The 72,089-nt window shown below is 36.0% G+C and overlaps 3 protein-coding genes and 1 non-coding gene across 4 annotated transcripts; 3 read left to right on the top strand and 1 right to left on the bottom strand.

Annotated features, from left to right (window-relative positions):
* Positions 1-16,069: 16,069 nt before the first annotated feature.
* Positions 16,070-16,176, bottom strand: LOC140016345 (small nucleolar RNA R71). Its single transcript, XR_011822739.1, has one exon. It is a non-coding gene; the product is annotated as a small nucleolar RNA R71 (small nucleolar RNA).
* Positions 16,177-17,271: 1,095 nt separating this feature from the next.
* LOC140015809 (uncharacterized) lies at positions 17,272-19,560 on the top strand. Its single transcript, XM_072068630.1, has 6 exons — positions 17,272-17,342; positions 18,200-18,462; positions 18,562-18,637; positions 18,746-18,820; positions 18,927-18,993; positions 19,177-19,560. The coding sequence occupies exons 1-6, from the start codon at positions 17,272-17,274 to the stop codon at positions 19,558-19,560; spliced, it is 936 nt and encodes a 311-aa protein (XP_071924731.1).
* A 942-nt stretch (positions 19,561-20,502) lies between these two features.
* LOC140015810 (uncharacterized) lies at positions 20,503-21,072 on the top strand. Its single transcript, XM_072068631.1, has one exon. It carries the CDS (start codon positions 20,503-20,505, stop codon positions 21,070-21,072), a length of 570 nt encoding a protein of 189 aa, XP_071924732.1.
* An 11,421-nt stretch (positions 21,073-32,493) lies between these two features.
* LOC113714404 (wall-associated receptor kinase 3-like) lies at positions 32,494-36,594 on the top strand. The gene is made up of 3 exons (XM_027238221.2): positions 32,494-33,513; positions 33,850-34,029; positions 35,233-36,594. The coding sequence occupies exons 1-3, from the start codon at positions 32,622-32,624 to the stop codon at positions 36,438-36,440; spliced, it is 2,280 nt and encodes a 759-aa protein (XP_027094022.1). The 5' UTR covers positions 32,494-32,621; the 3' UTR covers positions 36,441-36,594.
* Positions 36,595-72,089: the final 35,495 nt, after the last annotated feature.

The following is a 72,089-nucleotide window of genomic DNA, read 5'->3' on the forward strand; positions in this document are numbered from 1 at the left end:
TTAAAACTTGTGGCCCAAAATTGCTCAAGGTTGTCCACTAAAATAATGCACGTGCGCGCGCGTTTCGTGCTCGATTACTCTCAAGTTTATTTCACTAGTGCACTAAAGCTCTAATGCACTTTCATTCATATTATTATTACTCACTCTTAATAGTCCAAAATAAAGGTTTTAAGCCCTTCAATTAATCACGCGCGCAAAAACGCGTACTTCCGATTTGTGCGCAATAAAACGAAATTTTCAAGAAATTCTTATAACGATAGCATCACTAACTAATACTTGAGTACTTAAACATAAAAATACCCATTTCAAGACTAATGTACAAGTCTCCAATTTTTCAAGCTTATTGTGTCCTCGATTCGATTATTGTCTCCAAACGCATATTCGCTATTCTCACTTAATGAGTTTCTAAAAATTAAATTTTGAAACGAGTCACTTTAAAAATACATGTGAGCTATTATTCTATGTAATTGAGTAATAAAAGATCAAAATAAAATATTCTGAGTAAATGACCAAATAAATAATTAAATAAGTTAGAAATAGAAATTTTAAATAAGTAAATTTTTGCGAGTCCTCACAGAAACAACTACGTAGTCAAATCCAACTGCCAAGCAATTAATGGCTCATGCCTAAATTCTTCAGATTCACACGCTAAAATAAAATGGGATCAAGTGCTTGTTCTCAAGTGTGCCTAGTTCGTAACTAGCTATGATGTTTGACCACCTAGATCTAGTAGGTACAAAATTTTCCTGCTTTTTTTAGGTAATATTGAGGTCCTACAGCACAATATTCTAAAAAATTAAACAAATGAGGTTGGAATTCATTTTTCTACAAGTTTTTATTTACTCTCCATGTATGTATCATTCTCTTTGGACATAATCCTCTTTGGACATGTAATTTTCTTCAATACAATTATTTATATCATAGAATTATATATTTTTTGAAATAGAATTTTATTTATTCTTGTAACTGTCTATTGTAGATAAATGGCACGTCTTCCTATTACAAATAGAAGATGAAAGCGAATGCGCAATTATTGAATTATGTCTGCAATGCTTATGACTTTCATTGTGGTTTTCATGATGTGGTACCATGAGACTTTGGTATATTTGTACAATGTGAGAGGTTCAATAAAATCTAAAGAAGAAAAAAAAATGAGAGAATGCAATGGTTATTTAGAATCACTAGAGAAAGTGATATTCATTGTATAAGTATACTTCGCATGGATAGACGCACATTCTGCATATTATGTGACATGGTTAGAGATTTTGGGGGTTTGAGACCCACAAGAAACATGAGTTCAGAAGAAATTGTTGCCATGTTTGTCTACACTTTGGCTCACCATGAAAAAATAGAACGATTGGCCTTACATTTTTGCGAAGTGGAGAAACAGTGAGTCGCTAATTTAATCTGTCTTCTAGCAGTATTAAAATTACATGAGTTGCTACTCGAGAATCTTGAGCCTATTACTGATGAGTGCACAGACGACAGATGGAAATATTTTAAGGTACTGTATATTGTAAATTGACATAAATATTTTGAATTTTAATGAAAATTTTCTTTGATTTACGACATATTTTGTTACTAATTTGATATGTTTGGTTCTATAATAGAACTGTCCTGGTACTTTAGATGGGACTTTAATTAAAGTGACACCACCTAGTGATCAGAAGCCAAGATATCGAACAAGAAAAGCAAGTATTACAACAAATGTATTAAGAGTTTGTTCCCCAAACATGAGATTTATATATGTTTTGCCTGGTTGGGAAGGTTCTACACATGATGGTTGTGTGCTTCGAAATGCTATCTCTAGACCTAATTGTCTTAGAGTACCACAAGGTAAATGTATCATTGGAATATCCAGTATCCTGATATGATTATCTTCAAGAAAAATTTTATTAATTTCTATACGATTTAATCTTGAAGGTTGTTATTACTTGGTGGATGCTGGATATTGCAATGCAAAGGGATTTCTTGCCCCATTTCGAGGGCAAAGATATCACCATAATGAATTTCATGGTCGTCGACCAGAGACACTGGAAGAATTTTATAATATGAAGCATTCCAAAGCAAGAAATGTGATAGAGAGATGTTTTGGACTACTAAAAGGAAGATGGAAAATTCTAGCATCACCTTCATTTTTTACAATTCGAACACAAGTACGAATTATAATGGCATGTTGTTTATTGCATAACTTGATTTGAAAGTTCATGTCCTATGATCCATAAGAACAAATGCCATGTGAAGTGTCAGACAGTGAAGAGGATGAAAGTGATGTCAACGATGGAGAAATGGAGTATATAACAACTATTACACCAAGTGATGACTGGATCAATTTTAGAAACAATTTAGCTGAAGAAATGTTCACCACCTGGCGAGCTACATTTGATGGTATTATTTGGCCAATTATGCAATCTTTGGTGTATTATTTGGTACAATTTCAAATTTTTTATTTACTTGTACTTTGAATGAACTTTGCTTCATAATTTGACAATTTCTTTCTTGAAAGTTTGTTGTAATAAATATGTAAATTTGTGAATTGATATTTACTTTTAAACTAAAGTTCATTTGTTGACATTATTGTTTATTCTTATAATTATTTAGAATGATATTTTATGATAGGATGGAGAAAGATGAAAGCATTCGGGGACGAGGAAGAAACAAGTGCTTCTGGAATGATAATGAAGTAAAGGTATTGATTGAAGCACTACAAGAGTTAGCTTGTGATCCCTTATGGAAGACGGATGGTGGATTCAGAAACAACTACATGAATGAGTTACACAAGATAATGCTACGCAAGCTTCCTACTTTTGAAAAACAAGTTTTTCCACACTTGGAGTCAAAGGTAAAATGGTTGAAATCTAGATATCATGCAATCACTGACATGTGTAAAGAAAGTGGCTGTCAATGGAATGATGTTGAAAAAAAGATTCAATGTGAAAGGCAATGGTATGAAGATTGGTGTAAGGTAAAAAAACTTCTAACTATAAATTTTTAGTATTAGTAATTATTTATATTTTCAATGGTATGAAGATTTAAATTTCTGCTTATTTATTTGATTACTACTTTTTAGATGCACAGAGAAGCAAAAGGCCTTTGGGATGTTAAGTTTTTATATTTGGATGATCTTGACATAGTATATGGGCGAGATAGAGCTACTGGAGTTGTTGCTGAAGGTTTTGCAGATGCTGTCCAAAATATGGAAAAAAAAGTGGAAGAGGTTGCTGCTCAAGTAGACTTAACGAATGATGATAACGGTGATGATGATGATGAAGCAAATTCAGTAACACAAACAGCTTCAACGAGTTCAAGAAACTCATCAAAGAAGCAAAAGAAAGCATCACTTACAATAGGAAATCCATCAAAAAAGATGAAATCAACTACAACACAGCCAACCATTGATGTTCAATTTCAACAACTAACGGGACAGTTTGGATCCTTCATGGAGGGTATTGCCGCTAACTTCACCACTATGGTAGCTGTCATGGCAAATGAAGATAAACGTGAACAGTTGGCTGTAAATAGAAGCAATAATTTGCCTACTAAGTTGGTCAATCTTGGATTACCAAGTGGAGATGTTTATAAAGCAGGCAACATTATAGGAGCAGATGCAGCAAAGCTAAATATGTTCTTTAATCTTCTTGCTGACATGAGAAGGCAATATGTCATTAATCTCCTCTATCTTTCATCTAATTTCTGAAGTATGGCTCCTTATTATGAATGTTTGGAAAAGTATGGCTAGTGAACATGGTGATAAACTCGATGGGAACTTTTTGTCTATCTTGGAAGTGACTCTGTTCACGATCTTTTGGGTTATGCCATAAACATGTTGATTTTTTGTTTGGATTCTATGTAATATCTTCTACTTTTGATAAAATGAAATGACAAAATATTATTTATGTCATATGATTATTTCTAAGTAATTATTGATATGTTACATTATTATGCTCATGATAACTTATAATTATATGACAAGATTATTAACAAGGTTTATGTATTTTTTCTTTTGAAACCTTAAGACAAAGTCTATTTTCAATTTTACAAGCAGGGTTAAAATTGGAAATTTATTATATTCCATTCCGAAAGAACCAACGAACCAAACATCAAGTGTAGTAATGATATCCATTCCAGATACTTGAACCAAACAGATGTATTGGAATGAATGGTCTCATTCCAAACCCAGGATATCCGATTCCAAATCCGAATCCGATTCCAAGTTGCGAACCAAACGCCTACTCAATTATCTTTGTCGGTTCACTACGGCTCCTAGGAAACGAGTTAGGAGGCATATTTTATATCGACGGAAAGCTCTCGGAGTCTATTTTCGGATGCCACAAATAGCACTTGATTTCAACTCCCAAATAGAAAGTTATGATCTAAAACGTGAACATTGGTTGGGTCTCCTAATCAGAAAATTTTTCAGAATTCATCCTCACTTTCATCCCACTTTAACTCAACTAATACAAAAGTTTTTTGGGAGATATTTACTACACATAATCACCAACATGTATCAAGCATTATTGCACCAAAATAACATCAAAATTCGAAATTAACATGAGGGTTTCAGCAGGCTAAAATTCGGACAGCATGTAACTTTCATCTTCTAACTTTCTTTTCCAACTTTCCAACTAAAACTAAACCATATCTTCTCAAAATAAGCATCAAACAAGCAATTAAACATACAAAATCCTCAAAGCCACTGCTTACAAAGCCACCTCAAGTCCACTACCTAATGTCAAAGTTCTTGTGAACTCATCAACAGTCCAACAACTAAACTAACTAACTACTAAGATTTGAGAGGAAAAGTTGAAATTTCTTTGGATGATTACCTTGCTGCCAAGATGAAGACTAAACACTAGGGTTTGAGCTCTTAAATTACCAAAGTTTCTTCCTTGTTCAAGTCACCATCCAAGCTTGTGTGAAGAACCAAGATAAGAAGCAAATTTGGAGTGTCTCTGTGGAGCAAGAATGGAAGACAATGAGCTGAAATTTTCTTGTTGGAAATGAGGGAGGGGAGTCGGCCAAGGGAGAGGTAAAGAAGAAAGGTTTTGGATGGTAATTGTGAGACCCCGGAAATTTACTTGTCTTTATAATTCTTATGTGAAATCACTTACCTTTGTTTCTTGGTTGCTTTAATAGTTGAATTTGAGCCAAGAGAGTGAATTTTGTTAAGAAAAGTTTCATATTCTCAAGTTGTTAGAAAATCTAAAAAAATTTTCACAGGAGGCTCTGCGCAGCTTTGGGAAATTGGCTATAACTTCGTATAGGAAGGTCGGAATTGAGTTCTGTTTCTTGCATTTGAAACTAGACTCATAGGGCTTCCTACGGTATAAAATTTAGAGTTTTATTCAATCTCTATAAATTCTAAAAAATTGGCAAATTTGACTAAAAATTTTACCCTGCACAAGTAAACATAGGAAAGTTGTGATAGCTTATGGCTCAATTTGGACCAACTTATGAGTTGAATCTCTTTGAGGTGTCTTCTAAAGATAATTAGTATTTGAAGTATAGGTTTTAACAGGCTAAGTTGTATGAATTTTTGATATTTATAACTCAAGTTATGATTTTTCTAAATGAAGGGTAGTAGTTAGGATTTTTGTGCATATTAGGGTTTTTGGTATGTCTTTGGTGCATTTTGGTAGTGTAATTACTTGGTGAGATGTGTGTACTAAATTTGTTGAGTAAGAGTGAGTTTTAGATAAGAAATATGTGTGATTAGAAGTAATAATAATAAGTTAGGGAATTATAAGTTAAAACCCTTGTACGTGCGAAACAAGGAAAATCGGGTTGAACCGATGTGTACTGTTCGTTACCGATTGAGTGCACCACTTGAACACCACTTTATTAACTTAATCTCCTTGTTATTAATTGAGAAAAATCAGCCCTAAAATATCTCCTAAAGCAACCGAAATTTTGGACTAAAGAAAAAAAATAAGTAGCCATCTTGAGTTGACACTTGTTGGCAATCCATGGAACTTTGATCAAATGAGTTTCCTTCCTTCTTATCTTTCTTCTTCGCTCCATTCTCTTCAACTCCAACCTTGATTCTTCCTTGTTGAACTGAAATCAACCGAACCAAACTGATTAAATTTACCTTTTGGTGTTTGGAAGGCTTGTGTGCTGAAATTTTGGGAAGATAGTGGTGTGTTTCTCACTTTTAAGGGACTTTTGGAAGGTATCATGGTTGCCTTTCCTTTTCCTCCTCTTAATCTTGTTAAAGTTTAGATAGAATCTCTTAATCTTGCCATATGACGGTTAATCGGTTAGTTTTGATTGATTTGTTGGAATATGAAGCTAGGGTTTACATTGTCTGCTTTGATTATAGTGATTTACCTATTAATTGATGCTATTGAGCTAGTAATTGGTGGTTTTGATGATAGAGTACTTGTTAGATATGAATTGCTAGAGTAAAGGTGCAAATTCTAGAATTTGGAAACCAATTTGTTTTGTTTTGACCAACTTCATACGTCCATGTTAGAGGCCGAATTAGACTTAAATCAAAACATGAAAGTTGTAGGAAATGATGATATATAGTTGTCTGTAAAATTTCATCTCAATCAGAGCACTGTAGCATATGAAATGATTAAAATACCCTTGACTGCCAAATGTACAGTGTTGCGGATAGTTTTTGTTTTCCTCTGAGATGTCACATTTTGACCTTGAAAATGGACAAATTGGCTATTGATGTCTTCATATGATTTGTAGTTCTCTATCTTAGCTTCGAAACAATATAAAATTTACACCAATCCGAGAAACATAGCTTTAGTTGTGACCGAAACACCAAAAGACGTCAAATCTACCATTTAGCTATTTGCCTTTAAACTTGATTTCCGGATGCCTTGTTAAGACTTGTGTTGTAATTAGATTATTTTGAGACTAGTTGAAGGGCTATTGTGGTACCATTGCCTATGTGTGATCTTGGGACTGATTTGAGGAAAATAATGAAGCCATAAATGGCTGAAAAATAGGTAAACACAAGGGGCATGCCGCCCAAATTTTCACTAGAGGTATAAACTAGCATTTGGAGTTCTAGTTCTATAATCTGCAAATTCGACCTAGATCCACTAAAAACTGGGTTTAGTTGTCTTCATGAAAATTGTAACCCTTTGTCTTAACTTCGAAACGCTGCCTAGTACACCTTGATCGGATAACCAGATCTCTGGTTACAGTCAAAACCGTGTAACCCATTTTTATACCGTTTTCATTTTCGCGCACGCGCACATGCATTTCTTTGCCGTTTTTGCCGTCTTGGCCATTTTAGTCCTTACTTCCATTTTTGATGGTCAGTTGACTAATAGTTGAGTATAATCTTCTATCACAGGTAGTGACGAATCGGATGGAGTCAGTGGACCCGTATAAAGTACCTTGATTTGTGCGCTAACTATTTTGAGTGAGTAATTGGATTGATTTATATGATAAATTGTCGAAATATCTTGTATATGTTAAATGGGTACTTAGGCGAGGGTGTTATCTCACTCGATCTAAACCCATTCTTTGTTCTTGATTTAATATATGAGAATACATGCCTTGTGTTGAGTATCACTCTTTTGCTATGTGCTGTTGGGGTGATTACATGACTTGAGTTGAACTCCTTGTGTTGTGTGCTGTTAGGGTGAATACTTTGTTGAGAGATATCATCTATTGAGAGATTGGATATCTCAGGGTTTGGTTCCAACCCGGTTCCAAAGATAGACGAACTATTCGAGCCGGCCGCGGCTTGGTCAAAGTTAGTTCCATGCTAATCTTGGGATTTAGTTCTTTGTTAAAGCTTTGATTAAAGCTAAGTTATTTTGTTTCGCTCGAGCTGCTATGTACTATTGACTGGCCAGCGGATGTTGATAAGGTAAATGGGGAAAGTTAAGTGGAGTCTACGGTCTATGAGTATTTTGGTTAATGGAGTGTCAACAGGTGGTTAAGCTCGGAGAATTGAACTGGTTTTGAAGCCACTCGTATCCTGCCATTGTGATGTTACATTTCTATCTATTGATGTGAAATATCTTGGTTACATGTTTATTTGGATGTGATTTTATGATTTTACCCTCGATTATTCACTAAGCATATAACTTACCCCATTCCATTTGTTTTCCTTAGCAGGGGCCGACGCGGGGAAAGTTCGGGAAGGTGTATAGACTTTTAGTTTATAGAATAAGTGATTTTGCCCTAGTACTTGTTATAAGTTGACTAGTAAGATATATATATTTGTTGTGATGGTTATAGTTAGTAGCTTCTCTAGGATTTACTTTCTGGTACTAGTGGTATGTGTGCCTTGATATAATAGTTTATATAACTTTTGAAGATGTAATAGTGTATATAGAACTTTCTTTTAGCGTGAAATTTATTTTATCGTTTTTGGAATCGAGTCCTGGCGCGAGCTAGGCAGGCGATCTGCTAAGCCCTTTGGTACACCTCTGGGTACGGTGGGGTTGTCACAGGTGGTATCAAAGTTATTTCGCGTGGTCTCTGCGCGAGGTGAGCTTAACCCAAGTGGTGATCTGATCCCAATTATATGAATAAGTATAAAGGATTTAGTGCTTTTCATGAGCGTAAGTTGTGAATCATGAAGGTTATAGGAGTAAAATCTTTATCATGATACTTGAGAAAGCTAGATATATATGTCAGGTAGGAATCTTAAACTTGGATGCTTTTCACTTGAGAGCGTATGGCCTGAGATGTGAATTTTCCTAGTTTCAAATTCTTGTACCCGAGTACCAATAGTGGAGAGCACTAGAATAAGGTATATATATCGATTGAATTTAAAATATATTTGGATGATAAACGTCAAGGCATGAAAGATTCTAATATTGGACTTGAGATTGAATTGATCAAGGAGAATGGATCAATGAGTTTTGTCATGGACTGATTTCATGCATGTCTGGATAGGGTTTCTATGGATGATGGCTAGTTGTGGACGTCGTGAACGTTACGACACTAGTATTGTAGCTTGTTTCGTTTCTCTCATACCTGTGTTGATTATGGTTACACATGTATTTCTTTTGAATTCATTTTAACTCTTGTTTGACTATTTATTTTCTATTTTCTACCCTTCTACGATACCGTATAGGAACTTGATTTTGATTATTATTGTGCCGAGATTGAGAGTTTTGGAATTAGGTATGGAGATTTTGAGAAAAAGGATTTGAACAAGAATTCTCGCTCTATTTGTGGTTAATAATGAAGAAAGGTAGTTCGATTATTAGCATATTAGCATAGCCTTTACGTGGTAAGATTTTCTCTCCAGTTAAGCTTGTGATAGTACTATGAGTAAGAGAAAATCACTTGAGAGTTGGATGAAAATTCTATAGCATCAAGTTTTGTGCGAGCAAATGTTAGAATTTCGAGGACGAAATTCTTTTAAGGGGGAGAGAGTGAGACCCCAAAAATTTACTTGTCTTTATAATCCTTATGTAAACTCACTTACCTGCAATTCTTGGTTGCTTTAATGGTTGAATTTGAGCCAAGAGAGTGAATTTTGTTAAGAAAAGTTTCATATTCTCAAGTTGTTAGAAAATATAAAAAAATTTTCGCTAGAGGCTCTACGTAGCTTTGGGAAATTGGCTATAACTTCGTATAAGAAAGGCGGAATTGAGTTCCATTTGTTGCATTTGAAACTAAATTCATAGAGCTTCCTACGGTGTAAAATTTAGAGTTTGATTCAATCTCTATAAATTCTAGAAAATTGGCAAATTTGACTGAAAATTCTGCCTTGCACAAGTAAACATAGGAAAGTTTTAATAGCTTATGGCTCAATTTGGACTAATTTATGAGTTGAATCTCTTTGAGGTGTCTTCTAAAGATAATTAGTATTTGAAGTATAGATTTTAACAGGCTAAGTTTTATGAATTTTTTATATTTATAACTCAAGTTATGATTTTTCTAAATGAAGGGTAGTAGTTAGGGTTTTTGTGCATATTAGGGCTTTTGGTGTGTCTTTGGTGCATTTTTGTGGTGTGATCACTTGGTAAGGTATGTGTACTTAATTTGTTGAGTAAGAGTGAGTTTTAGATAAGAAATATGTGTGATTAGAAGTAATAATAATAAGTTAGGGAATTATAAGTTAAAACCCTTGTACGTGCGAAACAAGGAAAATCGGGTTGAACCGATGTGTACTGTTCGTTACCGATTGAGTGCACCACTTGAACACTACTTTATTAACTTAATCTCCTTGTTATTAATTGAGCAAAATCAGCCCTAAAATATCTTCTAAAGCAGCCGAAATTTTGGACTAAAGAAAAAAATAAGTAGCCATGTTGAGTTGACACTTGTTGGCAATCCATGGAACTTTGATCAAATGAGTTTCCTTCCTTCTTATCTTTCTTCTTCGCTCCATTCTCTTCCATTTTTCTTCCATTTTGGCCGAAAATAAGAGTGGGAAAAGAGAGTAAAACAACTTCAACTCCAACCTTATTTCTTCCTTGTTGAACTGAAATCAACCGAACCAAACCGATTAAATTTACCTTTTGGTGCTTGGAAGGCTTGTGTGCTGAAATTTTGGGAAGATGTACAGTGTTGCGGACAGTTTTTGTTTTCCTCTGAGATGTCACATTTTGACCTTGAAAATGGACAAATTGGCTGTTGATGTTTTCATATGATTTGTAGTTCTCTGTCTTAGATTCGAAACAATATAAATTTTACACCAATCCAAGAAACGTAGCTTCAGTTGTAACCGAAACACCAAAAGACGTCAAATCTGTCATTTAGCTATTTGCCTTTAAACTTGATTTTCGAATGCCTTGTTAAGATTTGTGTTATAATTGGATTATTTTAAGCCTAGTTGAAGGGTTATTGTGGTAACATTGCCTATATGTGACCTTGGGACTGATTTGAGGAAAATAATGAAGCCATAAATGGTTGAAAAATAGGTAAACACAAGGGACATGCCGCCCAAATTTTCACTAGAGATATAAACTAGCATTTGGAGTTCGAGTTCTGTAATCTGTAAATTTGACCTAGATCCACTAAAAATTGGGTTGAATTGTATTCATGAAAGTTGTAACTTTTTGTCTTAGTTTCGAGACGCTACCTAGTACACCTTGATCGGATAACCAGATCTCTGGTTATGGTCAAAACCGTGTAACTCATTTTTATACCGTTTTCATTTCCGCGCACGCGCGCATACATTTCTTTGCCGTTTTTGCCGTCTTGGCCATTTTAGTCCTTACTTCGATTTGTGATAGTCGGTTGACTAATAGTTGAGTATAATCTTCTATCACATGTAGTGACGAACCGGACGGAGTCGGTGGACCCGTATAAAGTACCTTAATTTGCGCGCTAACTATTTTGAGTGAGTAATTGGATTGGTTTATATGATAAATTGTCGATAGGACTATCAATGGGGCTGGGCCAGCCCGAGCTCGGCTCGATCGGCCCGACAGAAAACCCGATGAGCCCGATCATTTAGTGAGCCGGTCTGAGTTTGAGCCTAAAAATTAGGCCCGAATTAAATGTGAGCCGAGCTTGGGTTTTATTAGACTCAAACCCGATATAGGTCCGGCCCTTTAATTACCTATATATATAATATTTATATTTTGATATTATGTATAATTATATATCCAAATATATTTTTACTAAATACTAAATATATATATAAATTACAAAACACAAAAATACATCTAAAGACTCTTTCATGAGCTTTCTTGAGAGCCAATATTAGTAATGCATAACTAAATCTCTAATTTTTCTTATTAGTTGAGTAAATTTTTGTATTAGCATATTATTGGTTGATTTTTTTTTGGTCTACAAACACAAAAATCATCAAGCATATTTGGATTTAAATCACAAGATTATAAAAAAAAGTTTCAACTTTTAAAGATGTATTGGCTTATGATCGCATGTTTTATTACTATTTTTCATGCATTTTAAATGGATTAAATATAAATATTGTTGAAAAAATTTTTGGTTTATATACTTTTTAAGAACTATTATTTGTTCATGTTTAGTTTTAATATTATAGTCTTGTAAATGTTAAATTAGTTTTACAACTTAATAGTTATAGTAATTATATTAAGAAAATTAAGGAGTAATAAGTGAGATTGAGCTAAATCCGATTAAGACTCACAACCCGAATATTATGTGAGATGAGTATGAATTTCACATTTACGAACCCGAAACCCGAAAATGTTTCAAATTAAATGAGCTGAACTTGAACTCATCAAAGCCCGACTCATTAGCCCCGATTGACAGGCCTAATTGTCGAAGTGCCTTGTATATGTTAAATGGGTACTTAGGCGGGGGTGTACTTTATCTCACTGATCTAAACCCATCCTTTGTTCTTGATTTAATATGTGGGAATACATGCCTTGTGTTGAGTGTCACCCTTTTGCTGTGTGCTGTTGGGGTGATTACATGAGTTGAGTTGAACCCCTTGTGCTGTGTACTGTTGGGGTGAGTACTTTGTTGAGGGATATCATCTATTGAGAGATTGGATATCTCAGGACTTGGTTCCAACCCGGTTCCAAGGATAGACGAACTATTCGAGTCAGTTGGGGTTTGGTCGAAATTAGTTCCACGCTAATTTTGGGATTTCGTTCTTTGTTAAAATTTTGATTAAAGCTAAGTTATTTTGTTTCGCTCGAGCTGCTATGCGCTGTTGACTGGCCAGCGGGGGGTGAATAAGGTGAATGAGAAAATTTAAGTGGAGTCTACGGTCTATGGGTATTTTGGTTGACGGAGTGTCAACAGATGATCAAGTTCGGGGAATTGAACTGGTTTTGAAACCACCCGTATCCTACCATTGTGATATTACATTTCTATCTATTGATGTGAAATATCTTGGTTACATGTTTATTTGGATGTGATTTTACGGTTTTATCCCCGATTATTCACTAAGCATATAACTTACTCCATTCCATTTGTTTTCCTTAGTAGGGGCCAACGCGGGGAAAGCTCGAAAAGGTGTATAGACTTTTGGTTTATAGAATAAGTGATTTTGCCCTAGTACTTGTTATAAGTTAACTAATAAGATATATATATTTGTTGTGATGGTTATAGTTAGTAACTTCTTTAGGGTTTACTTTTTGGTACTAGCAGTATGTGTATCTTGATGTTATAGTTTACTTAACTTTTGAAGATGTAATAGTGTATATAGAACTTTCTTTTAGCGTGAAATTTATTTTATCTATTTTGGAATCAAGTCCTGACGTGAGCTAGGCAGGCGATCCGCTAAACCCTTTGGTATGCCTCTGAGTACGGTGGGGTCGTCACAGTAATTGGGTGATTTGATGGGTGTAAGACGGATTGACATAAAGGTGTTCTTAGTGCCCAAAAGTCAACAACCGATTAGTGAGCAATTAGTGCTCCTAATTGAGCTTAACTCACTCACATCCAATTCCTTAATTAACTTTTTTTAGTCTACCATTAATTATTCTTAGTTCTCCAAGATTAATGTGCTCTCGGATCGAATTTGCCTCGAAAAAAGTGCATTCACTATTTCTCGCTAAACGAGCTGCAAAAAAATTAAATTCGCTAACGAAACGTTTTAAAAATATAAATGAGACATTGTTCCATGTAAATGGATTTAAAATGGATGAAATAAATTATTCAGAGTAAACGGGTGAATAAATAATTAAATAAGCCAATAAAATGAAATAAAAGTAAGTAAAATTAAAATTCGGGTCCTTACATTACCTCGCCCAAGGGGAGATCGATCAAGATAACCTGGCTACACCGAGCAAGGAGGGGCCAGTCCTTCTACTTCTGCAGGTCCCTTTACTTCTGCCGGGCCATCTACTTCTACCCCACCGCTGCCGCCACCTCTTCTACCTCCACAGCTCTCCAACTGGCAGTGCCTCTTCAATATTCTAGACTGCCATCAGACTCAAGTCATTGATCGACATGATCGCATCGATGCTCGCCTAGATTCTTAAAATGTTAGGATGCGACGAATAGAGCATCATTTAAGCATCGTTCCTCCGCCCCGTCCTCCTCCTGGAGACAATGGTGATGGTCACAGCTTCGCTAGTGAGGGAAGCGTTGGGCCAACACCTTGAGTTGCTGATGGGGTGCGTTTTAGTGGGTTATTTCACTAATATTCCATAGTTGTTTGGACTAAATATTGCACTATTTGGTAGATTCTACTTAGATTTTGTGCTTGGTGTTAATTGCAGAAATTGGTGAAGAAAAGGTGATGAAAATCAATTCCACAAAACTTTCTGATAGTTAGGCGCTGGCACACCTAATTCCAGCTTTCAAGTCTGGATTCTTGGGATTTATTGCACGTGCGAGGCTTCCAAAAATATATCAAGTAGTTGGCTACAAATTAGGAAGCTAGTGGTCCACTCCCAAGAAAAAGGAAAGTTGAGAAAGTTGACTTGTAATAGGGTTTTATTCTAAGAAGTTGATTGATATTAGAATACCAATCAATTAGGAGTCAAAGTAGGAAAGAAATCGTCAGACAATCTGCTTCCATTTTTTGGGTGGCTAGAAATGTGAGGGATGGTACTTGGTCTTTATTTTTTCTCTCCTTTGGCCGACTTTTGGGGAGGACACGAGAGGACAATTGCTTTAGTCTTTATTTTCGTCTTTTACTTTTCTTTCTTGGACCGAATTTGTAAGACAACAATTGTAAGCTTCTGAAGACACTTCTTCGCATGGCCAGTTCTCCAATTATGGAGAATTAATTCATAATTCTAGTCAATGGAAAATTATTTTAATTGTTTCCTTTATTTATTGGTATTTGTATGTTTTTTGTTTTTAATGGTTGTGGCTATTGTGTATGATTGAATAGATGTGCAATATTTAATTATTCACATAGTCTATTTGATAATGGGGGGTAGTTGAATCCGGAATTGTTCGATTACCTTTGTCCCAATAGCAACTGACATAATTGGATTTATGTCAGGGAAACATACAATCTAGTTTAAATAAACTCTCGTAGCGTGTTTATTGATTAGAATAGAGTTTCTCTAGTTTCTAATGCAATTGAGGAATTATATCCTATGGTCGTACTTAGGGTTATTCCTAAATTAAGAAAATAGTCAATTGTCGTTCCTTGACTATCGAAACAGTAAGGAGAGACTGACTGTCAGATCGTATCGGCAGTTAAAAATCTACTTTAATGAATGTTAGGATTATATTTGAATCAATGATCAGTTGCAAGAACCATTTCTAAAGTGTACCCTTGGCTAGAGTTTTTCCAATTATTTCTCTCAATTAATTATTTTTCACAGTTAATTTATTTAGTTAGCAATTCGTTAGCATTTAACCCTTAAACCCCCCTGTTGGTCTTGACTTAAAAAGAGATGAACTTTTTTCCAGTCCTTGAGGAGACGATCCTACTTGCCACTGTCTACTAGTTAGTAATTTGTCAGTTCATCAATTCTGGTATATCGGATTAAGCAAATACTTCAGAGTCAGGATAAATCAAGTAACCCATTGCATATCCAGAATCCCCGCTCCAGTACCTGGAATTGATTATTGACTGCTTTTGGTGGTAGTTAGGTTTTTTTTATTATTGTTGTACAGACTCGACACTTGTCAATCTTTGGCACCGTTGCCGGGGACTGGTGCTTGAATTATTTGTCTCTTTTTGATTTCATTTTATTTATGATATTTTTGCTAGTTTATGTCTCGTTCTTCTCGTATAGGTGAATTGATATATGACCTTGAGGTTGAGAAGACAGCGTGTGGGCGAAAACAAGAGACCAAGAGACGCAAATAGGGACAGTCATTTACTGTATACGATTCTGAAGAAGACGAAATTAGCATGGCCAACAACCAAACACTAAGGGAGCTGGTTGCCTCGGAGTTGACCCACCAGCCTTTGTGCATTACATTCCCAACTCTGGCTGAGAATACTTCCTTTGAGTTAAAATCAGGATTAATTCACCTCTTACCCTCGTTCCATGGTCTCTCTAGTGACGAACTCCATAAACACATCCAAGAATTAGAAATGGTATATTCTAGCATGAACTCTCTTGGGGTTATTGAAGAGCAAATTAAACTTAAAGCATTCCCTTTCTCTTTCAAAGATGCAGCGAAAGATTGGCTATATTACCTACCCGCAGGTAGTATCACAACATGGGCACAGTTGAAAGAAAAATTTTCAGAAAAATTCTTCCCTGTATCTCGGGCAGCAAGTCTAAGGAAAGAGATATGCAGCATCAAACAGTACCCCGGGGAGTCTTTCTATGACTATTGGGAAAGATTCAATAAGTTGTGCACTAGATGTCCTCAACATTAAATTAGTGAATAACTATTGATCCTGTACTTCTATGAGGGGATGCAATCATCTGACAGAAGTATTATTAACGCTTCGAGTGGAGAAGCACTGGTGAATAAAACACCAAGAGAAGCATGGGAACTTATTGAAGTAATGACAGAGAATTCTTAGCAATTTGCCTTCTGTGAAAGTAACCCTACCCGCAGGGTCAACAAGGTAGAGACATCATCTATTCAACAGCAACTGTCGGAGTTGACGTCTTTTGTCAGGCAACTAGCTGTGGGGAATGCGCAGCGAGCGAAAGCCTGTGGAATTTGTACAAACGTGGGCCACTCCACAGATATATGTCCCATTTTGCAAGAAGATGGAGCTGAATAAGTAAATATGGCTAGAGGCGTGCCCGCGCCTCGTAGGCAATATGACCTGTATTCAAACATGTACAATCTTGATTGAAGAGCCCATCCCAACTTCAGTTACGGGAACAAGCCGCAGAACTCATTTGTGAATCATCCTCCAGGATTTCAGCAACCATGGCAAGCAAAGTCTCAACTTTCGTTTGCAGATTCAGGAGACTCTTTGGAAGACATTGTCAAGAATCTGGCCACAAGTACTGCTCAATTTCAAATGAAAACTAAAGCGGGCATGTTGAAAACTAGATCGGGCATGAAAAATTTGGAGATTCAAATAAGTCACATGGCAACTGCAATTAATCGCCTGGAATCTCACATTTTTTAAAAATTGCCATCGCAACCCGAGGCAAATCCCAAGAATATAAGTGCCATGACATTGAGAAATGGCAAGGAAGTGGAGAGGCTTAAGTTAACGAATCCAAAAAGCAAAAACGAGGAGGAGATAGAAAAGGAGATTAAAGAAGAAGGGCGCATTCGCAAAGGCCCTAAGTTAACATTTACTCCTCTAATTCCTATTAAACCTAATCTAGCTCATTTTCCTTGCAAGTTGGAAAAAACAAAGTAGGCAGAGAAGGAAAAAGAAATCCTGGACGTGTTCCGTAAAGTGCAAGTAAACATCCCTCTATTGGACGCGATCAAACAGGTGTTCAAGTATGCAAAGTTCTTGAAGGACTTGTGTGTTAACAAAAGGAAGCTGAGGGCAGATAAATGAGTTGTGGTAGGGGAGAACATGTCGGCCGTACTGCAAAGGAAGCTACTGCCAAAATGTGGGGATCTAGGTATGTTTACTATTCCCTATAAGATTGGATATTCTAAGATTAAAAATGCCATGCTAGATTTAGGGGTTTCTATTAATGTGATGCCTAAATCAATTTATGATTTTATAAATTTAGGACATTTGAAAGAAACAGGGATAATGAAACTGGAAATTGGTGGGCATCTTTATTTATGCTAGTACTAGCGATAAAATCAGGAAAAATTAGTGGGATATTTTATGTAGTAGGAACAAAATCTGGGGTAATAATAAAGTTGTAATTGGGAACTTTAATGACATTTCTTCTAACGAAGAGAAATGGGGACGTAGAACTCCGCCCAACTGGACTTTCACTGATTTCAAAAATTTCATCAACAAAAATAAGCTGCTGGATATTGGTTTTGAAGGCCTCCCGTGGATTTGGAGTAACCTATGTGAAGAGGAGGGCGAGATAAAACAGAGATTGGACAGAGTTTCTGCAAGTGTAGAATGGTGTGAAAAGTTCAAAGACGCTAGGGTGATACATATTGAGAATGAAGCGTCCGATCACAATGTCATCCCAAAGGCATGGGGTAAATATCAAGTGGGGTCTAAAGGCTTTAGAATCAGTAGGAAGATTAAGCAATGTAGAATGGCCCTTTCGGCTTGGGGTAAAACGATGAATCTGAACAGCTGGAAGGAAATTAAAAGGATCAAAGAGGAGATGCAAGCAGCAAGGGCCAGGGATGGGACTAATAGGAAAGAATCCCTCAATTAACTCAGGAAGCAACTGTTTGATGCCTATAAGCAAGAGGAACTTTTTTAGAGCCAAAGAGCAAGAACCAAATGGCTTCAAAGTGGTGGCAAGAATAGGGCATATTTCCATGCTTGTGTGGGTAACAGAAGGAAAAGGAACAGAATATCCAGACTTGAGAAGGATCAGGGAGGGTGGTGTACAACCGATGATGAAATAGGGGTGAAAATTACTCAATTCTACGACCAACTCTTCACATTTTCACAGCGTTCAGATTTTGAGGAGATTCTAAATGGTATTCCTAGGACTATCACCGAGCAGATGAATTTGCAGCTTACCAGACCTGTAACCGAGAAGGAAGTCAAAATTGTAGTTTTCTCCATGCATCCAAACAAATCTCCCAGCCTAGACGGTATGTCCCCTATTTTCTTCCAAAGGTTCTAGAATATCATTAAAATAGATGTAATGGACACTATTCAAAGCTTCTTGTATACTGGATTTCTTTCAAAAGCTATTAATGAGACCCTGGTTACCCTCATTCCTAAAATAGACAACCCCCTGAACCTTGCTCATTTTAGGCCCATCAGGTTATGTAATATTTTATACAAAATCATTTCCAAGATTCTTGTGAATAGGCTCAAACCCCTCCTTAGCTCCTGCATTAGTTATTCCCAAACAGCTTTTGTTCATAATAGGCAAATTCTAGACAATGTCATGGTTGCTCATGAGTACATGCATTGGCTGAAATCAAAAAGAGAGGGGAGGGATAGGTACATGGCTATAAAACTTGATTTGTCTAAAGTCTATGATAGAGTCGAATGGAAATTTCTTTATGCTATCCTCTGTAAAATGGGATTTGCCCCCTCTATGGATTAGATGGATTCATGGCTATCTTTCCTCTGTGTCTTATTCCTTCAATGTTAATGGTGTTAAACGTGGATATGTAAGACCATCTAGAAGGATTAGACAAGGGGATCCCCTTACCTTCTGTTCTGTGCTGAAGGCCTTTCTAACCTCCTAAATAATGCTATCAGAAACAATCAAATTACAGGAGTTAAAATTTCATGGCAGGGCCCCTATGTTTCTCATTTATTCTTTGCTGATGGTTCTCTAATCTTCTGTAAAGCTAATAGTAATGAAGCAGGACACAAAGAAAACAAGTTATGGAAAAGCTTCTGGACAACAAGTTAACATCAACAAATCAGCTGTCTTCTTCAGCAAAAATTCAAGTGAGAGAGAAAAGACTGAGGTGCTGCAGAAACTAGGAGAAATCCAACAGGTTTCGCAAGGGAAATACTTGGGCATACCATTAGTTGTTGGAAGGTCCAAAAATAGTGTGTTTAGGTTCATTAAAGAAAATATGATGTCAAGGATTCAGAACTGGAAAGGTAAACTACTGAGTAATACAAGGAAAGATGTGCTACTCAAATCGGTTGCTCTTGCACTCCCCTCTTATGCTATGTCAATATTTAGACTATCAAAGAGCCTCTGCAAAGAGTTAAGGGGATGATGGCTAGATTCTGGTAGGGAAATGACCAGGGGGAAAAAAGAATGCACTGGAAGAAATGGACTGATATAGCGGAAAGGAAAAAGAATGGGGGACTTGGGTTTAGGGATTTACTCTGCTTTAATGAAGCATTGTTAGCCAAACAAGCATGGAGGCTTCTCATTTGTCCCAACTTGTTGGTGAGCAAAGTAATGAAAAGAAAATATTTTCCTAAATCTAACATTTTTTAGTCCAAAGTAAAGGCGGGAGCTTCTTGGATATGGCAAAGCTTGCATAGCTCATTAGAGTTGCTAGAAAGTGGGGTTTGGAAGCAAGTGGGGGATGGTGCAACAGTGGATATCTAGGACAATAGATGGGTAGAATGCTTAAAGATTGGAAAAGTCACTTTTCCAAAACCAGTTGGAGGTCATATGACCAAGGTCTGCAATTTGATCAAGAGGAATCAATGGAACAAGGACCTCATCACAGCTTTGTTCTCAAAGGAGGAAGCAGAGGCAATTATGTTAATCCCTCAAAACTTATTTAAAAAAAAAAGACAGATACAAATGGAGATAAACTGCAAATGGGTTCTACTCCACTAAATCTGGGTATGCGAGGGCTAAAGACAAAATCAAGGAGTTGACAGAGATGAATAGACCACAAGTAAACTCCAGCACAAACAAAAAAAGGTCTAAGGTATGGAATCAATTGTGGGGACTGAACATCAAACATAAAATCAAACACTTCTTGTGGAAATGTCTCCATTGCATCCTCCCAACTAACGAGGAAATTTTTAGAAGGACTGGCAAGGGGGATCTACTATGCAAGTGCTGTGGGGAAGAACAAGAAACAATTAAACATGCCTTGCTTAAGTGCAAGGCTAGAGAGCGGGCATGGACAGCTTTTCCTATTTCATGGGACGACATCAGAGATCATAATTGGAACTTTTGGAAATGGCGGGAACAGATGCAGGAAGCTAGATCAAGGAATGATGGGATTAAACACATTGAAATCACAACTAACTTCCTCTGGCAAATCTGGAAGGCAAGGAATGAGTGGTGTTTTAACCAGGAATTGAAGGAGGGGCACCAAGTATCCAAAAAAGCTGTGGAGGAATGGATGGAATATGATGAGGCTAGAAGAGATGTTAAGATGGCCAATGAAGAGAGTTCTCAGCCAGAAAACAAACATCGAATGCTAGTTGGACTGATGGAACAGCATAGCAATGTAATGTACACGGATGCTGGAATGAACCAAGGCAAAGCTAAAGCAGGAGTTGGGATTATTACTAAAGCTAACAATGGCAGGATTCTTGTAACATTGTCCATCCCACATCCTGGAGCTAAAGATACTGCAGAAATGGAGGCTATAGCCATTCGAACAGCCTTGGGCAAGGCTATAGAGGAAAACATGGCATCCTTATTGATTCTTTCTGACTGCAAAGCTGTTGTGAATAGAATCAATACAGGATGTCAAGGCCTAACCTCAATGGACATGCTAATTAAAGACATCAGACAGCTAAGTCAGTCCTATTAGAAATGCACTTTCTTTCACATTAGGAAAGAAATGAACATGTGTAGCCATGGTTTAGCTAAGTTAGCTATTAACTTGATTCAAGAAACTAGGTGGAAGCAATCCTTCCTTGTGTGGCTTAATAGAGAGGCCCACAATGACTTCCTGGCAGTTGTTAGTCTTTTGTAAATCTGTTGTGCAGATATAACCGTAACTTATTACATATATATACAAGTTGACATTTGACAAAAAAAGAAAGAAACGGGGATAATAATTCAATTGGCTGATCGTACATTTGGTTATCCAAATGGAGTAGTTGAGGATGTTTAGTGTAAGTAAATAGATTAATTTTTCCTGTTGATTTTTATGTGCTTTGCATGGATGATAGAAGTGCTCCAAATCCATCACCCATTATATTAGGAAGGCCATTCTTGAGTACTGCCCAAACTAAGATTGATGTTAGTAAGGGTGCTCTCACAATGGAATTGACGGAGAAATAGTCCATTTTAATATTTTTGATACAATGAAACATCCTGTTAACTCTCATTCTGTGTTTGCTATTCATGCTACTAATTTCTCTGTGCAAGAATTTTCTGAATTTGATTGTAGGAGAAAATTCAAATTTGTTGCGAACAAGTATCATGGAATGAAAACAACTTATGAGATGAAAATGAGTAGAAAATTAAGAAAGATGGTTGCACTCAATGGCTATCTAGACCCCGGAGGAATACCACCAATTGCAAGAAAATTTGAATTATATCCAGATTAAGGAGTGGTATTTAACGTCTAGCCAAAGACATTAAAGAAAGGCACTGTTTGGAAGGCAATCCAAGACTCTTTGTTTTAGTTTTCTTATATTTCTGGAGTTTTTGTTAAGTGTTAGTTGCATTTAGTGGTTTGTTATTGTTGTGGTAGGGAGCTGACAGTTAGACGTGCCCACACCAAGTGGTTACGCCTAAGAAAGAAAGTTTTAATTTGACGGACAGAAGACTACCCAGTAGTTAGGCGTGCCCACACTAAGTGGTCACATTTAAGGAAGGGCAATTCACGTCTGCGGGCAAAAACTCTACATTAGTTAGGCGTACTCACGCCGGGTGGTTACGCTTAAGGAACTCAATTTTTAAATATTGGTCAGAAGACTCTCTAGTAGTTAGGTGTGCCCACGCCAGGTGGTCGCGCTTAAGGATCTTAATTTCGAACGGTTGATCAGAAAATTCGAAAGCAGTTAGGCGTGCTCACGCCTAATACGGGGGGTCAAAAAAAAAAAAGAAAAAGGGTGAAAGGACGAAATTGCCCTCTCTTATTTTAAAAAAAAAGTTGCCATACTTTTTCTTCTTCCTTCTATTTTCTTTCTTCTTCTTTCTTTTCTCCCTTTTCCCCGCTGCTGCCTTCACCTGCGTCGTACGCCGTCAGCCTTCACACGCATGCCGATCGAGCCCCTCATCGCAATCCCGAGTGCGCCGTTGTCGCACGTCGACCACCGCTCACGTCCATCCTGCTACACCGCCCACATTGCCACACAACCACACGCCGACGCCACCCTTGCCGCTGCCGCTGCTATTTCTTCGCCACTCTTTCCTCCCGAGCTTTAGTCCATTTCTACCTTCTTCCGTGTTCAGGGAAGTGTCGTTGCCCCATTACTTCTATTATTATTCTTTATTGCTTACATTGGAGACAATGTAAGGTTTCGGTGTAGGGAAGGGTTAGCTATGTTTTTAGTTGTTCGTTTTACATTTTCTTTTCTTTAGTAGTTCTTTGTTTTAAATAATGATGAATGCAATTGAGATACGAGTATGATTAGTAAGTTCATGCCATGGGGTTTTCTACTTTTCTCGATGATGAATTAATTGATGAATATGCTGAACTTGACATAATTTTGACCACTTGTGAGATTTGAGGGCTTATTTTTTTCGTTTGTTTAGTAGTTATTGCACATGGTTTGTCATTCTAGAACTTGTTTGGTTATGCATGTCAAGACCACATTTTAATGAATTTGATGCATTAAAATGATGAGGACACCTAGGATTGAAGCATTTTTTGACTTGCTTAAAAACCTACCTTTATTTTATCTACCTTTAGTGAGTCAAGGTGAGCCTTTAACCCTCTTTCTTCGTTTGATACCCTAATTGTTAGCCGAAAAACCTTCTTTTTAGACTTTCTCTTTGTACCTTGAGTTAAAAAAATGTTTCAATTTGATTGCATGGGAGTTTGGGATATTATTTGACAGTGTTGAAGATATGTAATTATAGAAAGATTTGATATTGTAAATATTAGGAAAGATTAGATTAGATTTGTTTTATTATAGTATCAAATATTAATTAGATAATAGATTGATTTAGACTAGCATGATTTTAGGATCTAAATTAAGTTACACTTGTGTATATATATATTTGTACATTGTGTAGTCCAAAAATATGAATAAGAGTATTTTCTCTCCCTTTTTTTAGTTTTCATGGTATCAGAGCTTTAGACTATGTTAATCAGTTTGTCTTTTGACGTGACCCTATTAAGTCACTTTTAGTTCTTTCTTGTGTAAATTATAATGGCAGATATGAAAGGTAGTAGTAAAGAGATGAAAACAGTAATTTTTTATGTTATTCCTACAACATCAAAAATTACTGAACATAAACTGAGTGGAAAATATTTTTTGTTAAAATGAAATAAATTGTTTCTAATCATTGTAACATTACCTAAACAAGTTGTAACTCCTTATTAATTACTTGTCCAAATTCACAATATAAGTGTGATAAATTTAGTAGCTGTATCTATTATGTACTGATACAAATAGTTGACATTATCTTACAATTAGTTCAGACAATGTTACATTCATTCCTTGTCCACTTTCTACAATTTGCAAATTCAATCAATATGAATATGAATAATATTTAATAATTTGTAACAATTTTATAATTCTCTCTAAATTCTATACAGTTGATTTACCGATGCCTCAAACAACAACTTTGGCCAACATGTACATAGTGGCCGAACTCCATTCTCATCATATTGTTATTGATGAGTCGATTTCTAGTTCATCATGCTGACTCATGGTTGTATATTATGCATATTTTCTACTACTGTAAATATGGTTAGACTCAGCATTTCTTAAATTTTGTTGGAAGATGAGGACTGGTAGCCATCTTTGATGGGGATCTTGGATACCAACAGTTGTCAGTAATAACCATTCTAAACGATATAATATTTTTTGAACAAGGTATAACTTAATGTAAACTACTTGTAAAACTTAACAACAGAGACACAATTATTACATATGAGACTCATATGAATAGTAACAAAATATCACATCTCTGTTATAAAGATGTACAAGTAGTTAAGGAGGAGTTACAATTTGTGCAGAGAGAGTTATGCCGTTCAAGGACGGTTGATTTGACAACTATCCCTAACCCAAATCTCTTTAGAGGGTGTTCTAGTTTTGTAATAGGTAGTAACTCAATTTCAACTGCTTGTATGTTTAAGTGACATAGATGTTATACACAATTATTACTTGTACATCTCAATTATTATTGACTCATAGTCTCATGGCACTTTCTTATCCTTACATATCTTATGAAAATCATTACTGGCAAAGGTTGTATGCCATTGAGTACAATCATTCCTCAAAGGTGTAATGGCTTACCAAGAAGTTATAAGACATAGGTAACTATTTGTAATTCTCATAATAGTGATGCAATTACTATGTTTGTGACCCATATCAACACTGGATAGAACATCACATAGTTATTGTTTAGCTGTACATGTCATGCATTGTGTCTAACAACTTATTGAAATAGCATTATACTATCCATGACACGATTCGCTAATTTAATCAAAATTCGAAAAGTAAACAGTGGGCAGGAAAGTGAATAATAGCAATATTGCCCAACATTCACATAGTTTACTCTGTAATTTGTATGGTTACAGCAAACATGCTGAATAATAATTGACCTCTGCCAATTGGGAATTGTCCAATTTTTTTTATATATTATAATAATTTGTGAAATTTTTGAATACAGATATAAAAGTGCTAAAATCAACTAAATTCTAAGAATGCAGGAAATGGTCTCAATTTTGGAATCAAATAGTACATTTGTCCGAAGAATTACAAATGCCTAGAGCATTGCCTTTAAAATTTTGAACTTAACGCCCGAACTCCATACAACTTGTTTTGTTCTCTTTCTCCCAAGATGGTACCGGCAATTGAGAGTCATCTTAGCAAAACATAGTTACGCTCCAACTTTAGCTCCAATATGTGGTAACTACATCCTTGTCTTTGTTTAAGTAGCCCTATGGAACACTAAATTTCGTGGTAAATCCATATTTATTGTAGAAATTATACGCTTTGTCTTCTATATGAAACTCCATTCCAATTTGCCAAGGCTCGTCTTCTGTCCATTTCAAGCATTCCACTACATGAATTTCATTTGTTTAGAGTGTATAAATTCATCAACATTATGTAAACATTCCATAACAGAGTGTATAATTGCATGCATATCTTGTACATGCTATCTTAGACCATGTAGAATCAAAACTCTAAAATAAGTTATAGTACATTGCAGTTAAGGACTCATGACAACTGAATCAAAACTATCAATTAAGAAATTGGACATCCTAAGAATCTAAATCCGACCAGAATCAAAAGAGATAAGCCCAAATAAACCAAAATAGGATGCAGAAGAAATGAGGACTATAATTCATTCCTCAAAAATTGCTTTACTCTAGAGCTACTAGTGTATGCTACCTCTTTCAGCCATCAAGAAGAATAAGCGAAAAAATACTATTGTTCTCTGATCAGATCTACTCTTCTCATGCCTAATTAATATGCCAAATCATGCAGGGGAAAATTCTAACAATTAGAGTTTAATTTTGTACCCACAATATTAAATATATATAATTGGAAGAATCTTACCAAAGGACAAGCAAACTTGCATAGAGGCAACTAAAAATGATTGTTATGCATTACAAAAGAAACTAGCTGGCAAAGAATATCCAAACATGTGGCATATATAGGAACAACGAGATAATAAAATCACAAAAGAACTGTTATATAATAAAATAAAAATTTTTCATAGAAAACACAAGTAAGAGAAGAGACAACTATAATGTACAAATTATGGTATCTCTCAATCCGATTATACAATAGAATACCCTAGTATGTACAACATAACCATTATTATAATAATTCTAACCATGTGTGTTACTCTTAAAATTATCATATAGCAACATGATGACTAAATAGTGCTCTAACAAGACATACTTGTACATATACCAAAACTCAATGTAATACTCATGAAACACATTGTGAATATTTTCTAACGTTGCGTATAGACACCACATGTATATATTTGCTATTTGTTATCTTACATCTACATATCCAGGATTTAATCCCATTAACAACACTTATATATTAACTATTATGATAGCAATGATTTTTTCACTTGTACATACAAATGAGCGCACTGTTCTTCCTGGGTAACAATGTGTACAATCAGACAGACACGCTGAAAAAACAGAGCATAACTTCTTTTTCATTTAAATATTAGTTTCTGCTAACATTGCTACCACTACAATTTCTATCCAATTCATATGATAATCAGCATCATTACCTTCATCAATCTCCGCTGCATTGTTGTAACTATTTGCTCACCCTGTTATAATGTCTATTGTCTTGGCCATTATTGTATGCTACAACTGTAATACCCTTTTCTAGTTTAAATCACTTCTTGGAAGCGATGTCAATGCAAATACTATGATTGCTTCGGTGTTTATATTTGCTTGTACCCTTGCCGTCCCAGATATGGGTGGAGGTCCAAATTATCAACATTTAAAACCCACCACAGCAAGACTTTCTAACCCTAATTTGGTACACAAATCTGCATTTGCTATTTTTGCCCTCTCTTCTCTGGAGATAGATTGTTATTTCTCACCATTCTTCTCTTTCCACTATACCTTCGAAGAACTAAAATGAAAGCCTTCTTTTTTGTCAAGGTTTTTGCGGGTTTGTTTTCAAAATTAGTTTTGAATTCAAATTTTTAATTCAAATTTCATATTTTAACAATCCTGTTCCAATATAACGCCGTTTATATTGGTGTTTTTGAAATTAATATTTTTTTTGAAACTTCCTAATTAGATGGTGTCGTTTTGATGCCTTCTTTCTACCTGTCGACGTGGATGCATAATAACCACTTCTTAAGTTTTGTGAGGGGACCGTTCAGGGACGGTCTTTCCGATGACTTTCCTTGCCCCAAATCCCAACGAACCACTCGAAGACGTCCGAGGCTACTGTGACAACTTCTACAGTAAACACCATAAGCAAATCAAACTCGAAATCATAGACCAACAAACAGTTTTTCATTTGTTGTGTTAGCAAAAAGAATCAAGCTTCATCAGAGGATACAGTAGAATCAAGCTTTATCATGAACTTTTAGATTTTCTTCTAATCATGTTGTCCTATTTTTTTATTTTTAATTCACAGTCTAGTTGTGTTTGAATTTACAGTTACAATTTTTTGCAGGCCCTAATAATGTTTTCGAGATAAAGTCTTATTCTCTTGTGCATTGAGAAATGGCCTTATATGATTTTTTCCTTTTTTGCTTAACTTGTTCAAGTAGAGCTTTTCTAAAGGGTGCTCAATTGACACTCATCAACATGCTTACATTTCACCTAATTTACCATGTATAGACACGCTCTAACAATTACCACCTTTTCTTGCATATATACACTGTCTCTAATTAATCTTAATTTTTTGAAAATCTAACACATGAAATATATTTTAATGAATGCCCATTGAGCACTCGTTAAATAGAACCTTTCAAGTAAGAGGCTACTCTATATTTGTGGAAGTTAATCATCCATTGAAGGGAAGATATTTGATAAGATATACAGTAAAATGTATATAGACTTTTGAAAGTGTTCCATGGGCTAAAATCTCTAATGTATTCTATTTTCTCATTTGTGCTGGCTCTTTTTATAGGTTCAATGGTTTAAGTTTTTGGTGACTCTATGTTTTTGTCGGTGAAGTGCTCATAGAAGATGTAGACAAGTATTCTTCACCCTCTTTGCTTGCTATTGGCCAGAGTCACACACAAAAACTCTCCAGCAGCTGTGGTTGACAGGCACATACAATTCTATGTTGTATCTTCACTATAATTGTTCCAGAAAATTATCATGTACATAGCATGTAACAGTTCTTAATGGAGTTAACAGCTGTAGATGGAATTTTGTGCTGACATTTTCAATTATTGCATGAAAAATTCATATTTTTTGACTTTTATCACTACTAATAAAAGTTAATTTTCCTGATATAAATCCTATTGATTTATTGAACAAACAATAAAATCATATCATAATATTTATGTACTAGAAGAGAATTAAGAAGCTATCATCTCAAAGCCTTTGGCTGATTTCCATTATTGCTAATCCCACTCTTTTACTATCGATACTAGATGCAACAAAATGATGAAGTTGTCGTTCAAAAAAATTAAACTACTATTGGGAAATTTGCTGCTTGAAATTCTAAATAGAATAATGAACGTAGAGACAATGTCATAAGCGTTTTGTTTTGGTGAATATTTTGAACACTTCTGATCTTTAGTCAACCTATCAAATTGTGCACTTGTCTTCCTTCATTTTTTCTTTGCCATAGAAGTGCTCAGGATCTAGGGTTTGGTTATGACTGAAAAGATGAATACTGTGGAATCGAAAAAAAGTGGTGATTAGGATTTCATGAAATGATTGAGTTTCAATGAAGTATATCATTAATTTTGTATTTTTTTTTCTTTCTAAAGATAGTTTGGTAATTCAAGAAGGTTTTTGTCATATACCTAAAAAGCTTGGTAACAGAATGGCAAATGCCATTAGTCCTTAGCATCCTTTTTAAAGTAGAAGCTCCAAAACATCCTCCATCTGGATAAATCATTGCAGTCCAATAGATTTGTGCATATTTTCTAACAATCATCTGATAAAAGTGCTTAAAACTCAAAGAGAAATTTAGCTTTCATAGGAGATGGGAGAAATTCCAAAACTAGTAAATAATATGAAATCTCAATCTATCTATTGAGCAAATAGATATTAATGAATATGAAAAACATTAAATCTCCAAAACATCTTCCCTGCATCCAGGTGAATCACTATAACTCAAAAGATTTGTGCATGTTTTTAAAAATAACATTTGTTAAAAAATGATTGAAGCCCAAGGAGAAATTCAGCTAACATAGTAGATGTTAAAATTTTCAAATCTAGCAAACCATATGAAATCTCAAATCTCATAGAAAAAAGAGAAAAAAAGGAAAAAATTTCTTACAAGGGAAATCCTAGGATAGAATAAAATTTTCACTAGAAAAAACTAGGAGAGAAGAAATACTTACCAAGAAATGCTAGCAAAGAAAATTCCTCGCTAGAGGGAATTTATTTTAAAAAAGCAAATAAAAGGTATAAAAAACGGTTCCCTCCTATGGAGAAAGATTAGATCTGAAGGCCATTTTGGTTAGAGGAGCCTTAAAGAGAAGAAAGAGAGAATGAATTTTAGAGAGAAATACACTAACACACAATTACTAAAATATTGGATTCCACAGATTAAATATTCGAAGATGTGCATTACAAACATATATCTTAATGACTTTCAAGACATACGTTGTATCCAAAAACACATTTGTGAATTTTTACACATATCAAGTGAAAATTATGTATGAAGTATGATTAATCATTTTTTTTAAAAAAAATGAATAAATGGGAAGACTAGGGCGGACTTGGAAGTCTTTCCCTGACAGCTTCATTATGTCATAGACTCGTAGCGTGAGCAACCCCTTGAAGACGTCCGAGGCTACTGTGACAACTTCTACAGTAAACACCATACGCAAATCATGCTCGAAATCATAGACCAACAAACAGTTCTTCATTTCTTGTGTTAGCAAAAAGAATCAATTTTCATCAAAGGATACAGTAGCAATCATGTATTAGCCAATAGTTCAATTTCAGTTGTATCAATTGGTTAGGTTTCTTGTTATAGCAGTTAGTTAGATCCTACTAATGGAAGAGAGTATACTAGCCTATAAATAGCCATTGCATGAGGAAGTTGTAATCAGCAACGGAGTGAATGAAAGCCCCAATCCTTTTGCATTGAATATTCTTCCATCTCTGTTTCTTTCTTTCATCTTCTTCTTCCTTTCTTCATTCCCTATTATTCTTGCTTCTTGCTTCTTGCTTCTATCTCTTCCTTTCATTCTTTCTACAGTCTATCTAATTATTCTCAATAATGCCCATAGAGATAACTAAAATCCAATTGAAATCTTGACAACTGTGTTCAATTGCATGTCAACCATCCTAAGTATTTAGAGTGCTTCACATGCCCTCAGCTAATGCATGTGCAGGCAACATTTATGCACAAGGTTAGCAGTCTTTATGAGACTAGAATGTCCAAGAACACTAGTTTATTCACGATTGCATCAACTAATTAAGATGTGGTGAACCAACTTAGGGTTATTTCATACTGATAGGAAAAGGAAAAAAATAAAGTTTTAGTCCCTAGTGTTTCGCACTTGTGTGAATTTAGTCCTCTCCAATGTTTGGCACCAGTGTAATTTTGGTTCCTAACTTTCAGCAAAAATAAATATGGTTCCCAATATTTCCAATTGAAGCAAATTTAGTGTAATTGACGGATTTTCCCTAATTACTAACGAAATCATGTTATTTGCAGTCACATGTTCACTAGACTGAATTAAAAAAAGAGAATAAAAAAGCACCTGACTTTAGACAATAAGAATATTAACTTATGTGATGACACATGACTAATTAATTAACCACAAAAATAGAAATAAAATAAAGAAACTTGTGAAATTATATACAAAAACCTGTGGGGATTTTTTTGCTTAAGGGGGAGTGGAGTTGGAATAGAGAGTGAAAATGAGTTCTGGATATATGAGTTACGTTCTTTCATTGGTTTCAACTGTGTAGTTTAACTAATTTCTCTGGGGATTTATTCATCTTCAAAACAGAAAAGTTGGTAGAAGTCCCTGAAAGAGACTGACTAGACTTATGGTAATACTTGGGATCGACAGAACAAGTCATCCTATGTTCCTAGACCCGATCAGCCAATGCACGAGCAGCCAAGGAACATAAGTTCATTCACGATTGCAACAGCCAAGACGTGGTAAATCTTAAGGTTATTTTGTTCATCTACTATAATTGCAATTCTTCGTTCATTTGTTTGATAGTGGTGGTAGTAGGGTACATGCTGGGAAACTAATGGGACAAAAAAACCAAGTTTTCTACTGGCGATTTTTCTATTATCTAGAGAGGTGATAGAGGGAAAAGTCAATCATCTGATCTCTTCTTGATTCCACAATTAAATAGCCATCACAGTCCAAAGTTTCCCGAGTGATGAAGCTTGTTCAAATGATACTTTTCGTGTTGACGGTGTCCTTAAAGCCAGCTATCACACCAGCAGCAACATACCCTCCTATAGCCAAGGATGGCTGCATTGATACCTCTGGAAAAGTAAAGATCCCATGCCCATTTGGCATGACAGAAGATTGTTATCTTGAGTCGACATTTTCAGTCAATTGTAAATACTCTTTAATCCTCCCATTCTAAGCATATATTTTTTTATTTTTTAAAACTTTTTTCTAGTAAAAAAGAATGAAATTTAAGAAGCGGGTGTAGGGAGGAGATATTTGAACCCAAGCCCTCTAAATCTTGGAATCTCAATCCTAGGCCTCCGTTTGATAACTAGATTCAACATTTAAATTAAATAAGTTCAGATTTTAACATATTCAAATGCATTTGATAACAAAAATTAAAACTTTTGAATTAATTGAGTGGCACCGAATATTCTAGACAAAATTTACTCTAAAAAATAATTAATAAACTAACCACATATCAGTTAATATGATATACACTCAAATGCATTAAATATGGTATTTAACAATTTAATAATTTAATGAATTTCGCCTTCAGATTTCAAATTTTATATTTCAGTTTTCAAATTTCAATTTTATCAAATACACTCTAAGCAGACTAAAACCTCATCGGCCGAAGCATATATCGTAATTACTTTCATGACATACATTAAATCCAAAAACACATTTATGATTTTTTTTCTCATATCAAGTGGAAAAAATTTATCGGTTCCCTTATTGTTTTTCACGTAAATAAATGGAAACAGTAGGGTGGACTTGAAAGTCTTCCCTTACAGAGTCTTTATGTCGTTAGCATAAGCAACCCCGTAAAGACGTGGATCCCATGGTCGTCAGAGACTAGTGTGAACAAATGCTCCTTTATATCTTGACTGCATTCATTTGAAGTTAACCGTCCTATTTGGGGTCTACAGAAGAAGTTTCAATGGTAAAATGCGTAGGCCTTTTGTGCGTTTACTGGCTAAGTCTTCCCTTTACTTGGAATGCCTATAAAACGTCCCTATTTGGGGTCTACAGAAGAAGCTTCAATCGTAAAATGCGTAGGCCTTCCGTGGGTTTACTAACTAAGTCTTCCCTATCGTAAGTTTAAAGTCCTTAGAAGTGCACAATTAACAATTGCAACTCTCTTCCGTATAAGGAAACTTGCTTCTTTGAAAAACAATTCCAATGGGCTTCAATCGTTTGATTTTACCGATGCTCATGCATTTGGTAATTGCCTTGATGCTCTCTTCCGCTTCAACTTTGACATCCCCAACATTTTCTATAGCAAGGCCTGGCTGCCAAGATCATTGTGGAAATGTAAGCATTCCATTTCCATTCGGTATTACAGAAGGTTGTTACCTTAACAAAAAATTCTTTATCAACTGCATCAACTCTTCAACCTCTGTCCCTCAACCAGTTCTGCGCAACAGTACAATCAATGTCACAGATATATCTCTGGAAGGTCAGGTGTACCTTATGCAGTATATAGCATCTGATTGCTATAATGAAAACGGAAATTTATCGTACAAATTTTTACCATGGATGAGATTATCTAAACGCTTTACCTTCAACAGTACAGCTAATAAATTCATTGTCGTTGGCTGTGATGCCTACGGTATAGTTTATGGTTTTGGTCAACACCGGAGCTACGCAACTGGATGTGTCCCTTCCTGTTATTATAAGGAAGATGTAATTGATGGCTCTTGTTCTGGCATCGGTTGCTGCCGGACAGATATCCCACCAGGGGCATGGAATATTACTGTGAACTTGACCAGTCTTAATAACCACACCAAGGTGTGGGATTTCAATCCTTGCAGCTACGCTTTTGTGGTCGAAGAGAAGGCTTTCAATTTTTCTGCAGATAACCTCACCAACTTGAGCGTTGATTTAAGTCTTCCCGTCGTGGCCGATTGGACCATTGAGGACGGGTCATGTGAAGTTGCCCAAAGAAACACGACCTCTTATGCATGCTCTGGTAAAAACAGTCACTGTTACGAACCTTTTAAGGGGTTGGGGTACCGTTGTTCTTGCGATCAAGGATACGAAGGCAACCCATATCTCCCTGATGGTTGCCAAGGTATGTGTGGAAAAAATTGTTTCATTTATCTAATTAATCCATATATGTATGTGTGTTTCAATTCACATTTGAAATTATGCTTCTGCTTTCTATTTTTTTATTGAATTCTATAGCTATTAATGAATGCCAAGATCCAGGTCTTTACAATTGTGCGAAGAATAATGTTTATTACAACACAGTGGACAACTACACATGTCCTTGTCTCAAATAAATTTTTTCCCAAAGAACTTTCAATCCAAACAAACACGGTCTGGTGTACTTTTGAAAAATGATTTTTACTTGAACAAATCCTTGATAGATCCAACATGATTTTTTTTTTGGGGTAACATTATGCAGATATTGATGAATGTCAAAAAGAAGAGACCAATAATTGCAAATTCGGAGAACTTTGCATAAACGTCGAAGGAGGCTACAATTGCTCTTGCACGAAGGGGTACCTTAAGAAAGATGATGGAAAAGGGGGTGAAGGTTGCACTAAGAAAAGCCATCAAGCACTTGTGGCTGGTATTCTTGCAGGTAATAGTTTGTCTTTTGTGTTACCGAAGTGTTCCCAAGTATTATACAGATAGGCACAAAGACCAAGCTTGGTCAAAAAGCAAATTACTGTTCTCAGATCAGCTTAATTTGCATTTTGTTTAGGATAAATTTCACTTTGCCCCCCTGTGATTTAGTATTTTTTACATAACTCCCTATAGTTTCAAAAACTATATATAATCCCCTTATGATTTGGATTAAAGTGTCAAAGTGACGGGAATGATAATTTGTAATGGAATCACCTAAAATGTCAAAAATAACCTTATATAAAGTTGAAAATTATTAATTAACCAAGGGAGGTTATGTGTATATTTTGAAACCATAAGGGGGTTATATGGTAAAGTATTAAACCATAAGGGAGTTAGTGTGTCATGTATTTATAAGGGTAATTTCGACATTTTTAGAAGTTCCGTTACGAATGATTATTTCCGTCACTTTGACACTTTAATCCAAATCATAAAGGGGTTATGTATGGCTTTTGAAACCATATGGGAGTTATGTATAAAAACGCTAAATCACAAGGAGGTAAAATGTAATTTGTCCTTTTGTTTATAAACACACATACGCATACGATCAACCCAAACTCCACTTTTTAAATTTTTTGCATTTCTTAAGGAATTATTGTTAGAAAGCCAAAACTACCTAGCTGAGTCAATGTCAACCCAAAGCTCGACCACCTCTTAATCAGGTTTACTTTTGACCTCGAATTTAGCCAAACCAAAGTCAACATATATGTAAACTAAAGAGAGTTAAGAGTATGAAGCACAAGACCAATTCGATGATTAGCCACATTAATCAAGTGACGTTATCTTTTTTATTCGAATTCAAAGTCTTTTCTTTTTTTTTTTGCTCCCTTATTGTACGGTTTGAAGTCTCCATTAAAGTGAAAGGAAAAAAAAATTCTAGGGTATACATTTTCTCACATTGCCTATCAGTTAAAAGCATCACATATAGAGAAGCATTCTATTATTGCCGAAGCAATAAACTTAGGGACAAACTCTTGCTTAAATCTTGATCAGAAATATAATCGACAATTTCACTAATATAAACTTGATAATAATCACTTGTATTATACTTCGAAGTTGATATTGCTTTACCCCTGCGCAGTTCAACATGTTCCTTCTCGTTCCTTCCTTTTCTGGGATTTTTCTTCCTCTAAATATTGTAAAAAAAACACTGTCTTAGGTGTTGCTGTGGGCACTATGGTTCTGCTAGTGGTCTGTTCTTGGTGCTTGTACGTGTCCAAGAAAAGAAAGATGATGTGGTTGAAGGAAAAATTCTTTCGAGAAAATGGAGGGCTACTCCTACAAAAGCGACTCAACGGACAAGAAGAATCCTCAAATAGCCCAAGAATTTTCAGTGCCAGAGATCTTGAGAAGGCAACAAACAACTTCCATGAAGGTAACATTATTGGTCAAGGAGGTTTTGGGATAGTCTACAAAGGTCGTCTAATAGACAACAAAGAAGTCGCTATCAAGAAGTCAAAAACAGTTGATCCCAACCAAATTGAGCAATTCATCAATGAGGTTGTGATTCTGTCACAAATTAACCACAAAAATGTAGTTAAGCTCTTTGGTTGTTGTCTCGAGACAGAGGTACCTTTACTCGTTTATGAATTTATCAACAATGACACTCTTTTTAACCATTTACACAACAAGAAGCGGGCACGTGAAATTAGTTGGGACATCCGACTGAAAATAGGTGCAGAAACTGCAGAAGCCCTCTCATATTTGCACTCCGCTGCTTCACCTCCCATCATCCATAGGGACATAAAGACCACGAACATACTTCTGGACGAGGAATTTACAGCAAAAGTATCCGATTTCGGTGCTTCAAGAGTGGGCCTTCTTGATCAAGATCAACTATCTACAGTGGTGCAAGGAACTCGAGGATATCTGGACCCTGAATTCTTCCAAACATTTCAGTTGACAGAGAAAAGTGATGTTTATAGCTTTGGAGTCGTTCTTGTGGAGCTACTAACAGGGAAAAAGCCCGTATGCTTCAATAGATCAGAGGGTGAGATAAGTTTAAGCAATCATTTCCTTTCTTCGATGAAAGAAAATCGACTGTTTCAAATTCTTGAAGATTCTGTCGCGTCTGATGAGAATATTGACCAATTGAGACAAGTTGCTGTGCTTGCCGAACGATGCCTAAATGTAAAAGGCGCCGACAGGCCTTCCATGAAAGAAGTAGCAATGGAACTGGTAGGGTTGCGAATCACATCAAAGCATACTAGGACTCAAGGTTCTCAAGCTTTAAACCAAGAAGAGATTGAGCCCCTGATTGATCATCAAGAACAATCCAATCCCTCCGGTGGCGGTGATATTATGTTGACAACGACATATTATAGCCTCCCAAATCAAGAAATACAGCCAATTGCCCATGGGAGATGATCATTTGATTCTGCGGTCATGGGAAGGACTGGATTGCATTTTTACGTCATCCTTACTTGTGTTTTTGATATTACTAGTGATTATGTTGTCACGATATGTTAACATTTTTTTAACGCTAAAGTTCGCAATTATATTTTGGGCAAATTCTACTTTACCCCTATGATTTAGCATTTTTACATAATCCCTATGGTTTCAAAAGCTATATATAACCCCCTCATGATTTGGATTAAAGTGTCAAAGTGACGGAAATGATCATTCGTAACGGAGTCACCTAAAATGTCAAAAATACCCTTACGTAAAATTGAAAATTATTTATTAACCGAGGGGGTTATGTGTATATTTTGAAAATCATAAGAGGGTTATATGGTAAAATATTACACTATAAGGGGGTTAGTGTGTCATGTATTTATATGGATAATTTCGACATTTTTAAAAATTCCGTTACGAATGATTATTTCCGTCAGTTTGACACTTTACTCCAAACTATGAAGGGATTATGTAAAAAATACTAAACCACAGAGGGGTAAAATATAATTTGCCCTTATATTTTGATTGTCAACCTCACAACAACATAATAGTATATTTTTAATTTTCTTTAACCAAGTTTTTTGAAAAAGGTGTTGTGTACGATTAATCACCAAACTTTTCTGAAATCTTATCTTACTCCATTGAGCTATTTTGATGGATCCAAATTTATAATCACACATAAACCAACAGGAACAATCTCAAGAATTTGATAGATAAGGTAAAGGAAAGAAATTTTTTTCTATTACTCCAAGAAGGCTGCGGCTACAGAAGAACGAAAAACAGAGGCTATGCACAAAGGCCAAAAACAAAAGGCAACTACTACTTTGTACAATAGCTAGACACAAGACTTCTAATTCTACTATGACTAACATTATGGGATTTGATCCCATGTAGCCAACTTTAGACTTGCCAAGAAAACTAGCTAATAAACAAATGACATGCGGTCAATAAATAAAACTAACCAATCAATCATAGTTTGGTTTATATTTCTACATTGCCTCCCTTAAACCAAACTCCTCTAATTTGGACATGCCCAACAACTTCTTCAACTTAATAAAAATCTCCGTCTTCAATGTTTTGGTGAAAATGTCAGCCACTTGTTCTTCAGTTCTGCAATAATCAATTGCAATCTCTCTCTCTCGAACTAATTCACGTATGAAGTGATATTTGATGTCAATATGTTTGCTACGTCCATGAAGTACTGGATTCTTGAACAACTCAATTGTTGACTTACTATGACAATAAATTTTCGTAGGATCAACCTGCTTGTGCTGTAGAATACCAAGTACGCGACGTAACCACAAAACTTGAATAACACTGTTAGCTGCTACAATAAACTCCGCTTCCATTGTAGACAATGCAATCGCCTGTTGTTTTTTCGAACTGCAGAAAAACACTCCAAAACCAATAAAAAATACATAACCTGAAGTACTCTTCCTCTCTACTGTATCACCTCCCCAATCACTATCTGTGTAGCCAAACAACTCAATCAGATCATTTCCTAAATAAAAAATGCTATCACTGCAAGAACCTCCAATATATCTCAAAATCCTCTTAACTGCCTGCAAATGTGACTAACGTAAATTTTTTATGAATCTACTAATCAGACCAATAGCAAAATTGATATCTGGCCTTGTAAAAGTCAAATATTTCAAACTCCCTACCAAACTTTTAAAATATGTGGGATCCACATATCCACCAGCACCCTCCTTGGTCAATCTCAATTTTTCTTCAACTGGTGTCATAATTATTTTTGCTGTATCCGTTTTGAACTTCTTTAAAATGCCACCTGCATATTTCTTTTGAAATATAAAAATTCCACTATCAAGATTGAAAGATTTCAATTTCTAGAAAATATGACATGAGTCCCATATCTATCATCTCAAACTGTTTAATCATGGCCACCCTGAATTCTGCAATCATCTCTGGATTATTTCTTATAAAAATTAAATCATCTATGTACAAGCACACAATAAGAATATCACCACGAGCATAAGATTTAATATATAACGTGTGCTCATATGGACACCTCTGAAAATCATGAGTCAGAAAATAGGAATCAATTCTTGTATACCACGCTCTTGAGGCTTGTTTCAATCGATATAAGGCTCTCTTCAATCTATATACCTTATTTTCCAGACCTCTTTTGACAAATCTTGCTGGCTACTCCACATATACTTCTTCATTAAGAACTCCATTTAGGAAAGTTGACTTGACATCCATTTGATAAATTCTCCAGTTAGAGAAATTATCATATAGACTGTATCAAACCTAGCAACGGGTGCAAATATTTCAAAATAGTCAATCCCGGATTTCTACTTGTATCTTTTCACCACTAATATTGCCTTGCATCTATCAATTTCTCCATTGGGTTTAAATTTTTTTCTTGTACCCTCACTTCACTCCAATGACTTTTTTTACCAATTAAAAGAAAAATAAGTTCCCAGGTGTCATGTTTCTCTATTGTATTAATTTCTTCCTCTATTGTTTTCACCCAATGATCATCAGTGGTTGCCTCCTTATACACAACTAGATCACAATCTACAAACAAAGTAAAATTAATAATATTTTCGTCAAAAGGAACATCATCTAGTGTAGTAACATAATCTTGTAGACGAATTGGCATCTGTCGCTGACGTTGTGGACGTCCAGTTAACTCAGTCTATGGATCCTAATCAACTGGTGATAGCTGAACATCATCATTAGCATCCTCTTGCTGATAATTTAGAGTCACCTCTGCTATCTTAGAATCTCCAGTTGACTAGTCCCAAACTCCTCTTTCATCACAAGTCACATATCTACTCATTATATCATCTTTTTTGTCACAAGAATATACAACATGTAAGTACGAGAGACTTCACTATAACCAAAAAAATACACACTTCTCCCTCTTGTCATCAAGTTTCTTTCTTAATTGATCAGGAATATGGAAATAGGCAATACACCCAAAAACTCTGAAATGACCAACAAATGGCCTTCTACCACTCCAAATTCCTTCAAGAATTTTTTTGAAAATACTTCTTGTAGGACACCTGTTTAACAGATAAATTGCATAAGAAATTGCTCTTGCCTAAAAAAACTAAGAAACTGCTTCTGCCTAAAAAAACTTTGGCATATTTTTCAGTTTCAACATTGATAGAACCGTTATTTGGCACATTTTGCAGTGTTATTTTGTCCTAATTTTGGCTATTCACGGTGCTAAGAATTGGAATTTCACTCATATTCGATATTTGTGTGAATTGTAGGTGGTAGGCATGAAAAATGATCTCGCGGGGTAAATTTCCAGGAGACTTTCCGTCTCAGGGCGTGGCCACGCCTTAGAAGGTGGACGAAACCGAAAGCCGGACTGCGGTCCACGTGAACCGCGAGAAGCATGGGATAAAAACTCCAAAAGGCTAGCTTTGCTTTTGTTTTTCAATTAATTGGGTCACGTTGGAGAAGCTCCTGACGGCGGCTATATAAAGAATAAAAAGGGAGATTCAGAAGCATCAATACCTTAGCTTTAGTTTTCTTTTCCCAGATCTGTCAGACGCTTTTTCCCTTTTTTCTTTCTTCTCTTCGGTAGCAATTAGAATAGGCCAGACGGCTATTTTCCTTTTGACTTTTACGCTTGCTCTGGACAATTTCGGTTAGCCTTTTGCTTCGTACACTTGCGGCTCCAAAACGAAGACGAAGGCAGGGCCTTCTCTGTTGTTACTGCAATTAATTCCCATTCCCCAATTTTTCGGCGAATAATTGAATGACTTCAATTAAATCACGCGGGATTGACACGATGAGGAGCGGCTAATTTTCTCCTCTACCCAAAGGTTGACGCGAGGGCGCGGTCCATAATATCTGTGAGATCTAATCGAATCTTCATTATTTCTTCCAATTCATTATTATTCGTGCGTTTCCTGAATTAATTGTTCATGGGTATTTTATTAACTGAATATCAACGGCCGGGTATTTGATTTAATTTAATAGCCTACTGTCATGTTAATTAAATAGAATCCGTAATTGTTCATTTAGTTAACACCCTGTGGCAACCACCATAATTGGCTTTATGATGGGGAAGCGCAAGATCTAGCTTAAATAAACCCTTTTAGCATGTTTATTGGTTAGGGTTGGGTTCTTCTAGCTTTAATGCAATTGGGTAATTAAATTCCTACGGTCGTACCTAGGGTTGTTATCTGGTTAGAGAAGCAGTCAATGGTCGTACCTTGTCTGTCGAAAATGTAAGGAAGAGCTGGTTGTCAGAGCTTATTGATAACTATAACCAATCTAGTGATAAATGGATGAAATATCTTTGCATCGATGAGCATTTAATTGGACCGTGCCTGAGCAGTTGATCCTTTGGGTAGAACTTTTATTAATTGCTATTTTTAATAAATTATACTTTGTGAGTTAGTTTTGAATTTTGTTTGTTTTATTTCATTTTTATTTGTCTTACATTAAAAACCCCCCATACTTCGAACTCTAAAAGAAATAAGTTATCCCCAGTCCCTGTGGATTCGACCCTACTCACCGCTATATGTAAAATTTACATTTTTCTCGAGTAGGTATTTATTATTGCACAGACTCGACACCTGTCAATTTTTGGCGCCGTTGCCGGGGACTGGTGTCAGATTAATTTGTTTCTTTTTGAGTTCATCTTGTTTTCATTTTTTTTTGTTTATTTTTCTCTTATTTTTTAATATAGTTTATGGCTTCTAACACTTCATATTTTGGTGATAGACTGGATTTTGTTTCCAGGGAAGACAATGAAGCTTGTTTTTTTTCTAAGTTTGCATATTCAGAGGCCCTAAACTCTCTTATTGAAAGAATGACTGCTGCAACTTGTGGAATTTGTTATGCCAGGGATCATTCAACCGGTATGTGCCCCGAATATCAAGACTACCTGAGTGATTATCTCACAAAAAAATTTGGAGATTCTTCACCTCGATCTCAAACGTGGTATGACACTTATTCAAACGGGTATGATCAAGGATGGTGGGATAACTCCAATTATAATTATACAACGGGGCCAATGAATTTTCAGCAGTATGAGTCTCAAGAATCATCATCTATGTCAGGTATGTCTCTTGAAGAAATAGGTGAATCAATAGCTACTAATACATACCAATTTCAACAGGAGACGCAAATGAGAAATGGAATGATGAGGGAAGCAATGAGTAATCTAGTAGATCAAATTGAAGAATTGCCCTCGAAAACCATTGTTGATCTAGAAGAAAATGAGAGTGAAATTTGCCTGACTAGTGATGAGGAGCTGCAAGAGTTTCAAGAAGAAAAATCTGAAGATGCATTTGAAAAGAAAATTGAAGTACAAGAAATGGAACCCCAATATCAAAGCGTTCAAGTGGATGAATCCAGTGAACAATCTCCAAATGCGGTGACATCTCCTCCAGTCTTTAATCAATATTTACCTAACTCCTATTTTTCAATTCCTATTAGTGAAATTGATTTTACTATACCAGAATATTTTCAGTTTCATGATAGGAATAAGTTAAGAGTTATGATGAAAAAATATTTCGAACCAGTAAGTGCTCGTGATGGAGGAGTAAGTGAAGAAGTAAGATTCTTATCGACTTGTTTAGAGCCATCTATTAATCCATGGAAGACCATACCTCGTGTGCTCAAGAATTACTCTATTTGCGAGGGATATCAAGGACACATAGAAGACGAAGCACTGAGACGAGCTACACGATTTTATCCTCCGTGAATAAGTATGACGATGTCTAGCCAAAAATATTAAAGAAAGGCGCTGCTTGGGAGGCAACCCAAGGATTCTTTTGTTTTAGTTTTCCCATATTTTTGGAATTTTTATTTAGTATTAGTGTCATTTAATGGATTGTTATTTTGTGGCAGGAAGCTGGCAGTTGGACTTGCCCACTCTAGTTGATCATGCCTAATGAATGAAGCTTTGGAATTGATGGTCAGAAGACTATAGCTTCCAAGGCGTGCCCACGCCTTCCAACTCTTCCGAAAACGAAAGTCAAAAAAGAAAAAAAAAATTTTCCTAGCCCCACTTTTTCTACTTTTTTTTTATCATGTCTTGCCTAATCCCTTTTCACTTTGTTTTAGCTTCAGTCTTCTCCTTCCTGTTGGTGTTGCGTCCATCGCTGTCACTCCACCTTGCGTCCGCCGCCACCACACCACCTTATGCACGCAGCCGTCTCACCTTCTCCGCCTTAGTGTCTCACTTTCCCTCCCCGGTGGTCAGGGAAGTTTCTTTTCTTTTCTCCTAATACTTCATTTGTCTTTTCTACATTGAGGACAATGTAGGTTTTAGGTGTGGGGGAGTGGTTTCCATTATTTCTTTTTGCTTTGTTACTCAAAAAAAAATGAAAAAAATGGAAAAAATGAAAAAAAAAGAAAACATTTTAGTTAGTCGCCTTTTTGTTTATTTCTATGCTTGTTAATGTTGGAGCATGTTGCTATGATAAATGACACAATCAAGGTGCGTGGGTATATGGGTAAATATATTAGCTATGCATTTCGTTTTCCCTTGGCAGTGTTGTTGAGTGTTGAATACGCTGGACTTGACCCATTTTTGAAACTTTTGGGAGCTTTTGAGTCTTATATGAGCACATTATTCTTGTTTGCTCTATTTTTGTTTGATTAAGTGGGTATCACACATGGTATTGGCATTCTAGAACTTGCTAGTTTATACATGTCGAGACCACATTTTTGTTGAATTGGATGCATTTGAAATGATAAGGGCATTTAGGATTTAACCCTATTTAGCTATCTAAAAAACTAAGCCCTCATCTTATCTCCCAATAGTGAACCAATTTGAGCTTTTATCCCTCTCTTTGTTTGTTAGCCGTGCTGGATAATCCATGACCTTTTTAGACTCTTTTGTCCAACCTTGTGTCATTAAGCGATGTCTGAAATTCATTACTTGTGCAAGGTAAATAAATCTGTGGTAGCAAGTGTTGTCAAAAAGATGTTGTATGGTGCTGTTTCTGTACATCTGAGATCGAAAGAAAAGCCAAAAAAAAGAAAAAAAGAAAGAAAAGAAGGAAAAAAAAGGGGAGAAATCGGCAAAAAAAAAAAAAGGTGACCAGAAGACTCTGTCTTCCAGGGCGTGCCCACGCCTTGCTAGACGTCCTCTCCAAAAAAAAAAAAAAAAAAAAAAAAAAACGAGTTCCAACACTTGTACAATGAAAACAGCAAATGGAAACGCCTTACTTGAGAAATTACCCCGATAAAGCATTGTGGTTATGTAGTGGATATTGGACATTCTCTTGACACATTACACCCTATTTTTACCTTCTTATCCCGCCTTTCACCTGGACCCCATTACAACCCCACCAAAGTCCCTTTGATTTGTGTATTTAGTTCACTTTCGAGTGGTAGAGATGTGATAAATGTGCAAGCTTATGGTAATGCCATTCCGTGATGTTGATTTGAGCGTTCCTAGTATTCATATATTTTCTTTGAATTACAACCTGTCCGGTGTGTTCTAATTTTCGCGATATTGTCAGGGATCTGAGATGCTTGTGTTAGTATAGACTATTCCATGACCTCTGCTCTCTTGGTTGTACTTCTGAGCTCCGAAATGCTTGAGGGCAAGCATTGTCTAGGTGTGGGGGGATTTGATAGAACCGTTATTTGGCACATTTTGCAGTGTTATTTTGTCCTAATTTTGGCTATTCACGGTGCTAAGAATTGGAATTTCACTCATATTCGATATTTGTGTGAATTGTAGGTGGTAGGCATGAAAAATGATCTCGCGGGGTAAATTTCCAGGAGACTTTCCGTCTCAGGGCGTGGCCACGCCTTAGAAGGTGGACGAAACCGAAAGCCGGACTGCGGTCCACGTGAACCGCGAGAAGCATGGGATAAAAACTCCAAAAGGCTAGCTTTGCTTTTGTTTTTCAATCAATTGGGTCACGTTGGAGAAGCTCCTGACGGCGGCTATATAAAGAATAAAAAGGGAGATTCAGAAGCATCAATACCTTAGCTTTAGTTTTCTTTTCCCAGATCTGTCAGACGCTTTTTCCTTTTTTCTTTCTTCTCTTCGGTAGCAATTAGAATAGGCCAGACGGCTATTTTTCTTTTGACTTTTACGCTTGCTCTGGACAATTTCGGTTAGCCTTTTGCTTCGTACACTTGCGGCTCCAAAACGAAGACGAAGGCAGGGCCTTCTCTGTTGTTACTGCAATTAATTCCCATTCCCCAATTTTTCGGCAAATAATTGAATGACTTCAATTAAATCACGCGGGATTGACACGATGAGGAGCGGCTAATTTTCTCCTCTACCCAAAGGTTGACGCGAGGGCGCGGTCCATAATATCTGTGAGATCTAATCGAATCTTCATTATTTCTTCTAATTCATTATTATTCGTGCGTTTCCTGAATTAATTGTTCATGGGTATTTTATTAATTGAATATCAACGACCGGGTATTTGATTTAATTTAATAGCCTACTGCCACGTTAATTAAATAGAATCCGTAATTGTTCATTTAGTTAACACCCTGTGGCAACCACCATAATTGGCTTTATGATGGGGAAGCGCAAGATCTAGCTTAAATAAACCCTCTTAGCGTGTTTATTGGTTAGGGTTGGGTTCTTCTAACTTTAATGCAATTGGGTAATTAAATTCCTACGGTCGTACCTAGGGTTGTTATCTATTTAGAGAAGCAATCAATGGTCGTACCTTGTCTGTCGAAAAAGTAAGGAAGAGCTGGTTGTCAGAGCTTATTGATAACTATAACCAATCTAGTGATAAATGGATGAAATATCTTTGCATCAATGAGCATTTAATTGGACCGTGCCTGAGCAGTTGATCCTTTGGGTAGAACTTTTATTAATTGCTATTTTTAATAAATTATGCTTTGTGAGTTAGTTTTGAATTTTGTTTGTTTTATTTCATTTTTATTTGTCTCCCATTAAAAACCCCCCATACTTCGAACTCTAAAAGAAATAAGTTATCCCCAGTCCCTGTGGATTCGACCCTACTCACCGCTATATGTAAAATTTACATTTTTCTCGAGTAGGTATTTATTATTGCACAGACTCGACACCTGTCAAACATACACCTCACCATATCCATAATTGTCATATTCTTTCTCTTTGTCACTCCATTTTATTAGGGAGTGTACCTGGTAGTCAATTGATGCTTTATCCCATTTTCCTCAAAAAAAATCATCACACACCAAATATTCCTGACTCCTATCTGTTCTCAAAATTTTAGTCTGACACCCACTTTGCTTTTCAACATAAGTTTTTAAAATTTTAAAAGTGTCACAGGCATCAGATTTTTGTTTCAAAAAATACACCCAAGCTTTTCTACTAAAATCATCAGTAAAGGTAATAAAATACCTACAACCACCATTAGAAGGAACCTCCACAGTACATAAATCTGAATGAATAATTTCTAATGGTCTTCTGGCCCTCCATGATTTGTCAATTTGAAAAGTATCTGATATGAACATGATTCTCCAAGGACTGCTCAAGAAGAAATCATCGATCAAACAGCAGAAGGATCTGTCTTGACCAGGTTATGGATACAAAATAATCTCAACCCATTAATCACATGATTAACAAATCTTGGTATAAGGGATGAAATCTAATTCGATCAGGGACCGTTCAAAACGAATTTAAGGTTGGTAGAAAGGCGCCACAATCAAATGAATTCTTTGATTGATAAACCATAGATGAACACTCAAGAATCCATCTAAAGTATTCAAAGGGGGTTGGCAATGAATCAAGAGAAAATTCTCTAGAAACGTTTATTCACCTTTTTTGTTGAATGGAAGGATACAAATATTTATAACCCTACTGTCCCTAAACTTAGGGACCCACTTAACTAAATCAACTAACTCACAGCCCAATTAAGGAGCTTATTGCTGGCCGATTATTACACAAGGGAATAACTAATAAAACAACTCAATTACTCAATGGACTTGACAACTAATTTGGATCCAACTCCACATGAGATCTTGGACCAAATTTATTCCTACAAATTAATTAAAAATCTGGAAAAATAAACTATTAAACTACTAATAAAAACTTGAACTACTTGAAACTTGAAACGTGGCCCATAAGCAGCCCATATTTTGCATCATTCCCCTCCTCTTAAAAAAAAAAGATTTGTCCTCAAATCTTGGATGCAAGGAATGAGACTAGCAAGTATTGGCGGTTTTGAAATCCAATTCGTCCCATAATGGCCCTCTTGGATTGTAGAAGACTTGCACACATCATGAAGAACACAATCCGGTGCATATGGTTCTTGGACAGCATGAAAATACTCATGATCAGCCATGGGACACTAGTTCAAGAACTGGTGCAAATTTGGAATTGATTGGACAGTTTTCTTGAAGCAAATCTGGAATGAACCTTGTTTCCCACTGGTACAAGGGTTGCTGAAGCTGGTTTCATGGTTGATATAACAAGAATTGGTTCAAAACAAATTTCGGATTCAAGATAGCTTGTAATCCAAATTGGATTTGGATTTGTAGTTGCTGTTGTTTTGGTTGTTTTCTGTTCAGCCAACTTGTAAACTTTCAAAACACCAATTTGGGGTGATTTTGGTGTTTTAGTGGATCAAATAATGTGGCAGTAACAACAGATTTATTGGTCAAAATTTTGATCAAAAATTTTGCCAAAGATGAACTTGATGAAGCAAGGCTTAGCGGCTGGAAAGTTTTGCAGGTTTGATTTGAACATGTTTTAGTCCCCAAAAACCCAGAAAATTTCTGGAATTTGGCACAAGAATGTATGAAGATATTCTAGAACCCAAAACAAAGTGAGGTTGAAGGTGAATCCCCCCCTCCCAAACAGTTCACGGCTTCTCAGGTTTACACAAGATAGGTTTCGATTTTGCAATGGGAGTGATGAAGGGTGGATCAATTTTCAAGATACGAGACTAGAGTTCCAAGAATTTCCAGGTTGTCACTTGAACAATGAAGAAATTCCAGAAATCTGTAGTTTGGATTCAATTTCCAAGAAATTTATACACAATCAGTCCAAGTCTTCCAATTCAACATGTAAGAACCAAGAATTCCAACAACCAGTTTCGGTTTCCTTCAAGAAGGTTAGACCAGCAAGTTTCTTTCTCAAGAATAACGACTGATTTCCTCTTTAACAAACCCAAAATTCTAACAACAAACAAAAACCAATGATAACACAAATTTCTGGGACTAAAACTGAATGAAAACAGCAAGAACAAGTGCTGGCAGAAATGAGAAACCGAAATCCTAAGTTGTCGCGACTCTGGAAAACCCAAGCGGCTGGAATTATTTTCTTCCCTTTTTTTTTGAATTTTATGGAACAAAACCATTGAAAAACAACACAAATAAACAAGAAATTCTAGACCAAAACATGAAGTAACAATGGTCTTAAAGGTATGAACAGATTCAACAAGGAACAACCTATGAACGGCAAAAACCTAAGATGCGATAAGACAAAATTCCTAGTGACTCACTAAATTTAACCATGGATTACCTTCAAACGAAAGGACAAACAAACTTGAATAAAAACAGAGAATTATAATCTGAAAAAAAAATTTATTCAGATGAATAGTAACTCAGATGAAAAGTGATGCTACAGTATGTAATAGGGCCGATGAACAGTATGCTACAGTATATATGAACAGTACAATTTTTTTTGACGACTTAATACAAGGTTACGACTTCACTTGGAAAAAATTTAATAGGAGTTAAACCGTTGAAAAACCTGTTTTCAAGAATTTAATCACACCAAAAATTCAAATCTCGATCAATTAAGGGGGTAAGTTAGACTCAAGCGATAAAATCAAGAAAATAAAAATAAAAAAAATTTTGGTTTTTTTTTAAAATCAAAGGTGGCTAGGGTTTTGGTAGAAAAATAAATAGGAAAACAAAACAAAAAAGGATATTAACTTAGATCAAAAGACGAAACTTTGATACTAACTGATGTGAATCCGATTCCTCAAGCTCTCGCCCTTGAAGAGACGAATTGCACAGACAGCAGAAGGATCTGTTTTGACCAGGTTGTGGTACAATAAGTACCTTGCTAGGCTTAAAGAGAATCAATCTCTAGAAACCTAGTGGATTTATTATTGGCTTGAAAGAACAAGATGATGTGATCATCTTGTCTTGAACACCATAAGTATCCAAATTAAATACTTGATACAATTCAAGAAAAAACTCAAGTTTCATCAAGAAACTCCATTAAAGGAGAAAAACTCACTTTTATTAATTGTGATGTGAGATATGGGCAGCATATAGGTTGCTTATGGGCCATGTTTCAAGTTTCAAGTAGTTTGAGTTTTTATTAGGTAGTTAGTAGTTTATTTTCAATATTTTTAATTAATTTGGTAGGAATAAACTTGGTCTAAGATCCCATGTTCAACGTTGGAAATCTTGGGAATTTGATCTTAAAAGTAGCTACATTCAACGTTATCAAGCTAGCCCTATTGTCCAAGACTAAGGAGACAGGGTGTGTAAGGCAACACATTATAGACTCTGTATCAACTTGATTCATGGTTAATCAAGTTGAACACCCCTTGTCCAAAAATGCAGCCGCAATTCGCCAAGAGATTTGAGTTATCCTGGGGCCATTGACCCAATTCAACCTCAAGTTGTTGTTCCAATAACCTTTAAATTAGTAACGATCCTCCAAGGATTCAAGAATCTTGAGCTATCCTTGATTGGTTTAGAGTCCATCATTTGTATTCATAACCTGATCAAAATAGATCCTTCCGCTGCCTGTGCAATTTGTTTCTTCAAGAGCGGGAGATTGGGCAAACGAGTTCGTATCAATTGGTATCAGAGTTTCAACTCTTGATCTAGGTTAATATTCTTTTCTTTTCTTATATTTTTATCATTGTTTTTCTACCAAACCCTACCCAATTCAAAAAAAAAAGTTCCACCTTTAGGGTTTGAATCTCCACAGTTTTATTGGTGTCATTTGTTTCTAATTGTTTCCTTGTTGTGTCAATTTCAGTTTTGAGTTTGTAATTTGTTTCTTGTTTGTGTAATTAATTGAGTCCCAAAAAAAAATTGCTACTGTTCATGCACTGTTTATCACTATTGTAACAACACTGTTCATCGCATCGTTACTATTCATTGTATTGTAGCGTCACTATTCATCCGAAAAAAATATTTGCATACCAGGTGTTTGTCTCTTGTTGATCTTGAGTCTTGTAGTTGGTTTGGTGTTTTCTTGAAATTCTTGGATTGCATAGTTAGGTTCTTAAAAATCTTGATACAAAAGTTTTCAAAATCTTGAAATTCTTCAAACTCTAGTTCATCTTCTTGAACTTGAGAATTGCGGCTATCTTGTTCTTGATTGGTGAATTGGAAAAAAAAGAAGAGAAAGAATCTGTTTGATCCGTGGAAAAAAAAAAAGAAACAAGTTCTTGGACAGATCATAGTTTTGAATTTGGAAACAAGAAATAGTCTTAAATTTGAAAATCTAATTTGACTTGAATTGTTGCCAAAATCTAGTCACATAAATCCTTGTCCAATTTGTGCTGTTAAGCCACTTGACACACTTAGGAAATCTTTTTAAAATAACATCTTGCTTTCCAAAAGTGAATCCAAGAAACCATCAAACCAAGCTTTTAAATTCTAGCCATCACATACAAGTAGTGGGTAGAGTTTCTAGGTTTCTAAAAATTCTGCCAAGTTGTTTGTGTTCTAGATTTCGATTGCTAATCTGCCCAGCTATATGTAGTCCACATTTGAGTCAAAATTTTCAGTTTTATTCGAGTTTCAATAGTACAAAAATAGTCCAAATCAGTTTAGATTTACAAAGAGTCAAGTAGTTTCCTAATTGAGTCGTAGGTTTCCAATTCGAGTCCTCTTGGCTGAATTAAACACCAAATCAAACCAGTTTTTAGTGTCTATTTACAGCAAGAATTTAAGTGTTTTTTGTGGGTTAAAATCTGGTCCAAAGTTCTCACGATCATACCAAAACAGTTCGGAATTTTGACCTTGTTGTTTAGGGCTTCTTTGTGCCATGTAGTGTTCCTTCTTTCACTATTAAATCTGTAACTTTCCAGCCTTCTTTCAGCACTTTTGAGTCGTTTAGATCAGTCCTTTTGTATTCAAAATCTTAACTCAAGGTGAACCAATCTCGTATACGCCGCTTCCTTGAGAATCGTTAAGCCTTCTTGATCAATTGTAAGCAATTCATATTGTCTCAAGGGTTGTGATCAAGGATTTGAAAGAGTTGGTGAAAGCAATAGAGTGTAATACATTTGAGTGATATATGAGGGTTGAGTGTCAACACTTGAGTTTGTGTGGTGAGGAGAAATATCTTTTCTTTCACTTACTTTTTGCAGGTTCTCTCGTACATCATGAAGTATATAAGGCGTATAAAAACTAGGTTACAACATCGTCTTCCTGACCCTAAAGGAGTCAAAGATATGGTATTGTACGATATAGATGAATAATTGGACATCATCAAATCTCAGATGCATGGTTTGTTTTTATACTCATTGTGGTGTCAAAGATAAAATTTGTAATTTGACCATTGATAGGAGTTATGAAGTCAATCTCGTAAGTGCTATCATGGTTGAGAAACTACATATTCCAACCATTGATAATTTTCGACCGTATAAGTTATCGAGTGCTCATGGTGATGTTTGAATTACTAAGCACACATTTGTACCTTTTTAAATTGGCAAGTACATGGATGAAATGTTATATGATGTAGTGCCAATTCAATTGACGCATGTGTTGTTGGGTAAAACGTGGATGTTGAGGCAAGAAATTAAATATGGTGGACATACTAATAAGTATTCCTTCGTATTTAATAGTCATCATTCTACACTTGTATCACTTGTTTATGACTAACTTTGTATCGATCTAACATATATAAAAAGTAAGCATGAGCCTGATAATATGAAAAAAAAGTTAGTTGAGGGAATAGTGATTGATGAGGTAGAATCCGAGAGAGTTCAAAAAAAGAAAGAGGCTGAAAGTAATGAGAGTGAAAAGTTAGCCATTGAGTCAGTTATTGAGCTAGAGAAAGAGAATGATCTGATTTTGAGTAAGGGTGAGAGATCCTATATTTCTTCTAATGATTTTAACTTTGTTTTGTTTAGTGTTAATGGTCTTTTGCAGGTTGAACAAGGTGAAGTAAAGATGATTTTGACATGCACCATTCATAAATCTTTTGATGGATTGACAATTTTTCGAGGGGTAGCAGATTTCTACCATCAATCTATGGCAAAGTGAACTGCCTTCGTAAACAAGTCTCTTGCATTGGAAGAGAATTATCTTTTGAATAATTTTGAAACTAAAATTACTACTTTAAATTTTAATTTTTGTGTTTGTCCTATTAGTTTGTATGGTGTTAGTAGTTCTAGCGTCGAATTGAGTCCTTTTCAGCATTGCAGTTGTTTATGTTGTGAGAGTCTCATTTTGAGTCCTTATAATTCATTTATTGTCATTGAGTCATGTGATCATTGTATTAGTATCTATGATGCTTATTCGTTTGGTAGTTCAAGTGTGTCTGTCGCGCCTCATTTTTCGCGATGAAAAAAGTGTTTACAAAAAGTGTGGTCTTTCATTTAAAAATAAGTGAAAAGGATCTAAAATGAAACTTTAAAGAATGCGACAGTTTGGGCACAAAATTTAGTCTCAAAAGGGTTTTTAAAGAAAAATAGGAGTCACCACTTGATATTGAATTTAGGTGTACCAAGTTATCCAAAAAATATTTTTTGACAAAATTAAATAAAATAAAAATAAAATCCCTTTTCGACAACTCCAGGTTTTTGAAAACTAGAGAAAAATAGGTTCAAGAATTACGATTAAAAAAAGGGAAGGTAAAGGTTTGATGGACTCAAATCTAAGGCATCCTTTCAACATAGTCTAAGTTAGTTGAGAGGTTTAGTCAAAATTTTCCTAATCTAACTCTTAACTTTATCATATTTGGATGTTTTCTAAATGGATGCAAATCTAAATTTATAGAAAATATCAAAAGGAACAAATATCCTTTCAAAGGTTTAATTGATACCAATCGCATTAATTGCGAAATCCAAAATAATTCCTTAAATGGGGTCACGAGCATGCATAAATGAAATTCAAAGAAAAGAAAAGAAAAGAAAATTAAATTATATATCTACATATAAGTGGCCAAAGAATAGGGAATGCAACATAATGGATATGGGAGGTAAAAACTCGTAACATAATTTTTCTTATACATAGATTAATGGGGTATTTAAACTAAAAAATTAAAATCGCCCATTTCCCATGTTCAAAGAGTAATTCTCCTAATCTAGACAAGCAAATGAACTAACTTATTTTATAATTCCTTAAATGAGATGCAATTCTAAATGATATGATTAATACATCTAGAGAGCAGGGGGTAGAAGATAATAAAATACTCCCTCCGTCCCATTGTTAATGTCATGTTTCACCTTTTTCATTGTCCCAAAATTAGAGTCATGCTAAAATTTTTCCCTTCCAGAGTTCCATTCTTACCCTTGTTGTGCACATGTAAAAAGTCCCAAGAAATTTAATAGGACCCACCATTTATTCCCATTTAGAGAAGTTCGAAGAGTGTGTAGGACAACTCCCAGTTTATAAGACCACTATTGATGCGTGTCCTTAACGTATGAAGAGATGCATTTGATTGAGGTGGGACCCATAGAATTATGACTCTTTGAAAAACACAAACTTTAGTTGACTAATGTAATTCCAGCAGGGTAAATTTGGAAGTAAAGCATCGGTTGCCAATAATAGTCCACTGTACATAAAAAGTTGCAGTCCCAAGAAACGACTTTAAATTTGGGACGGAGGGAGTAGGAAATATCACACAAATGAGAAAAAATCCTAAAAAATATGCATGAAAATGTAATGAATATCACGCAAAAGATGAATCTAACGCATGAACGATTTAAGGGTTTATCGTTGGATTAACCCATTTCTAAAAGTCTTTACTAGCATTGGACTACCAAATAAATGGAGGGGGAAGCCACAACTAACGTTGGACTAGTGTGGCAATTTCATGCATTAATAATACATAGTAAAACGAATAAGCATAAATTAAAACAAATAAACACACAAGAGCACATAGCACGTAACATATAAGCATAATATCTAGATACAAAAATCCTAAAAAAAGCTGATAAAGCACATAACACATAAGCCATACAAAAACACAAAACCTACCTATTACAGCGAGGAGTCTAACTACAAATCTAAAATGGAGAAATATAATAAAATAAACTTATATATCCTATCTATTACAAAAAGGGACCTAATTACAATCTAAAATGGAAAAATATAATAAAATAAACCTATCTATATCATCTATTACATTTGTCTATCTAATTACAATTTTTTTTAAAAATATTACCTATCTATTACATCTCGAGGTATTTAAATACCTCCCAAATAATTATAAAAATTAACTAAACAAATATAAGAAAATTTGAATGAGCATTTGAATCAGATAAATAACAAAGCATATAAAAATATATAAATACATAGGAGCTTCCTCAGGCCATGACGGCCGCCGGCATCACCGGCAAACTTTTCGATCACAAAATTTCACCAAAATACACCCCCACTCGATTTTTCGCGTAGAATTCGTTGTGGACATAGGTTTTACAAAAAAAAAAAAAAAAAGGAACCAAAAGTGGTGAAAATGCCACAAAAATAGTCCATTTTTAAATTTTTTAAAACACTATATCCTTCACAAAAAATCATAAAATTTATACTACAATACTCCTTATAACTTCTACAATATAACTATGATTTTAGTTTGACAAAAAAACAATAAACAAAAGGGTGAATTAAGGCAAAACAGCCCCTAATTTTGAAAAATCCATACCTTGCTTTTTAGGTCAAAACTTAAATTTTGGATAACCAAACATCCTTCCAGGCCGTGTACTAGCTAATGGTTATCCATTTTAACGAAACTATGCACAAAAAATTCACTAATTGAATTCGTTTTTCATTTTGGCATTTTATCAAACATGTAGCATGCATACACAAAAGCTATTTCTCTTTCTTCAATCTTGCTTGTAATTTAAGCTCAACATTTAACAGGACAATAGCAACAATAAAACCCAACAAAAGCAAGAGAAACTAAGCAATCAACATGAATTTAATTTGCTTAAAAAAATTGAGAGATACCTCACCGAAAGTGGAGTTTCTTGGTTAAAAATGTTTTGATGAAATTCCAAAGCTCCAACTATCCAATGGCTTGCTTTCTTTTGTGTTTGACTTGTGGGTAGGTGTGTGACATTGAGAGGGGGAAAAAGAGAGGAGAACCGAGAGGGAGAGGGAATTCAATGGAAAAGTTGACTTGGGGAATTTTTGGGAGAGAAAAAGAAATGAAACAGAAGGAGCCGAGAGGGAGGGAGTGTTTTTTTTTTTTTGTCTTGTTTTTGTGTAGTGGAGGTGTGCAAGTGAACCGAGAGAGAGTTTTGTGAGAGTGAGTGATGGTGAAAAAAATTGAGAGAGAGCCGAGAGGGAGAAAGTCAGGTTGGGAGGAAAAAGTGGAGAGATTTTTTTTGTGTCTTGTCTTGAGGGACAAAAGAGAGACCGAGAGTGGATCCAAAAGAATTAGATGGAGTTTTTGGTTAATCAAATGATGGGTTTCTTACCAAATGAAAAGAATGATACATGGAAATTGAGTGTAAAAATGAGTTAACAGTGGTTTTGATAGGGAAAATGATTAAAATATGTAAATTTGGTCATGACTTTTTTTTTCCATATTTTCCTTTTCTTAAAAATAAGCCAACAAAATGAGAAAAAAGCACATTAAAATGCAAGAAAATAATAATTCATTAAATAGATAAAAATCAATAAAACGTTAAAAATTGACAAAAATTTGGTGTCTACAGTGTCTTTAGGTCATGCTAAGAGTTTTCGAATGATGCATGGTGTCCAAGTTTTTCCTACTTGTTATCAATTATATGAGTTTAGTAATTGCAAGTCTTTCATTATTCATTCTTCTTCTTTTGTCTTTGACCCAAGTATCGATTTGAGGTCAAATCATTTTCATAGGGAAAGGAGTGATAAGGGATCGAATAAGTTTGGTGGAAAGTGTTCGTACTTCATGATTCGTGAGTTGAGACGTACAAGTGGGCTCGTGATTAAATTGAGTAGAAGGCATGTTTCTTGGCTCACATTCATTAAGACATTTCCCAAGTTGCTCCTTTGTAGGCAAGCACCCGATTTGAGGATAAATCGCCTTCAAGAAAGAGGGAATGATACGAATCCAGGCTTGAAAGAAGTGTAATTGGGGGACCTAACCGAACTAAGTGTAGAACAGAATATAATTGGTTGACAAAACCGGTGAAGAAAACGTAGAAACTGTCTGACGGTTTCTTGTCAGACCAACTTTTCCAATTTTTAGCGACTTTCGTAGTTTTAAGTAATTTTCTATTTCCTAATATTTGTTTGGGTCTTGTAAGCCTACTAAGGCATATCTAGCATGTTTAGTACAATCAGTTGTGTCTTATTGTGACGCCCCCACCTCTCCCTAGGGCGAACTCTAGGGTATCAGCGGAACGCCTGCCCAACTCTTGTCAGGACTCACGCACTCGTTTAAGCTTAATATAGAGCCACCAAAACAACCATCGACTTAAATAAAAAGTACTTTGAATATACAAGCCATAACTTCAAAACTAAAAGTTACGATTACAATCCACCCACCAACAATAACAAAATCACACTTAAAGAGCCATTAAAAGTTCATACAAAAGGTATACTAGCATCCACCAAGTCGCTAGTCTAGAACCATCAATCCACCTCCAAAGCCTGTTAAGGAAAATAAACTTAATGGGATGAGCGAATGCTCAGTGAGGCCAAGAAAATAAGCAGGCAAACAAGTAACACCAATCAATCAAATAACATGCTTAAAAGCAACTTTAAACATGACATTTTATTTAAGTGCACAAGTAGGAATTAACACACATATAAGGATACGGAAGCTCTCAGGAGCTATTTCCACATCTCGATCAAGTTGAGCTATTTGGGGTTGACCCTCCGTCAACCCAAGAAGTAACACGACCGTAGTGCTCCACTTACTTCCTCCACCCACCTAACACCCACTTGGATCCGGAACCAAACATGTATAAAGTGGCGATACTATTCGAGTATGCTTAGCGAGATCTCAAAAGATCAAACTATAATATTTTCCAAGATTCACCAAACTTCTCGATCAAACCCTTGCCAGCTTGAATTACAAGATTAGCCAATGGGTTGGGACGTCTCTACACGTGTATTTGGTCGACAAGATAACGCTCTAGTTGACTTTGAGTTGATCATAGCACTGAGTCGGGGTGAGTGGTACCTCCTACCCGAATAGGGCATGATACTTCTAGCCCTTAAAACAGGAGAGAGAGGAGAGGGAGGACGAGAGCGATAAAGTACACCCTTATCTCGGCAAATTCACGTATCATATAGCACTCATACAAATCTCAATTTAATCATATTAACATCGAACATGCACTTGACACTTACCAAAAGCTAAGGGGAAAAACAAGAATGAAGCGAGAAGTCAGACGAGCTCTTCGGCGTTCTCGTGACCACCTGAGACATGTACAATCATAATTACCTAGATACTCAACCAATGTTAAAAAGAAAGACATTTTCTCGTTACCCACTCTCAAGGTCACAAGTTCGAGTCAAGCTAAAGAATCTCTTCTAGCTAAAATGTTGAAATAATGCTCAAAGAGAGCTCGAAGGTCGTTTTTGATTCAAGTCGTGGAAAGAAATCTCAATTCCAAAAGAAAGTACCGTTTTCACTTTTGGCACGAAAATGGAGGAAAAAAGATAGATGGTTTATCTCACAAAACTTCTAATCTCATGTCCCAAAAGTTAAAAGATAAATAACGTTCACATTTTCCAAACTAATGGAGTCAAAATCCATCCAAAACTCCGCTCATTTTCATAGCAAATATTAAAGTTAAATACTCTAAGTTTTGAGTAAAAAACTAGTGAAATTTCTCCAAGATTTACTCCAGTCAAAACGCTCCCTTTTAAAAGTTCAAACTCATGGAAATCGAGGGTATAAAACTAAGGGTTGAAGTTTATTTTTCAAATATGAAAAGAGGTGCCATCAACTAAGGAAATTGAACAACCAATAAAACGTATTAAGAGAGGTTTAATCCTTTGAGACCAAGATTCAAAACGAAGGTTTAAAGTTCTAAAGGAACCTTATGTCCAACCATAAAATCAGTCCTAAAACGGACCAATAATCTTCAAAGGAAGGTTAGGAGTGCTTAAGAGAGTACTTTGTTTAAAATCAGAAAATTTTTAGCTTGGTGCGACATTACTTGGAAAAATTGTATCTCAAGTTTCAGAAGTCCAAAAATTGAAAAATTTATACCATTGGAAACTAGGCTCAAAGCACTAAAACTCTCTAGAAGACACTTTTCTCAGACTCCATTTCAAAATCATTCAAATTTTAGCTCAAAATCACTGTTCTAGACAGGACAGAGCAAAACTAGCTTGCAAATTCAGTGAAGTTTGGATATTCGAAAAAATTCATAGAAATGGAATAAACCCTTGAAATTTACATGACAATTAAAAATGAAAATCAAGTTTCAAATGAAACAAACAGAACTCCATTCGGACCTTTCTACACCAAGATACCATAGTGCTAAGAAAACTGAAATTTGGAACCTGTTTACGAAAATTCCAGTTCTGGCGTACTAGACAGAGTTTCAAAATCTGATCATATCTAAAGCTACACAACTCGAAATTTATTGTAGTTTGTGGCATTGAAAACTAGATTCAAAATTCTGAAAATTACTAGAAGGAACTATCTTAAATTTCGTTTTGTAAGATAGGGAAAATTGAGCTACAAACTGCAGTTAAGACTGTTTCTCGGATGACTGCAGTGAAGAATTTCAGTCATTTTTACCGGTTCACTACGGCTCATAGGAAACGAGTTAGGAGGTGCATTTTATACCAACAGAAAGCTCTCGGAGTCTAGTTTCGGATGCCACAAACAGTATTCAATTTTAACTCTCAGTCAAAAAGTTATGACAAAAAACGTGAATACTGGTTGGGGTCACCTGATCAGAAAAATTCAAGATTTCTTCCTCAATTTCACTCCACTTTACCCCAACTAATATAAAAGCTTGTTGGGAGATATTTCATACACATAACCACCAACATGTATCAAGTATTATTGCACCAAAATAACATCAAATTTTCAAAATTAACATGAAGGTTTCAACAGGAAAAAATTCGGACAGCATGCACTTTTATTCCTCTAGCTTTCTTTCCAACTTTCCAACGCAAACTACACCATATGTCATCAAAGCAAGTAACAAATAAGCAAATAAACACACAAAATCCTCAAGGCCTCTACCTATCAAGCCACCTCAAGTCCACTACTTAATGTCAAAGTTCTTGAGAACCCATCAACAACCCAAAAACTAAACTAACTTACTACTAGAATTTGAGAGGAAAAGTTGAGGGTTTCTTGGATGATTACTGTGACAGCCCCACATTCCCCTAAGGCATACCAAAGGGTTAGCGGACTGCCTGCCCAACTCTCGCCAGGACTACTAAGATAGTTATACACGATCTAAGACGTACCGAAGTAAAATAGCGCGCTTACACGATCCAAAATTTCAAGACGAAAATTAAAAAAAAAACTGAAAATCGGAACCGCAAATGAACAGTGACTGCCACGTCACCATCCAGCCAGACTTTAGTCGAATACAGATAACGTTATATAACTTAGGAGAAAAATATTTCCAAACCAAATAGGATACATGAACATGGTTAAACAGTTTTATACACATACATTTGAAATTTACCAATCAAAAGGAGAGTATTTGGATCAAGGTACATTTAGGGTTTTCCAACTTCCAAGGAACTATACAAAAGAGTATTTATATAAGCTCAATACATTCTTCAAAATGACATTGGCGCAAAAGATGGTTCCCTGTAAGAAAAACAAGGATAACAGAAAGGGGTGAGTTAGAAGCTCAATGAGGTACCAAAAGTATAAATAGTAGAAACAGTAGAACTAATGAGAAATTTCTTTTAAGGCACATATGCACGTCAAATACGAGAAATGAATAAACACCATAATGTAAAGGATACAGGTGGCTCTTAGGAGCCAAATCCCTGTTGCAATACTTGATCCAGCCACGTTGACCCTCCGTCAACGTTCAAAAAAAAAATTCAGTCCAGTAGAACACCACTTTAATGCCAAAATCCCGTTCACCAAAAATACCCCTTACCGGGTCCGAACGCCAAACAGGAACAGGAATGGTAATACTCGAGTATACCAGAAATCCAGAGTCTCCAATTCCCATAGATTCCCCAGGAACAGGCACCCATGGATTGTTAATTTTCTCGACCAAGCCCTTGCTGGCTCGATTCAATCAACTCCCCATGAGGTTGAGCTTAGATTTAACAGGAAGGTCGTTGGAAGCATTTCCAAACGACATTATAACAGGCGTAGGTAACAGATTCAAGTATATACAGGAAACAAGTCACACAGGGCAAAGAGCGAGTGTGATAAAGTACACCCTCGTCTCGTACAAAATAAACAGTCGAGAAATACATTCAAATAGCAATTTGCAAGTATAGATAACCAGTTTAGCAATAATTCAGGGGAGTGGTACACTCACTAATTCAAGCAAGAATAACTTCAAAAGTTTCCTTCCCAAGTATGGCTTTAATCGCCGGCACTTCCTAGAACAATCAAAGAAAAACACTTAAGACTCGACTTTGATGCTTAGTAAGTGGAATTTGCAGGTGAGACTCGTTTGCGAGTCATTTGCCTAACCACATGAACCATTAATACAATACAAAGATGTAGCTTTAAAGTGAAAAGATAACAATTAGTCCTAAAGGCATGAATGACCTCAAACCCCTTCACTCTACCCAAAAACCATACCCACAATGCTTTACCAACACCAAATATGAAATGGAAAATGAGAGTAAAACCAATTCTAGAAAAACAGGATTTTTCAGTTTTGCGCAATCCTAAATGAAAAAGCATATCTCAAGCTTCTTAAGTCCAAAATTGATAACATTTACACCATTAGAAAATACATTCAAAGAGCTACAACTTTCCAGAAGACACCATTATAGGATTCAGAACACAAGTCAGTCAAATTCGAGCCTAAATATGCTGCTTCAACCATCACAAGACAGAACAGGTATGCATTTTTCAGTTAAATTTGAAAAATGACCATAAATCGTACAGATAGAAACAGGGTCTGACATTTTTATGGTTTGTAGTTCTTTGAATCTAGTTTCAAACGCAACAAACGGAACTCAATTCCGACATTTCTACATCAAGATATAGCAAAATTCCCGAAACTGCGCAGAAGCTCCCGCGAAAATTTTGACAGCACTTCCTCTTGTCTTTCTTTACTTTTCCAACCCAACCTCAACCCAGCCAATCACAAGCTATCAAACACCTTTAATTAGAGCCACAATACCCTTCAAAAACAACCAAGTGGTAGCTCAACAAAGAAACCGTAGAAAAGCCCCAATTATAAACCCTAAATCTGAAATTTTCCGTACAAAGCGGAAATTTTCTGTAAATAGCTACAATTTACGTGTTAAACTTCATTCTAGACCATTTTAAGCCATCATCCATGGCCAACCAATATTAAACATGTAAAACAGAAAAATCATGAATAAAAATAAAAATTCACCAATCTTTACCAAAAGTCATGAAATATCTCCTAAAACCATCCCTTTAACTCACACAAGCCACTAATTGCACATTATCAAGATCAAAGGAAAGGTTCCTTGGTCACTTACCTTGCAAACCCAAGAGAAGGCCCAATTTAGCACCATTTTCTTCCAAACCACTTCACCAACAACCTTACTACTACTAAACTAAGGATTTTTATGGAGGAAATTCAAGTTTAATCGGTTGGATTTAGAGGTTGAGCAAGATTGAGAGCAAGAGAGTTGAGAGTTTTCTTTTCTTTTCTTCCAAGAGAGGGCCGGGCAAGAAGCTTGAAAATGAAGATGATTTTGGGTCAATTTTGATTAATTGGTAAAGTTAATGAATAGTAGTCAAAATCCAAGATTCAACCACAAAGTGACATTTGTCACTTCTTTTAATGCAAAGCTATCCTTTTGTCTCTTCCACATTAATTCATTTGGTAATCTTTAATTATCTCTTAACATCTAGTAAATTACTCCCTGTACACAAAACTTAACTCAATTGGCCGAATTTTATCGAACTTTCCGCACTAGTGGGTCCCATATCCGGTATACATTCTTAAAATCTCATGAACTAACTTATACTAGAAAAATATTTTAAAAATCCTATTTACTCATAAAATTATTTAGAAAGTTTTGTAATAAAGAAAATGTATAAAAGACGTGTAATTAAATAAATAAAACCTAGAAAATAAGAAAATTCACAGGTTCTCACATTCTCTACCTCTTAAAAGAATTTCGTCCTCGAAATTCCTTATCATCGCCTTCTTCGGAATACAAAAATTTTACTACTTCCTTCTCACGGTTAAATTGAGCATCATATTTAGTTAACCAATCTGTACCCTTTCACTGGCCCGGCTCATTGAATTATTTGGTATAGTTTCTTCTTCCCTCCCAAATTGTAATTCTTATACACCATTCTAGTGGTCAAGCGGTGGAATACCAGAATCTTACCTTCCACGTTCTCATACGGGTCAAGGACTTGATATTACTTTAGGGAATACACCCGAGTTGACACATTTGGTCTATTCTTTTCCCCCTTCGACCGGTCAGGGTTGGTCGTGGTTGGCTGTCGGTTTCTACTCCCTTCTCGAGGTAGGTCTGGGCAATTAGCGATTTGATGATCTGAACTTCCGCAACGTAGACATTTTCTTCCTTCTTCCAGCAGACATCCTCCGTGTGATTTGGCTTCCCACAGTACCCGCAGGGGCCACGGGAAGCAAAGACTGAGCTTCTCGGTAATGCACCACTTGATATCCCCGGTAGTTGTACTCCCCCGTTTCCCCTTCCAATCTTATGAGGCGTACTTTTATCCCCTTGCTCCGACTACTTCCAAGAAATCCCTTTTTTTTGGCTTGGAAACTCTGAACTTGTAACCTCGCATTTTCAACTCATTGGACTTTCTCCACCGCATCACTAAAGGTATTGAGTTGGACCACAGCCAGGTCCTTCTGTATCTCAGTATTTAATCCTTGAACAAAACGCCGTATCCTCCTTTGCTTAGTCACAATTAGTTCGGGAGCGAATTTAGACAACCTAGTGAACTGGCTTTCATATTTGGCGACAGTTTGAGTTCCCTGGCGAAATCTAATGAACTCATCTTCTTTCTTTTCCTGAATTAAAGGTGATAAATATTTCGTGTTGAACTCTCTCATGTAATTTACCCACGTCCTCGGTGTTTGTTCTCTTTCCCATTTCAGTCTTATGATATTCCACCAAGAACGGGCCGCTCCCTCCAGTTGGAAAATGGCGAATGTCACCTGTCGCTCCTCAGTGTAGTGTAACACGGCAAAGATATCAATCATCTTTTCTAGCCATCTCTCGGCCACGTCAGGTTCTGGTTTCCCAAGAAATTTCGGTGGCGAGAACTTCTGAAATCGTTCAAGGGCTCTATCCTCACCCTCGATATGATTACCAGGGTTCCCCTGCTGATTAATAGGATTTTATCCCTGATGTTTTACTACGTGAGCCAAAAGGTCGGTCATACGTTGGATAGTAGCAGCCACCTGAATGTTAGGATCCATCCCAGGTTCAGAATTAGGTCCAGGTATTGGTTCCCGGTTTCCTCCTTCATTTGAGGTTCCACGGCCCCGGTCCCGTCCACTACGAGTACCTTCCATTTGGGTTAATCAGTCTAGGGTTGAAGCGCGAATACAATATTAAAATAAGGTATACAGGTACAAGTGATAAAAGCAGACAATATACATATAGCATATCTTTAGCAGATAAATCACACAGTAGCAGTCAATCAGATACAAGCAGAAGGAATCGCATGAAAGACATTAAAAGAACTATATACTAACTAGGCCAATTGTACACAAGCAACTAACCAACAGTTTTCCCTCTCTAGGCTCCGTCCACAATCTATGAGAATAACACAATTTTATATCTTAGATAGGGTCAATCATCCTTAGTGATACCTTAACACATCGCATGAAGTCCCATAGAATCAAATTCGAATTCGCCCAAATCACTTCTAACCTAGGTTGTCATCTCTTTAGTAGCCGGGACAAGAATCCCAAAGAAGATAATTCACAACTCGAGTCGGCTGATCCCAAGTGTAAATCGTCCCTATTAAAGATTCATATCCGACATACATATCTATCTTTCGCAAATACCACAATAAGGGATTTACACTTATAACGGACACGATTCATAACCTACGCCCAAAACAGCACTAATTCCTTTACACTTATTCACAAAATCGAAACCATAACACCACTTGGCTCAATCTCACTCCGCGCAGAGACCACGCGAAGTGGCTCTTATACCACCTATGACAGCCCCACCTTCCCCTAAGGCGTACCAAAGGGTTAGCGGATTGCCTGCCCAACTCTCGCCAAGACTACTAAGATAGTTATACATGATCTAGGACTACTAAGATAGTTATATACGATCTAAGACGTACCGAAGTAAAATAGCGCGCTTACACGATCCAAAATTTTAAGACGAAAATAAAAAAAATTGAAAATCGGAACCGTAAATGAACAATGACTGCCACGTCACCATCCAGCCAGACTCCAGTCGAATACAGATAACGTTATATAACTTAGGAGAGAAATATTTCCAAACCAAATAGGATACATGAACATGGTTAAACAGTTTTATACATATACATTTGAAATTTACCAATCAAAAGGGGAGTATTTGGATCAAGGTACATTTAGGGTTTTCCAACTTCCAAGGAGCTATACAAAATGGTATTTATACAAGCTCAATACATTCTTCAAAATAACCATTGGTGCAAAAGATGGTTCCCTGTAAGGAAAACAAGGATAACAGAACGGGATGAGTTAGAAGCTCAATGAGGTACCAAAAGTATAGACAGTAGAAACAGTAGAACTCATGAGAAATTTCTTTTAAGGCACATATGCACGTCAAATACGAGAAATGAATAAACACCACAATGTAAAGGATACATGTGGCTCTCAGGAGCCAAATCCCCGTTGCAATACTTGATACAGCCACGTTGACCCTCCGTCAATGTTCAAATAAATAAACCAATCCAGTAGAATACCACTTCAACGCCAAAATCCCGTTCACCAAACATACCCCTTATTGGGTCCGAACGCCAAACAAGAACAGGAATGGTAATACTCGAGTATACCGAAAATCCAGAGTCTCCAATACCCATAGATTCCCCAGGAACAGGCACCTGTGGATTGTCAATTTTCTCGACCAAGCCCTTGCTGGCTCGATTCAATCAGCTCCCTATGAGGTTGAGCTCAGATTTAACAGGAAGGTCATTGGATGCACTTTCAAATGACATTATAACAGGCGCAGGTAACAGATTTAAGTATATACAGGAAACAAGTCACACAGGCCAGAGAGCAAGTGTGATAAAGTACACCCTCGTCTCGTACAAAATAAACAGTCGAGAAATACATTCAAATAGCAATTTGCAAGTATAGATAACCAGTTTAGTAATAATTCAGGGGAGTGGTACACTCACCAATTCAAGCAAGGATAACTTCAAAAGTTTTCTTCCCAAGTATGGCTTTAATCGCCGGCACTTCCTAGAACAATCAAGGAAAAACACTTAAGACTCGACTTCGATGCTTAGTAAGTGAAATTTGCAGGTGAGACTCGTTTGCGAGTCATTTGCCTAACCACATGAACCATTAATACAACACAAAGATGTAACTTTGAAGTGAAAAAATAACAATTAGTCCTAAAGGCATGAACAATCTCAAACCACTTCATCTTTACCAAAAAACCATACCCACAATGCTTTACCAACACCAAATATGAAATGGAAAATGAGAGTAAAAACAATTCTAGGAAAACAGGATTTTTCAGTTTTCCGCAATCCTAAATGAAAAAGCATATCTCAAGCTTCTTAAGTCCAAATTTGATAAAATTTATACCGTTGGAAAATACATTCAAAGAGCTATAACTTTCCAGAAGACACCATTATAGGATTCAGAACACAAGTTTGTCAAATTCAAGCCTCAAGTTGCTACTTCAACCATCACAAGACAGAACAGGTGTGCAGTTTTCAGTTAAATTTGAAAAATGACCATAAATCGTACAGATAGAAACAGGGTCTGACATTTTAACGGTTTGTAGTTCTATGAATCTAGTTTCAAACGCAACAACGGAACTCAATTCCGACATTTCTACATCAAGACAGAGCAAATTTCCCCAGACTGCGCAGAACCTCCCACGAAAATTTTGGCAGCACTTCCCCTTGTCTTTCTTTACTTTTTCAACCAAACCTCAACACCCAATCACAAGCTATCAAACACCTTTAACTAGAGCCACAATACCCTTCAGAAACAACCAAGTGGTATCTCAACAAAGAAACCCTAGAAAAACCCCAATTATAAACCCTAAATCTGAAATTTTCCTTACAAAGCGGAAATTTTCCGCAAATAGCTACAATTTACGCATCAAAGCTTCATTCTAGACCATTCTAAGCCATCAACCATGGCCAACCAATATTAAACATATAAAACAGAAAATTCATGAATAAAAATAAAAATTCACCAATCTCTACCAAAAGTCATGAAATATCACCTAAAACCATCCCTTTAACTCACACTGTAAGTCCCAAAGACAACCAAGAGGGGGGGTGAATTGGGTTGATTAAAATCTTAACCAAATTTATGCACTTTTTCTTTAATAAAAATTTACCTTCTTTTCTAGTAATGATCAACCAAGTAGATTAGAAGACAAGAGCAATATTGATCAGAAAAACAAGAATAAATAAGCAATGAGAATTTTATTAAACAAAAAGTAAAATAGAATATCAAACCGATTGTCTACCAAGCTTTCCTCAAACTTGAAGACCAAACACAAGGTTGAGCAACTTCTCTTTGATGAAAGATAATCAACTAGATGTACAATGGAGGGAGCACTTCCTCCTTGCCCTAAACCTCACTTAGTCAAGCTAAGAAGTTTTACAAACACTCAGATAACCCTCAACAAAGCTACACTAATGAGACTTTCAATCACAAGAGCAAAACTCACAAGAAATTCACACCACTTAGAGAACAAATCTTACTTTGGAGACTATTTTCTAGCTAAAATATCTCTTGAGATCTTGTAAACAAAGTGTGCAAAAGTCCCTGCTTGGTTCAGGCCAGTCTGATTTTAAAGGGAACCAGAAATTGGCTTCATCAATGCTTCCAACGGATAGAAGGCAGCTGAAGAGTCAACTAGCCGTTGGGGCTGTCGGACGTCCGACGACTATATCATCGTCCGAACCAATCGTCCGAAGAACAGCCAAGTTGAGGATCGGACGTCCGATGCGTTTATATCGTCCGACTGCACAGCGTCCGATCGTAGGCAGAGAGTTGGCAAGTCATCTTGGAATTTTTCGGACGTCCGATGCGGTTGATGAGCGTCCGATGGCAAGCGTCCGATGGCAAGCGTCCGATCCTTCCGGACATCCGATGCTTCCTCACGAGCGTCCGACAGAACTTCCTTCTTGATGCTCTTTATTCTTTCGGACGTCCGACAGATTCCTTTCGGCCGTCCGACGTGAGTGTCCTGTTTTTGCTTCTTCTTTTGGTTGAATTGCATTTCATGACCTATTCATACCTGATTCTTTGATAGGTAAAGACACTTATATTCGAAGAAGGTTAGATACATTTCAAAATACCAAGAATAGCAAAATTGTCATACTTAAAAGACACTATCTTTGATCGGAACAAAACAATGACTAAATTCATTCATATTATTCCAATCTTGTTTGCCACATCTAAAGCAACGTAGTCAGGAGTTAAACAAACATATGCTTTCTTTGTTCCATCAGACCTGATCAAAGTGTTCACTTTCTTGGTCAGTATAAACATTTCAAATTACTTTGTGATCATCAAAACCAAGAATAACATTCTCCCCCTTTTTTATGATGACAAAACAAAGGTTTGAAATGAGATTTGATGATTGGAATAAAATCTCCCCCTTTCACAATAGACAAGAACTCCCCCTTACTTAGTGAATCATAAACAATTTTGAAAAACTCCCCCTCACTTGGCTGCCCAACCGAATTACACAATTATCCAATTATACAAAAATTTCAACCAACATTTTACTAATTCAATCCATCAGCCAACCCAAATTTAATATCAATCCAATATCAATCCAACATCATCAATCATCAATATCAATCTATAAATCCAGCCATCTCCCCTTTTTTGTCATCACAAAAGGGTAATCAATCACATCCATCACATTCACAAACACATTCATCAATGCAAACCAAATTCATTACACCAAAATCTTTAAGCATCCATAAACACAATCATCATTCAAAATACTTAACATGAACATATAGTACCAACAAGAAAAACATTACAAATGTTGAACATTACAAACACATAAAATAGACAAACAGAATGCAAATGTCCTAAGTAGTGAACTATGTGGATCCAGGTGTTTTTCGAGAGAGCTGATATTGGGAGAGGTCTTCCTCATCAGTTTCTTCATCATCTTTAGCAGTTTCTTCAATTGGTGCCTTGTCTTTGTCTGATGTGGAAGGGTCATGAGGAGTCACAGGAGTTGATGAATTCGGATCTGGAACTGATGAACCTGGATCAGTGGTGCGAGGTTCTTTGTCATGTGAGACTTCCTCAACCACAGGGGGGAAAAAGAAGGTTCTTTTTGTCTAGAAAGGCAGTTTGTTGCTCAGAGGACATGGTGAGCATTAGGCCATGTTCTAGAAGAAGAACATGCTGTTTGAGTTCATGAAAAAGCTCAATCACTCCATCATTGGAAGAGAAAGATGCCTTAGTGGCAGATTTCCTAGGATGAATGGGAGTGAGTGCAATAGATGAAGGATCATGTGCAGCCTTAGACCTAAGTTCACTAGAAGATCCCCCCTTATAAGCCCACATGTTATCTTTAAAAATAAGATTTTTCCTTTCAAAGTATACTTTGGTAAAGGCATAAGAAGATGCTTCTTTGGGACAAACACCTAGAATTGGAAGTTTGAAAAACTCAAAAATCTTTTGAAGAAACTTTCCATAGGATAGTTTTCTGCGAGAATCAGTGGCATAGCGAAGTAAAAACTTGCACATGACAAAACCAAAATCAATTCGAATTTTTTTCTCGAAGACAATAAAAGAGGTACAACTCCATTTTGTTTGCATCAGTTCTATGGCCATCAGTAGGCACAAGCAAGTTTGAAATGATAGAAAAGGCAATTAAATTCACAGGGGCAAGATCATTCAGTTTAGCATCAGCAGGGGAGGAAAAATTTTTTTAAAATAGGTCAACATTTTAGCCTCATCAAAATGATTATCAGCATTAGGGTGCTCTTCATAGGAAAAGAAATTTACAATTTTATCCTTGCACCCACGTTCAATGGTAGTATTTAAAATGGAATTCACAATTTCAGAGTCAAAGATTAAATCTACCCTATTAACCCTGGAAAAGATTTCAGTTTGGTCAGAGCCTTTCCTAAGATTAGCAAAAAATTGATGCAGTATTTCAGGATAGTAAACATTTGGCATAGAAATGATATGCGACCATTTCTGAAAAGCAAACAGCTTCAGAATGGGTTCTAAACCTATGAGACGAAATTCAGAAGGGTTTACAGTGCGTTGAGGGACGACACCTTTCTGGGATATCAAGGAGTGTTTGTCTCTTGCTGTATCATCAAAGAATGTAGGGGGTGGGGCTGATTTTGGAGGCGGTTGAGAAGATGTCCCCTGTCCAGATTCAGGTTGAGAGGTGGGTTGTGGAGTAGGCCGCGACATTTGACCCTTTATGGCTCCTCTCTTGAAGCGTTTGGATGTCCGTTTGACAGTAGGAAGATCCTCATCCTCATCCCTGAGTGGATGCTTGCGTCCGGCAGTAACCTTTCCTCCCCTTAGATTCACCATTGTGCGAAATGTGTGGAATGAAGGATGCAAATGATGCACACAGCAGTAGGGAAGTGAATCGCACAGAAATTTTGGGACAAAAACACCTTGAACAAGATTTGACAGAGCGGTTATGAAAGAGTAGGGTTTTGAGGAAAATTTGGGAATTTGCGAAATGTTATTCAGTTCGGTGAAATGATCAGGAGAAATGAAACGCAAACGATGAGGAAATGTTTTGGTTGAGTCAATTTGGGAATGAGAGCTTCAAAATGGTGTGAATTAGGGTGTGAGAGATGAGAGGGTTTTCGTCCGAGAGGAAATAGAAAAAGAAGAGTCTGAAGCAAATGAGGAAGAAAGTTGTTTAAAAAATTGAGCCGTTGCACTGTCGGACGGCCGAACGAAGTTGTGCGTCCGACAGCTGCGTCCGAACAGGCGCAATCTGGAAAATGACTGAAGAACATCATCGGACGTCCGTTCATCCTATTTCGGACGTCCGAAGGCTATGAAAAATTTAAGATGATTTTTCGATTATTCCTAATTTTGATCTTAGATGCATGAACTGATCTAATGGCAAAGCTTTTGTAAAAATATCAGCAAATTGATCTTTAGAACAAACATAATTTACACAAATTTCACCTTTTTGAACAAGATCACGAATAAAGTGGTGCTTTATATCTATATGCTTAGTCCTAGAATGTTGAATGGGATTTTTGGTCAGATTTATGGCACTAGTATTATCACAGAATACAGGCATGCAGTCATACAACAATCCAAAATCATTCAAAGTGTGCTTCATCCATAAAAGTTGAGCACAACATGCACTAGCGGCAATATATTCCGCTTCGGTTGTAGACAAAGAAATTGCATTTTGTTTCTTGCTAAACCACGAGACTAAACAATTTCCAAGAAAATGACAAGTTCCACTAGTACTCTTTCTATCCACACGACAACCTCCAAAATCAGCATGCGAATAACCATATAGTGCAAACTCATTAGATCTAGCATACCAAAGACCATAGTCTAATGTACCTTTCAAATACCTAAAAATCCTTTTTACAGCATTCAAATGTGATTCTTTAGGACAAGATTGAAATCTAGCACACAAGCAAACAACAAACATAATATCAGGTTTACTTGCGGTTAAATAGAGTAGGCTTCCGATCATACCTCTATAATGCTTTTCATCCACATGATTACCTTCTTCATCTTTGTCAAGCTTTGTAGAAGTGCACATTGGAGTTCCAACTTACTTTGAGTCCTCCATGCCAAACCTTTTCAGCAATTCCTTGGTATATTTTGCTTGATTTATAAAAATTCCCTCAAGAGCTTGATGTATTTGAAGTCCAAGGAAGAAATTTAATTCTCCCATTATGCTCATTTCAAATTCACTTTGCATAGTGGTGGAAAACTCCTTACATAGATACTCATTAGTAGCACCAAAAATAATATCATCAACATATATTTGCACAATAAGAAGGTCATTCAACACTTGCTTAGTAAAAAGTGTGGTGTCCACAACACCCCTTTTGAAACCATTTTCAATCAAGAAACCACTTAGTCTTTCATACCAAGCTCTTGGAGCTTGTTTTAAACCATATAAAGCTTTAGATAATTTAAACACATGACATGGAAATTTTGTATTTTCAAAACCGGGAGGTTGATCCACATATACTTCTTGATCGATAAAACCATTTAAAAAGGCACTTTTAACATCCATTTGAAACAATTTGAAACCTTTGAAACATGCAAAAGCAAGAAGCATTCTAATAGATTCTAATCTAGCTACGGGAGCAAATGTTTCATCAAAATCAATTCCTTCTTCTTGTGCATATCCTTTAGCAACTAATCTGGCTTTATTTCTTACAACAACACCTTTATCATTCAACTTATTTCTAAATATCCATTTTGTGCCAATGATAGGTTGATTTTGAGGTCTATCAACAAGTGTCCAAACCTTATTTCTCTCAAATTGATTAAGTTCCTCTTGCATTGCCAAAATCCAGTTTTCATCCTTTAAAGCATCATTGATATTTTTGGGTTCAAAAAGAGAAACTAAAGCAAAATTGTCAATCAATTTTCTAGATGAGGAACGAGTGTTTACCTTCTCGGATGGATCACCAATTATAAGCTTTTTGGATGATTTTGGCTGAATTTCCAAGCCTTGGGAAGATCTTTGAGTGGATCATCATTTTTGTCTTCATCTTCCTCTTCTTGATCATTATGAACTTCATTCTCCATTTCAGTTGCTGCTGGTTTAGAGCTTCCTTCATTTCCAATTGATAGCTTTTCCATTCCTTCTCGAACACCTACATCATCATCCTCACACGAACTTTTGGAATTATCATCATTGGTTTCGTCAAATGTTATATGTATAGCTTCCTCAATCACAAGAGTCCTTCTATTAAAAACTCTATATCCTCTTTTATTCTCACAATACCCCAAAAATATTCCTTCATCAGATTTTTTATCAAATTTACCAAGATGTTCCTTTAGATTCAAAATAAAGCATTTACAACCAAATACTTTGAAATAACCAACCGTAGGTTTCTTATCAAAAATCAGTTCATAAGGAGTTTTCTTCAAAATAGGTCTCAAGAGGATTCTATTCATCACATAACATGCGGTGTTTACCGCTTCAGCCCAAAGATATTTAGGCAACCTACATTCATTCAACATAGTTCTAGCAGCCTCTTGGAGAGTCCTGTTTTTCCTTTCTACAACACCA

The sequence above is a fragment of the Coffea arabica genome, chromosome 10c (assembly GCF_036785885.1).
Source record: "Coffea arabica cultivar ET-39 chromosome 10c, Coffea Arabica ET-39 HiFi, whole genome shotgun sequence".
In the NCBI taxonomy this organism is placed as follows: domain Eukaryota; kingdom Viridiplantae; phylum Streptophyta; class Magnoliopsida; order Gentianales; family Rubiaceae; genus Coffea; species Coffea arabica.

What these genes read in the sequence shown, in the direction of transcription:
- LOC140015809 (XM_072068630.1), top strand. Translation starts at nt 17,272, where the DNA reads ATGAGTTGTGGTAGGGGAGAACATGTCGGCCGTACTGCAAAGGAAGCT. An exon ending in GCTCATTTTAGGCCCATCAG is followed by an intron (nt 18,638 to 18,745) that starts GTTATGTAATAT and finishes TGTTCATAATAG; the next exon opens with GCAAATTCTAGACAATGTCA. An exon ending in ATGGTGTTAAACGTGGATAT is followed by an intron (nt 18,994 to 19,176) that starts GTAAGACCATCT and finishes TCTTCTGTAAAG; the next exon opens with CTAATAGTAATGAAGCAGGA.
- LOC113714404 (XM_027238221.2), top strand. Translation starts at nt 32,622, where the DNA reads ATGGGCTTCAATCGTTTGATTTTACCGATGCTCATGCATTTGGTAATT. An exon ending in TCTCCCTGATGGTTGCCAAG is followed by an intron (nt 33,514 to 33,849) that starts GTATGTGTGGAA and finishes AACATTATGCAG; the next exon opens with ATATTGATGAATGTCAAAAA. An exon ending in TGTGGCTGGTATTCTTGCAG is followed by an intron (nt 34,030 to 35,232) that starts GTAATAGTTTGT and finishes ACACTGTCTTAG; the next exon opens with GTGTTGCTGTGGGCACTATG.
- LOC140015810 (XM_072068631.1), top strand. Translation starts at nt 20,503, where the DNA reads ATGCAGGAAGCTAGATCAAGGAATGATGGGATTAAACACATTGAAATC.